Below are 72,089 nucleotides of genomic sequence, written 5' to 3'. Positions count from 1 at the left end.
GTAACTTTGTAACTGTGGCAGCTTTTGTTGCAAAACCGCAGGTACTTGAGTTTCTGCTAATTCAGGCAGTGGGGTTCTGCTCCAAACTTTGCCAAGGCAGGCAGGGAGGGGTTAATTGCTCTGTCGAGCAGGCGGGGCAGAATGGGCCTGTGTGGTCGAGTATGTCTGGGACTCGGCACTGGGGCCGGAGTCACGAACTAAAAAACAGCACCCAGGAGGGTGCTGTGTTAGTTAGCGGGCTACCCGCTTGAGGCAGGGGCCAAATAACCCATGTTGGATGCCAAAATGTAACGGCGTAAACAACTGCAGACAGATTGTAAAAAAATATATATCTATAGCTTTAATGTAGAAATAGACTTACAGAACCACCGTTCCCGTGGAGACCAGGAAAGCAGAAGCTAGGGCTGGGAGCATGCTCGCCAAATTTATAGGCAGACATTAGTCCCAGGCGAACACACCCCGCATGGGGCGGGACCTATCCCAACATCTCTGAACTGACTCCTTTATCTAACGTTCACACTGTACAAGTCAATGTGTGATGGAGGCTATGATGAGATTAGTTTGTGCAGGAGGCAGTGGCAATCATGTCCAATAATAGAACAGACAGTTCTGGTTCAGGAAGGAGTCCTTGGTGTTCCCCCTCTCACAGCTACTATGAGAGGGGTGAAGTACTAAAGTTTTCAGGAAGTTCAAAATCACATCCTAACCCAGACTAGAAACGGCCTCTCAAGGCAGCATGCAACTCAAACAAATTGGAAATTCAATCTCCGGCATGCATGTATATGAGCCCATGAAATGTGCTTTTGCAAAAATAAATGGAATGTCTAGAAGCACAGGGTTGAGGTACCACCAGCCTTGGAGCAAAACCGGCCTCCAGGGTCCCTTGTTGGAGGGTTCAAGTCCCAGCAGCTGCTATCCCATCTGTGGAAGTTTCTCCAACTCCCTCTGGCCAGCTCCAAGACCCAACCTGCATGTTCGTTTGACTTCCCCACCTTAAGGTCACCCCAAACATCTCCTGCTGCAGTTGTCTCCAAGTATGGGCCCTGAACCAAAGAAAAGCTAAACTACAGCCTGATTTCCGCCGATGGCTGATTTCAGGCCAATACATCCTGCTGCATCTAGACGGAAGTTCCAAGAGGAGCCGGCCCCATGAAGTGGCTGAGCCTGGAGGAAATCTGCAGGAGGCCAGGAACAGGACATCTGACTGCATGGCACAAACAGAAACAGGCCTAAGAGCTGAAGGCAGAGGCATTTGTCTCCCCCGGGAGGACCAGATGTACTACAACAAGGCCAAAGGAGCAAAGACAAATCTCCTGCTTGGAGCCCAGACAACCTCAGGAGGTTTCCTGTTTTAGTCATGTCCTTCCTCCCCAGTCATATGGCACATTACCTGAGCCACACAGCAAACAGTGACGTCCTCAGGTACAGCATCAGAGAACAGATGCCTCTCTGCAGTATTCCTTCTGCAGCCCCCATTAGAGCCTGTCTATCAAACTCCATAAGGTGCCTCTTCGATGTCCATCTTCTTCTTGAAGTAGATTGGTGCTGCCAGGAGCACAGTGTCTCATTGTCATGAAATACCCTAAGTTATTAAAATATTTAAAATGCCATATTCTATAATCTTTGAAAAATATGAAGAATGCCTATCTAAAATATATCTATGTACATCTAGAAAATCTTAACTAACATGACTACAAGCTTGACTATTATTGATTATCCATTAACAACCTATAAACATTACATTTTAAGTGAACTACACAATCACAATACCTTAATAAAGATCAGAAATACATATACATATAACAAAATTGACCTTAAATCTCTATCAATAAAGCAAAATCTATACTAATGCAAATTATTCATATCTATATCATATCCCCCTTTAAATGTAAAAGAAAGTTTATAAACCATATTTGGGAACATGGGCATAGTTTTTTCTCTCCAAACTGCTTCCTGCTGAATGGGGGCATCGTTAATTAGGTCTTTCATGGTATAACCTGTGTGCTAGTTTCATCTCAATTGGCAGTTGAGCAAAGCAATTTTCTGAATGTGTTCACAGCAACCCTTCAGGAGGGCATGGTCCATCATACCATATTGGGATAGAGGCAATCCACAGACTCTCACCCTCTATGAAAACAAGAAACTCATTTCCAAAGCATCATGTCCTTAGATCCAAATTTCAAAGTCAAGTCATTTTCAAAATATCTATGTTGGATTAGTTCAGCAGCATTTATAAACATATATCTTTAAGCAGCTATTGCTCCTTCAGCATTCAAACAATTCAAAGATAGCGTAATAGCATAGAGTATCAAAATTCTCTTTTTTTTCCATCTTAGTATGGCTTTATTTTAACTCAATTTTGTTTATTTTTACTTTTATTTTATATTCTCTGTATATCTTTGTCCTGGAATAACTCTGTAGACCAGGCTGACCTCGAACTCACAGAGATCCACCTGTCTCTGACTCCAAGGCATTGGGATTAAAGTTGTATGCTACTACACCTTGAACTCACAGAGATCTGTTTGTATCTGCCTTCTAGGCACTGGGATTAAAGGCGTGTGCTACCACACCTTGAAGTCACAGAGGTCAATGTCCCTTTGCCTCCCAAGTGGTGGGATTAAAGGTGTAAACTACCACACCCAACTACTCTCTTTCTTCCTTTTTTGTTTTTTAACTTTAAGAACTTTAACTTTTAGCCTGCATATATTTTTAACACACTGTAAATCATTTAAACATTTTCTTTGACTTTGAATCTTTCTTTTACTGTACACGTCTCTTTTTTGACCACATGAGTCATTAATTTACCAAGCAATATTGGTAGGACTAAAGCTGTGGCTTTGATGGCTGGATCCAGCCCATTCTTTAGCTTTCCAGCCTCATGGTGGAGGTACCTCTGTAGCCACGTTTATTGCCACAAGTCTATGGCGTTTCAAGGTCCCTGCCAGTAAGTAAGCTGCAGCATTATGTCCACAGACAACACACAAGTCCTCTCTCTGTAGTCGGCCCTCCTGCCTCAAACAGTCAGAGTTTGCCCTGGCAGTACGGCCCAGAAAGCCGGCATTTTAAAACAACACAGGTTTTTTCCTGCTACTGCTGAAAACAAACAGGCATTCAGTCGGGTGTTATCAACACCATTTAAGTGTTTCATGGCAGGACCTCTTAAAAGAGCTGCAAGCTTTGCAGCTAAAGTTGAGTCAGGAAGCCTCCCTTAGATGAGAGTGCTTGCTTGCTTCTAGCAAGCAGAGCAGACCCGAGATATTGCTGCTACTAAGAAAACATGCTTCACTCCATTCTTTCCCAAGCTTTCTCAAGCTTTCTGTGGATTCAGTTATCCCCACGTTGGGCACCATTCTGTAGTAGGAGCTGCGGGTTGCAATCTGCCACCTAGCTCCCGCCATCGGCTAGCATTACCCGAAATAACACCAAACAAACTGTATTCTTTTAAACACTGCTTGGCCCATTAAATCTAGCCCTTACAGGTTAATTCTCATATCCCAATCAACCCATGTCTAATAATCTATGTAGCATCAGTCTTACCGGGAAAAATTCAGCATATCTGACCTGGCGGCTTGCTTCATTACATCTGCCTGGGAGAGGGGAGCATGGCCTCTGAGATCACTTCCTCTTCCTTGCAGCATTTTGTTCTGTTTACTCCTCCCACCTATGTTTTAACCCATCAGGGCCAAGCAGTTTCTTTATTACTTAACCAATGAAATCAACAGATTGATATATGACACTCCCACTTCAAGGGAAGGCTCTGCATCAGCAGCATTCATGGGCAGTACTTCTCTAGCTTCAGGTTCTGCTACACCCCCCTAGGTTCCTTTACAGAACTCTCCTGAGACTTGTATGATAAGACAACTAGCCTACCAATTCTGGTATGGTGTCTGTGGAGAGGGTCTTGGGGGAAGGGGGTGTGAGCAGCATCAAGAGATCATGGACATAAGTACTAGGCACTGGCAGCTGCAGCTGTGTGTGCCTAAGGAGCTAACATACCTGACGAAACAGATATGTCCAGGAAAAATAAGGAACCAGAAACTCGGAGGAAGGGAAGGGCTGGTTGGTAGTTACTACCTTTGCTCACCACCATGGGGCAGGCAGGTAAGGAAAGAACACTGTATAATCTCTCTCATTTTTAATTGTTATTTTGACCATCTTCCAGCATATTCTAATTTTGTAATTTTTCAGAGAGAACTGTTTAGAAGTGACCTCATCTTGTGAAAACATCAAAGGTTGTTTTTAAGGACCCTCTAGTGTTGTTATGCCATTGCTGGCGATATACATGGGAGGCCTGCCCTTTCCTGAAGGGAAAGGACAGGGGGAGGGGCCTGGGTTGAAGGTAGGCACTTGGAGGAGAAGAGGGAAGGAGAGGAAAATGTGATCAGGCTGTGAAAAAAATAATAATTAATTGTTAAAAGAAAAAGAACCCCTAGTGGAGCCTGGGGAGATCACTTAGTGCTTAGAAGGACCTGATGGCACTCCTGAAGATGAGATCCCAACCCCTGGTTCTCACATGAGGGAAGGAGAGAATAGCTTCCCAGATTTCCCTCTTCATCCATATGTTCAGGTATGTCATGCTCACACAATAGTTAAAGTAAGTACGGTTCTAATAAGGAACTGGAGTTGAGAAACAGTAAGGGAATTGATTATATATGTGTTTGGTCAGGGCTTCTCAACCTGTGTGACCCTTTAATACACTTCCTCATGTTGTGACCACCAACCATGAAATTACTCCATTTCTTCTTTATAACTGACATTTTATACCATTTTGAATCATTATACCAATATCTGTATTTTTCAATGGTCTTCCACAGTCAACCTCTGTGAAAAGGCTTTTGGTCCCCGAAGGAGTCGTAGCCCACAGTTTGACACCTTCTTCTGATCTCCACAGACACAAGGCAGACAGATGGCACACACACTTACACACAAAACACTCAGACACAGGAAAAGAAACAAATCCTTAAAAGAAGGTGCTGGTGTTTATTCATTGATTTAGAAACAAGTGTAAGGAGATGGCCACTGTGAATGAGCATGGCTTACTCCATGTTGATAAAGGGAATCAACGGTGGAGGGAAGTTGGAATGCTGGCATCAGTCTGTCCTATAACAGAGGTCTGCATGCAGGGAAGACCCAGAGGATCGTTCTTCTGGAATACTACACATAGCAGACTTGTGAATCCCCATGACTGAATAGCACCAACGTGGCTCTTGCCCACATGTCACACTTCCTAGTAGAAGTCAGGGGTCTCAAGAGAATAAGTCAAAGGAAATGAATCTACTTGGACTTTAGAGTAACAAGGGCCAAGAGACAGCACTTGATCAGCAAAGACAGGTGAGTTTTCAACAGAGGCATGGTCATGGTTACGGTGGACAGATGTGTGTAGACCTATTTACTGCACCTGCATCAGGTGTTTCCAGAAGTGAAACACATAGAAAGCTCACAATTAGCTTCAGTCTGTACATGTAGCTCTGCTTGAGAGCTATAAGGGTATATCCAGTGAACGGGTAAAGGCCAGTCTTGTCAGAGTGCCAAGGCATATTAGGGGATGGAGCAGCAAGCCTGGCTGAAGCCCTGACTAGTATCATGTAGCCAGGCATGAGAATGATGCCTTCACACACTCATCTTATGCATGGGGAGAATAAAACAGAGAGGTCAAGTGACGATTCCAAAATCACACAACAAGCTGAGAAGGAAACACAGCAGGAGGCCTGTAAGAAATCCTGTCTGAAAAGAATGTGGACTCTCAGAGAAGATGGCCGACACCAGGAGAACATGGCTCATTGAATCAACTAAGCATAGCTCACATGGGCTCACGGAGACCAAAACAGCAAGCATAGGACCTGCAAGGGTCTGTACTAGGTCCTCTGTGTGAATGTTGTGGCTGTTAGGTTGGTGTTCTTGATGGGGCTCTTATGAGTGGAAAACTGTTTGACCTGCTTTTGTGAATGTTTTCATTTTGTTGGGCTGTCTTGTCCATCACCTGTATGACGGCTTTTGCCTAGTTTTACTATATCTTGTTTTATTCTGTCTGGCTCTTCCCTCTTAGAGGCCTGCTCTTCTCTGAAGAGGAAATGGAGGATAGCTGATCTGGGGGACATGGGACGTCAAAGAGTTAGGGAGTAGAGGAAGGAGAATCTGTGGTCAGGATGTAGTGTATGAGAGAAGAATCTATTTTCAATAAAACATTTTCAATGTGGACTGCACCTGAAGCATGATACTGAAAGCTGCCCTTCCTCTCCACATCCATGAAGCATACATATACATGAACTCACACCAACAATTTGTATCCGTCCACACGACCATGTGACTACACATAAAAATGATGTCTCACATCCAATAATGTATTCAGTTTTCAAGTTGAGTTTTCTTTCAGGTGCCTTCCAGCTTTCCACTATTTATAGTGGTGTCTGCTACTCTAATATACCCCCTGCCTGAATGGTCTTCTGGCTTCTTTGGCATGACTAAAATTTCATGGAGTTCAGAGATTAAATAGCAGAGACTTGCTCCGCTGAAAAGGCCTCCCAGGAATTTTCTGTGTATCCTTTCTTCTGCACTTGCCCAATCTCCGTGGTGGACACTGTCCTGGAAGGTGTTTTTCTGTTCAGTCCCTTTTCTTGCCCTGAAGTTTCAGTGGTGATTTAGAAGATTTATTTCTGTTAATCAAGAGAAAAAAGCAGGGACAGGCAGGTGACAAGGAAACTATGGGAACAATAGGATGCAGGAGGAAAAGAGAACAAGATTCCTAAAATCATGTCCCAGGCCACCTTCAGACCTGCGAAAGTCACAGTGAGGGACAGACAACACTGGCAATCCAGGGAAACTCGGGCAGGGTGATCTGCTGCCCAGGAAGCCCATGCCAGAGGGCAGAAGGAAAAATAGCTGGATGACAGTGAACAATAACTGAAGCTGTTGGGAAAAGGACCTCTATATCACTACTGGCAGTCACCTTACCATCTCTAAGCTCTTCTCCTTATAAAACAGGGTTCACTGCACTGGGATACACCACTAGTGCACAGAGCTCCCGTCCCACCTACGATGACACTGGAGACACAGCATATTTGCTGCCTCAGCTGTATCATTCTCTCTGCTTTGGCTTCTATTTCCTTCTGAACCCCTGGAACATGGGGGAGCGGGATTTTCTAAAAGTGAGATGAGGAAGGATGTAAACACTTAAGATCCTCTCCACCTTCTTCCTGACCCCTCAGCGCTGTTTTCTCCTCTCTCCAAGGAGATGGGGTAAGGACACTGAGAGAAGAGGTACCCATGGGAAAGTATGGGGCACACCCTCCCATGGATGATCACACCCCTGAACTGCAGCAGGACAAAGACAGGAAAACTAGGCTTTGGAGTTCAGCAACACTGGCAGCTTCTCTTCCTGTTCAGGCTTCCCATCCATGGAGTCAGAGGGGACGCCAAGGGCTCAGAATCACTAGAAGTGGGAAAAGGCGCTGGACATTCAGAACCCGGCCCAGCCCAGGTACAGGATCTTCATTTAGTTCCACTCACCTGTAAGTACAGTCTTTCGCTGGCAGGCTCTAATGGGGGCTGCAAAAGGAATAATGCAGAGAGGCATTTGTTCTCTGATGCTGTACCTGAGGATGTCACTGTTTGCTGTGTGGCTCAGGTAATGTGCCACATGACTGGGGAGGAAGGGCATGACTAAAACAGGAAACCTCCTGAGGCTGTCTGGTCTCCAAGCAGGAGATTTGTCTTTGCCCCTCTTGGACTTGTTGTAGCACATCTAGCCCTTCAGGGAGAGACAAATACCTCTGGCTTAGCTCTTAGGCCTGCTTCTGTGGGTGCCATGCAGTCAGCTGTCTTGCTCCAGGCCCACTGCAGGTTTCTCCATGGTTTGGCACTTCATGGGGCTGGCTTCTCTTGGAACTTCTGTATAGTCAAATTCATGCAGGCTTCTAGATTTCCAAGATCAAACCATTTCTGTGTTTCTATATACTAGGGTGTCACTGGGGTGTTCTTTGGGCAAACTGGTACAGGATAATGGTCCAGACGGGTCAGCTCTGTGTGGTTCTGAAGCCCAGATATCTCTATATACCCTCTCTAGTCTTCCCTACCCTGGAATGCACACACCTCAGGAGAATTCCATGTGTAACCTCGAGCTACAGAAGGAGCGGTTTTCCTATGGGTTCAGTTTGATGTTACAGAATGTTCTGGTCTCTGTGACAAGAGCAGGACATCTTTTCCAGGATGCTAAGCCCAATACAAGAGCAAGTCCTGAGGTAAAAAAAAATGGACATTTTTGTCCCGTCTGAGAATGTAAGTTTTCTCTTCACTCCAGAACTTACCGTGTTCCCAAAGCAGAAAACCTCTGTAAACAGAAACATGATTATCCAGCAGGTTTTCCACCAGGTCTTGGGGCCTGGGAGCAGATTCTAGGTATGGGTGTAATTTAGCTGTGGGAAACCTTTGTCCTAGATCTGTCCATTCCCCATGCATCTCCTGAGGTCCTTGCTGAGGAATAGATCCCATCACCCTCAGCACAGCAACTGATGTCCCTGAAGGTGAAAAGGACGCAGGGCACAAAAGGCTGTGAACAGCACAAGTGTTTCTACCTGTCTTGTGTGTGCTACCTGTGTGCATGCATATATGTATCAGTAGGGCTCGATGTGTTGTTTTTTTTCTTTTGAAGCCCTCTTAAATCACAGATAAGTATCCACAGACTAATTCCAAGCGGGACAATTGTTTAAGCTCATTGTAAATCAAATAATTACATCATTTTTACAATTGTAGCTCCACTAGAGAACCATTAAGGTATATGTAAATTAGAGGTAAACACGAAATGCATGGTGTTGAGTCTGAGCCTTGGGATTTAGCCCAGGGTGACCTTGTACTCTAGGCCAACTGCCTCGGGTTCTCCAATGTGGTGCCGCTGGCACGTGCCAGTGTATACACAAGATCCTGTCTGATATGTATTCTCCATACAGTATTGGAGACATATTTACACTAAAAGAATTATGTAGGAGAATGGAATGGTGACTTAGTTTTAAAGAGTATTGGCAGTTCTTCAAGAAGAGCTGGGGTCAGCACTCATGTGGTGGCTAGCATCAATCTGTAACTTCACTTCCTGAGGGACACACCACCCTTTCTGACTTTCATAGGTACTACACACACAGATGGCATACATACATGTGCGCAGGCAAGGCGTTCATACACATAAAATAAAATAAACATGAAAGCAATATTTAAAAGAATTTCTTTTAGCAGCAAAAATTTGCCTCACTATCTAGCATGTCCTTTCAATGGCTTATTGTTTTTCACACTTCAACATTTCAGGAACAGAAAAATGCATTTTTTTTCTATCAACTAGATTCTTCTCAATCTCTCTGCAGTTTTAGGCACACAAAGTAACAACTGTCAATGTTTAAGTAAAATAAAGGTGCTCACTAAAATCAAAAGCAGACAGAACAAATGCAACGCAATCATTCTGGGAAGAAATGGGCAGGGAAGAAGTCATATACATTCCCACCACCATCTTCTTCGTGAATTCTGCAGCCTGGAGGTAAAGGGGAATACACGCATACAGAGAGGGCACAGAATCATACAGAAAGGCCCCATGTCATTGAAACTCAAGGTTGAATTTTAACTGAAGAAAATCCAAAAATGGGAATACAAGAGGTGATGGAGGATGGTCATCTTTCTATCTGTTGTTTTCATTGGTTAACTAATAAAGAAAACTGCTTGTCCTGATAGAACAGAAAATTAGGTAGGCAGATTACACAGAACAGAATGCTGGAAGAAAGAAGCTGAGTCAGGCAGTCACCATGATTCTCCCACTCCAGACAGATGCAGGTTAAGATCTTCCCTGGTAAGCCACCTCGTGAGCCACACAGATTATTAGAAATGGGTTAGATCAACATGTAAGAGCTAGCCAATAAGAGGCCGGAACTAATGGGGCAGGCATTGTTTAAAAGAATACAGTTTCCGTGTAATTATTTCGGGACAAAAGCTAGCCATGCAGGCGGCCGGGTGCCGGGTGTGCAGCCCGCTGCTCCTCTTTACAACAAAGAGGGAGTACAGAATTTGTACAAACAAGTACTTAATCACAGGAAGCATCTCTACTCTGGGCAGCCCTGACCTCACCAGTCAGTTATCTGAGGAGATGTTTTCTTGAGGTGCCCTCAAGGTACCTGCATGTGCTGTGTGACAAGTCTTTTCCTGGGGTGGTGAAACACACTCATCTCATTACAGATAGAGAGCCCATGATAGAACAAAGTACGAATGCCACCAAAAACCAACTTGGTGGGCCAGTGGGTTTTACTGGGGTGCAGGGATATGAGAGAGGGTTTACTTACGGGAGCAGAAATGACTCAAAAATAATTGTATCACCAAAGCCCATACCAGCAGAGATGACAGACAGCTCACAGGAGCCTGGAAACCTGGAGCAATCTGCACAGCCCACGGGCAGTTCAACAGGTTGGACCTGTCCTCTCCAGGTGGCTCAGTTGATCAGACTGTCTAAACCCCTTCCAGGTAGCTAGCCTGGCCTTTGCTTCTTCTAGACACTTGGTCTGGTCTTAGTGTTGTTTGTCCCTTGTGTTCTCTGAGAGTTTTTTGTTGTTGTTGTCTTTCAAGATAGGGTTATTCTGTATCTTTGAAACCAGTCCTGGAGCTTGCTCTTGAACCAGGCTGGTCTCGAACTCTCAGAGATTCACCTGCCTCTCCCTGCCGAGTGCTGGAATTACAGAAAGGCATGTGCCATCGTGCCCAGCTCTCTGAGAGTCTTCTTAGCAATTGGGCTTTTGTTTCTCTGAGAGGGACTTTCTGCGTTCATTATTTGCTCTAGAAGGGATGGTGCTAGTGAATCTGGTCAGTTTGGGGGAGTTCTTGAAGTTATTTTGAGTTATCACCCTGCTTAAGGAGCTTCCAAACCTGTATGGTGGACTGTTTCAATCTCAGGAGTAACTGCTGCAAATTTAGGTTAGGTTGGGCCAGAAAGAAGGTTCAGGCCCGCATTGCCCTGAAACCACTGTGACTCTCACTGGACTGTCTCCTGTCTTGGACCCCTGTGTTAGCAGTGCTCAGTGCTCAGGAGATCACATTGAGCTGGGAGAACAGAGGAAAGATTTCATCTCAGTAAATCTGTGAGAGTCAAACTCTGAGCCCAACATCTAGGGAAAGAAGGATAGTGAGAAACTGTCTGAAGCGGATTTGAGCTGGCCTAGATCAAATTGGAAGGAAGGTAACTTGCTGGAATTGTGATCTCTTGAATCCAGGCAAGCCCTATGCTTTGCTGCTGTGGGGTCTTGACAAAGCTTGGGGCTAGAGGCAGGTACTGCCCCTGTGGACATCAGAAACATCGAAACTTCCCAGTGTGGAGAGAAGCGGACAATATTCATGGGCTGATTTCTCCTCCACCGTGTAAATCCTGGGGATGAATTTCAGGTCTGCTGTCTTGGTGACAGGCACTTTGACCTTCTGGGATAGTTTGCTTTAATTATCATCTTTAGACAAAGTACCTGGGAAGGGAGTCTCAGTGAGAGATTATCTACACTGGATGATCTGAGGAGGGTTGTCTTGAGTTAGTTGTTATAGGAGGATCTGGCCCACATTGGAGACACCATCCCTTAGCTAGGGCATCTTGAATTGTATGCAACTGAATAAATTTCCGTCAGCGAAGCCAAGTAGTAAGCACGAATGAACTCCCCTCTCCACACCTGAATATGAAAGTAATGTGTCCAGCTATTTTACAATCCTGTTGCCTCAATTTCCTTGCTAGAATGGTCTGTGATGTGGAATTTTGAGCTGAAATTAAACAAAAGAATTGAATTACTTTCTGAACTTCCACAGCAGCCGTGACCCTGTCCAGATACATACATCAAAACCATGGTGCACTGGGCAACTGCTGATGGTGGCAGGAGCTGGAGGGATCCTGGTACACAAAGACCCATGGATGAAAATCTGTTGCCTAGAACTGTCAGTCTGGACCTTCTTTTTGAAAACTTATGTTATTTTTCATAATGTGTATGAGTCTGCACATGTATGCATGCAGGGGCCTGTATAGGCCAGAGGAGGGTGTCCTCTTCCCTGGAGCTGGAGTTACAGGAAGATGTGAGACAACGTAGGTTCTGAAAAAGATACCATGAAAGAGCATGATTGGTCCATATGTGTTGAAATAAGGCTGCTTGTATGTCTTCTGACTGCTCAGCCCAGAAATAATCATACAGAAACCATATTATTTGCAATGCTGTGTGGCCAATAGCCAGAGCATATTTGTGGCTAACTCATATCCTCATCTAACCCATCTCTATTAATCTGTATATCACTCATGGCTTTGGATTAACAGCTAAAGTTCTGGAATCGCTCTCTGGGGAGCTACAAAGCTTCTCTCTGGCTTTGCTCTTCTTTCTCCCAGCATTCAGTTTAGTTTTCCCCACCTAGCTCTGTTCCCAATAACTTGCTATAGGCCCATACAGTTCCTTTTTAACGACATAGAGAGCAGATTCCCACATCATCACATATTCGCTGTGCCATCTTTCTATGCCCTTATTCTGGGATTTGTTTGGCCCCAAGAGATGTGTGTTGGTTTGGAATGTTTTGTTGTGGGAATGTCAGTCATGGGATAAGAACACAGATCCCAATGGGGTCATCTCTTCATGTGTATATTAGACACATCTGTGCCCTCCTCTCCTGGAATGTGAAGCTGCAGGTGCTCTCTCTGGCCCCACACCAGGACCTGGTTAGGAGCAATGGGCCCCTCCCTCACTGTTCTTAGGTCTCTACAGAGGAAACTTCCTCTGCATTTGTAGGGCTCTGATCCACAGGCCTACTTTGTGTGGCCAGGTACTGTCAGTTTCTCAGGACTATACTAAGAGTCTGAATGCATTCTGTAGTTGTACCACAAGGAGTCTTTCTCACCAGCTCCACCTCACACACTCCACCTATGGAATGAATCTACCTTCCTTCTAGGTCCTGTATATGTCCCTAATCCAGCATCCACCTTGTTGCTTATAATCCCAGGACCAGAGTTCCCAGTTCCTCTTTGAGTAGAAGGATGTTGTCTCAAGGTTTCTGTCACTTTGACAAAATACCATGAAAAATGGAAGTTGGGGAAGAAGGGTTTTATTTTATGTACACTTCAACATTGCTGTTCATCACTCAAGGAAGTCAGAACAGTAACTCAAACAGGGAAAGTTCACAGACACAGGATCTTATGAGGAGTCTATGGAGAAGAGCTGCTTACTGGCTTGCTTCCCATGGCTTACTCAGCCTGCTTTCTTATAGAACCCAGGACCACCAGCCCAGGAAGGGCACCTTATACTATAAGCTGGGCTCTTGCCTGCTGATGAATAATTGAGAAAATGACTTTGAGTTGAACCTCATGAAGGCATTTCCTCAACTGTGGCTTCTTCCTCTCTGATGACTCTAGCCTGTGTCAAGATGACACACAAAACCACCCAGTACACACGTTATCTGTCCTCTGGACACTCTTGCTATGGGAATTCACATACTCCATCTCTCTGCAGTGCCTCTACAATCCACAAACTTTCCTAATACAAGTCTGTACTACAACCAGTCTACCTGTGCCTCCTCAGTAACACCAAACTTCTGTATGTGTTTCCTCGATACACAGCCCTGTTTACCCATCTTCTCTATTTCTTTTTATATATTTTTATTGAGAAAAGGAGAAAAAAAGAAAAAAACAAGTTTCCACCTCCTCCCAGCCTCCCATTTCCCTCCCCCTCCTCCCACCCTTCTCCCCCTCCTCCCACCCTTCTCCCCCTCCCCCCACTCGTCTCCCCCTCCCTCTCCAGTCCAAAGAGCAGTCAGGGTTCCCTGCCCTGTGGAAAGTCCTAGGTCCTCCCCCCTCCGTCCATATCTAGGAAGGTGAACATCCAAACTGGCTAGGATCCCACAAAGCCAGCACATTAAGTAGGATCAAAACACCCTGCCATTGTCCTTGGTGTCTCATCAGCCCTCATTGATCGCCATGCTCAGAGAGTCCAGTTTTATCCCATGCTTTTTCAGTCACAGTCCAGCTGGCCTTGGTGAGCTCCCAGTAGATCAGCTCCACTGTCTCAGTGGGTGGGTGCACCCCTCGTGGTCCCTACTTCTTTGCTTATGTTCTCCCTCCCTCTGCTCCTCATTGGGACCTTGGGAGCTCAGTCCAGTGCTCCAGTGTGGGTCTCTGTCTCTATCTCTATCCATCACCAGATGAAGGTTCTATGATGATATGCAAGATATTCATCAGTATTGCTCTAGGATAGGGTCATTTCAGGTTCCCTATCCTCAGCTGCCCAAGGAACTAACTAGGGACCTCAGCTTGGTCACCTGGGAGCCCCTCTAGGGTCAAGTCTCTTGCCCACCCTAAAGTGGCTCCCTTAACTAAGAATTGTGCTTTTGTGCTCCCCTATCCAACCTTCCTTTATCCCAATCCTCCTGTTTCCCCAAGTCCCCCCTCCTTTTCTTCTACCTTTTCTCTCCCCATCTCCCCTTACCCCCATCCCACCCCACCCCCAAGATCCCAATTTTCTCCCCGGCAATTTTGTCTACTTCCCTTAGCCAAGAGGATAACTATATGTTTTTCCTTGTGTTCACCTTCTTACTTAGCTTCTTTAGGTTCACCTATTGTAGACTCCGCGACCCTTCTTTATGGCTAGAAACCAATTATGAGTGAGTACATCCCCTGTTCATCTTTTTGGGTCTGGGATACCTCACTCAGGATAGTGTTTTCTATTTCCATCCATTTGCATGCAAAATTCGAGAAGTCATTGTTTTTTACCGCAGCGTAGTACTCTAGTGTGTATATATTCCATACTTTCTTCATCCATTCTTCCATTGAAGGGCATCTAGGTTGTTTCCAGGTTCTGGCTATTACAAATAATACTGCTATGAACATAGATGCACAAATGCTTTTGTCATATGATAGAGCATCTCTTGGGTATATTCCCAAGAGTGGTATTGCTGGGTCCAGGGGTAGGTTGATCCCGAATTTCCTGAGAAACCGAAACACTGACTTCCACAGTGGTTGCACAAGATTGCATTTCCACCAGCAATGGATGAGGGTACCCCTTCCTCCACAGCCTCTCCAGCAAAGGCTATCATTGGAGTTTTTGATTTTAGCCATTCTGACAGGTGTAAGATGGTATCTCAAACTTGTTTTGATTTGCATTTCCCTGATCGCTAAGGAGGTTGAGCACAACCTTAAGTGTCTTTTGGCCATTTGAACTTCTTCTGTTGAGAATTCTCTGTTCAGTTCAGTGCCCCATTTTTTAATTGGGTTAATTAGCATTTTAAAGTCTAGTTTCTTGAGTTCTCTATATATTTTGGAGATCAGACCTTTGTCTGTTGCGGGGTTTGTGACGATCTTCTCCCAGTCAGTAGGTTGCCTTTTTGTCTTAGTGACAGTGTCCTTTGCTTTACAGAAGCTTCTCAGTTTAAGTAGGTCCCATTTATTCAATGTTGCCCTTAATGTCTGTGCTGCTGGGGTTATACCTAGAAAGCGATCGCCTGTGCCCATATGTTGTAGGGTACTTCCCACTTTCTCTTCTGTCAGATTCAGTGTGTTCTGGCTGATATTGAGGTCTTTAATCCATTTGGACTTGAGTTTTGTGCATGGTGATAGATATGGGTCTATTTTCATTCTTCTATAGGTTGACATCCAGTTATGCCAGCACCATTTGTTGAAGATGCTTTCTTTCTTCCATTGTATACTTTTAGCTCCTTTATCGAAAATGAGTTGTTCATTGGTTTGTGGGTTAAAATCCGGGTTTTCTATACAATTCTATTGGTCAACTTCTCTGTTTTTATGCCAGTACCACACTGTTTTCATTACTGTAGCTCTGTAATAGAGTTTGAAGTCAGGGATGGTAATGCCTCCAGAAGATCCTTTATTGTATAGGATTGTTTTGGCTATCCTGGGTTTTTTGTTTTTCCATATAAAGTTGATTATTGTCCTCTCAAGATCTGTGAAGGATTTTGATGGGATCTTGATGGGGATTGCATTGAATCTATAAATTGCCTTTGGTAGAATTGCCATTTTTTACTATGTTGATCCTCCCAATCCAAGAGCAAGGGAGGTCCATCCATTTTTTGGTATCCTCTTCAATTTCTTTCTTCAATGCCTTATAGTTCTTGTCAAATAGATCTTTCACTTCCTTGATTAGATTTACCCCTAGATATTGTATGCTGTTTGTGGCTATCGTGAAAGGTGAAGCTTCTCTGATTTCCCTCTCTGCTTCCATATCCTTTGTGTATAAGAGGGCGACTGATTTTTTGGAGTTGATCTTGTATCATGTGATATTTTTCCTTCATAGTCTGACTTATTTCACTTATTGTGATGATTTCTATTTCTACCCACTTTCCTTAAAATTCCATGGTTTAATTTTATGACACCTGAATGAAATTCCCATATATATATATATATATATATATATATATATATATATATTGATAGCTACCTAGCCTGGGTGCATCTCCTAATGATGGTAAATACGGAACAATAAATATAGCGTGCAGCTGTCTTTGCAGTAGAACTTAGAGTCTTTTGGGTGTATATTCAAAAGTGTTATGGCTGGTCCATATGATAGATCTAATTTTAGCTTTTTTCACACTTAATCTAAGGGGTTTCAATAAAGAATTTTCATACATATCGTGCCATCATATTTTATTCTGATTAGTTCCCCTCTTTGTCTTCCCTAAGCTCCACTGCCTACCCCATTGATTGGTTCACTCTTTCTCCAATAGGTCTCACTCCAGCTTTCATACCCTATAGTTTTTATTACTCTCTCAATTCCCCCTCCATTCGGATCTCTTCCTTTCTACTCATGATCCTCTTTCCAGTTTCATGACCTGCATACACACACATATTAAATCTGGATTTCATATATGAGAGAAAACATGCAATTGTCTTTGTGCATTCATTTATCTTTGTGCTTCTCACTTATTTTACTTAACATCAAGATTTATCTTCTACAACTCAAGAACTTTATATTTACTTGAAATTTTATTTGTCAATATCTTCTTTTATCAACCATACCTTTGATATTGCACTTAATAATTTACCTAATCCCAAAGTCAAAGCTTTTTATTCTTAAAGTTTTAAATTTTACCTCTGACATGTGGAGAGGATAAATTCTAATTTTAGAATTAATTTTGATGTTGCTGAGTATGTTCTCAGTAGTGTAAATTCATTATTTGCATATGCTATTAAAATACCACAGAACCGAAGCTGGGCAGTGGTGCTGTATGCCTTTTAATCCCAGCACTCAGGAGGCAAAGGCAAACAGATCTCTGTGAGTTTGTGACCAGCCTGGTCTACAAAAGCTAGTTCTAGGAGACACTCAGAAACTACAGAGAAACCCTGTCTTGAAAAACCAAAAGTAAAAAATTAAAATTAAAACCACAAAACCATTTGTTAAAAGGAATTATCACTCTACTATACTCATTGTACAACTGTGATAAATACCAGTTAGTTGATCATAAATATAAGGATGTATTTTGAGGATTTTAGCTTATTTCTACTAAGACATATGCCAATCTGCTTCCTAATATTATACTATCTTTATTTTTTTAATTTTTAGTGTATGTTGAAATTAGAAAATAATTTTTTGTGACTTCGTTCTCTTTCATTATTGTTTTTTACTATTTTGGATCCTTTTTCTTCCACATAGATATTGGGAAGAACATGTCAATTTGTGCAAAAGTAAATCCACTTTTCAATACAATATCTACTCATATTGCCATGTTTTATCCACAACTATAAAATCTCTCTGTTTATTTAGATTTTTGTCTTCTCAGCTATAATGTGTAATCTTCAAAATAACCCTATAATGGTGACTGTAACTTTTTCATTTAAAATATTAATTATATGATTATATATGAAAACTTTCATAAATGTGATTTCTAAGATGATTTGAAAAAAAATCACCCTTTCTAAGAATGCCAAAATTGTCAAAGTTTAAGAATTATTTGTATGCTGTTAAAAATAGCTAGGTACCCATAAATTTGATTTAAAGTGTGAACAGATACTGCTATGTCAATTTAGAGGAAAATACTTAAGATAAAACTGCAAACAAACAGCTTATAAAAGCAAATAATATATTAATTAATTAATAATATACTTAATTATGTTATTAATTATATTAATTGTATATGGTATATTATATAATATATAAAGATATATAATATATAAATATATAATACATATAAATATACAATATTTGAATTAAACCATCACTAATTATAATAATTATATATTTTATATTTATATAATTATATATTATACAACATTTAATTATATGATTGTTAATTATGATAATATATTAATTATTAATATATAACTATTTATATATATTTATTTATTTATCATCTAAGTTGTATTATTTCTCTGGAAATTGTAAAGGTCCATGAGCACATAGAAACAGAAAAGCCCCTTTGAGATCTAAAGCCAAAACTAGTTCACTTTTACTTCTGTATTTCTCTTTGATGTATGGCAAACCACCCAGTCCTATTCAAATGTGAACCTGGGACAACATGGAGGCAGCAATATGACTCAGAGAGAGAATGAGCAATCTGAAACAAAAGTATGTATCTAAGCCTCAGAATAGCTAAATTTTAAAATTCTGAAGACAGAGTGCATTCAGTTATGATTATTCAACCCCACATTTGAGAGTCTCTTCCTTTTTTTAAGGACTTTCAATAATGGCTATTTATCTTGGTATGGGAGCACTTTGTAAATAGGAAGATCATAACTGCAAGGCTACATAGTGAGACATTGTCTGGAAAACGAAGTCAATCCATTGTCAGAGTGAGGCAATAATGAAACTGTTTTATATGAGTCTTTCTTCCACACTCTGGGACTTAAGTACATGAATGCACATCTAAAAAAAGCTTATATTGGGTGTGTGAGCCTACACACTATACCAAAGCTAAAGACAGCTCAACACTGCTCTGAAATATCACAGCTAATGTATTTAATTTGATAAAAAAAACAGACTTTGTACTAAACACATTAAAAAGCCTCATACCATCCAGATGGTACTGTATCCTCAGAATTCCCTGAAACTTAAATGAATCATACATTTTGGTTATAGGTAAATATATGTCTGAAACAATTCATTGGTTCAGTACAAGCCCTCAGTTACTTGCTATTCCATTGTTCCATTAGGAAACTTGTAATAACTCCTTTGGAATCTATTCATTTTAACAGCTGATTCCTGCATCCTCATTATTTATAAACCCTGAGGCAAATGCTGTATATTTCTAGACATTGTTCAAGAAGATTTCAGTCTAAGAAAGGAGACTGATACTAATGGCCACAAGAAATGTTTCTGAGTGATTTTTCCATGCTAGTCATCATGTTAAGAGTTGGATGGTCAGCCGGGCGGTGGTGGCGCACGCCTTTAATCCCAGCACTTGGGAGGCAGAGGCAGGTGGATCTCTGTGAGTTCGAGACCAGCCTGGTCTACAAGAGCTAGTTCCAGGACAGGCTCCAAAACCACAGAGAAACCCTGTCTCGAAAAACCAAAAAAAGAAAAAAAGAAAAAAAAAGAGTTGGATGGTCATTATGCTATATAATCTCAGAATTCTAGTCTTAAGTATCATCAGTATGCTCATTTGACAAATGAGATAATGAAGTCCTAGAATGGCCAGATAATAGGTGCATGGCTCCATAGCTAGTGAAACTCACAGCCTGATGTAAAGACAGTTCTTTTGGACTTGGCATTTCATTGTTCAATTAGAGGTAAGTGATCTTAGTAGAAAAGGAGTGCAATAATCTCCATGAGAAGAGATTTATTAGCTCTTAAGGATGTGAATCTGAAATATGTATCTACAGTGAGAAACAGAGTTTTAGTAAATGGGATTGACAAGCAAAGTGCAAACCCGACAGAATATGTTCAGGTAAGGACAAAGAAGTTGGTGATAGCTGATGCATCTGGCTCACCTCCTGTCTGTCCTGAATTCGCTCCTAATAATCACATGACACTTCACTTGGGCCTCATCACCTTCTCCAAAGCTATCTTAGCATACATTCCTGTGTACATCTTAAGTCATTGTGTACTCGGTGTCCTATATCTGCTTCTTGCTTCTCATACTGTTGGTTGTTCTTATACTGTATTGCAGTATCCAGTTTGTTTAAATAATTTTATTGAAAGCCAATTCTTTTCCTACAATATATTCTAATCAGTCTCTTTTTTCCCAACTCTTCCTAGATCTTCCCCACCCACCAACTCTACCCCTTCTTTCAATCTATAGAAGCAAACAGGCAAAATATCTAAGAGGTCTATGAGTTCAAGGACAGGCTTATTCATATGTGAGCCCTCAGATTTTGTACCATTTATGTGCAAAGGCACATTTGCTGACTCAATGAACCCACATGTAATCGGGTAGCTAATATATTTGCAAAGTGATTTAATTTCTTAAGATTCATGATGTTAATCCTAAATGTTGTAAAATGAGATGAGATAGATTATCCTTACAATCAATGCTTACTTTTAACTTAATGGGTTATTTACTTTCAAAGAGTAACAAATGTTTGAACTAAATAGCTACACAAGACTGAACTAGTTCAACTATCCTTGCTCAAGAATAAATACCACGACCCACAAAAGTACACATGAAATAATTGACTTTAAGACCAATATGAAGTACTGTGTCCTCATCACATCATATTTCAGACACAGTTGACTCTGCTTGTCTTTTCCCTTTTTCTCTTCAGATGGTTCCAATTTTCTTTATTATTAAACTTTGTATATCCTCCGTGTTTATAGTAAGATATAGGATCCATTTCCTAATTTCAAATGATTGACAGAAGTCCTCGGTAAATGTTTGAATTGCTCTTTTCATATTAATATCAAAATGATGTCATGAAATCAGAAGAGATATCATAAAAGTGCAAATGGGTACTTGGCTCCTTTTCTAATTTGAACACTTAGGTCTACTGAATTTCAATACTAATAATCCAAATAAATCCCAGTTCTTTCTTTTTCACAATATGAAGGAAGATCCAATAACTTTTCCTGAATTCATATACAGATGTCTACTGATAAACTTATTTTTCTAGTACCCTTTGGACCTACCTAGTATGCAAAGAATATATCCAATACAGAGTTCTTTTTGTGGCACGTTATTTCTTACCTGCAGCATAAATTACTTATTATAAGTGTAATTTTCTCTCATGGAGGAATCTGAGACTCAAGATTCCCATCCAGCAAATGGTAATGCCTTCATTTACAGTGCTGAATTGTAGGACATTCTTGGAAGGTATAGACTTTAAGAGGTCTCCTTGCATACACAAAACTATGTATATATGTATGTGTATATATGTAGAGTGTGTGTGTGTGTGTGTGTGTGTATGTTGTATGTGTACACTGGCTGCAGGGGTAGATAACCTGGTAGTTATATATTCCAAGAAGCCCAGCACCATCATCATTATTGAATTGACAGTCTGGCTTAATATGTTTTATTTTCCAAATGTGTCTATCACACATTTGTACGATTACTTCTCAGGGAAATCAGAATTTAGATAGCCATTCAAACTTTATTACAATCATTATCACTGATTGAGTCAGCCATCACTTAAAACAGTTCAGAATTTTATCCATGTGTATGATTTGGGAGCCCCATTTAATATATTTTCTACTATGAACCTCTCTGCACATTTGACTGCATTCTGCAAGGGTTGAAATTCTCAATAGAACAGCTACAGGCATAGTTATTATTGTTAGACTTATGCCTCTATGTATGTGGGGAAAATTGCAAAAGGAGCTTCCTAATTTTTCAACATTTTGAACCCCTTTCTCATCTCAATTCAGTAGATTTGAACGGGCTATGAAGGTTTTTTATTTCTAGCTCAAGAACTTACACATTAGTAACAGATGAGCATGGCAAAAAAGTGAAAACAAGATCAAAGGCTCTTTTTACACATATTAAAACTTTAATGATGAGAAACTGAATTTTCATATATATATATATATATATATATATATATATATACATATATATATACAGATTTGAGTTACTTCAAGTCACATTGTAAAAATGTCTTGAATTTGAAATCTCTCCAGGAATACATTATCAACACAGCTTCTTTTCACATTTTATTAGTGTTATCTTAAAATTTAAGCATTTCTTTTAAAAATATCAGCAAGAAAGTACATGATTTAATTACACGGAAAGAAACCAAAAGAAATAGTTTTGGCACAGAAGTTTGCACGCTGTTAGAGTATAGTTTATTTTTGTGCACTTAAGAATATACAGAGAAGAAAGAATATATTTTCATCTCAGAGCTTATTGTTTACTATATTCTCTTTGAGATGACTGGGATAAAATTAAATAGCACAAAAAGCCCATGATTTTCACCCTTTTCAGCCAAAATCGGATGAGCATTCATCTAACTAAACTTTGTTTATTCCAAATCTCCTAATTGTTAGTTATATTACCCAGGAAGTCCTTCTATTGGTTATATTACCAAGAAATTCCTTCTGAGATGGATTCACGGTGGCATATATTTTCTAATAAGTACCCTTGAGATAGAAAGCAATGGAGAGGAAAAGGAAATAAGCATAAATATCCTGTGAGACAAGTTAATTTGTGAAGCAGTCCAATCGCAGGCACAGGGATCTCTAACTATTGTTGCAATTCAGAGGTGGCCCACTCCACAGAGTGTGGATATGGCCAGTCTTACGTATGCCTCAATCAATTATTTATTGTGTCTAGGCCATTTTGTCGTGAGTTATGATATTTAGTAAGGCATCTCTCTGCAGAGATCTCTGTTCTAATTACTACAGATGGTCCGCTGTCATTATTCCCCATAGCTAGGGCAATGACTGAAGAACATCTGAATACCATATCACGGTGTTCATGCATTGTGCTAAGCCCTAGAAGCACAGAGGTAGAAACAATTTCTGTTCTTGATAACAGTGGTAAAGGCCTGGAAGAACTCCAGGGAAATGCTGATATGTCTATATTGAAAGGCTGAAGGATCAGGAGTTTAATATCCACAGAAGACAGTAGCAATAAACACACTTGGTCAGGAAGAACACAGCCTGTGCATACTGACTAGCTTTGTTTTCTTTCATTTTCATTCTACAGATGCTCTCGGCTTACAGGAAGGTGATGTGGCCATTGTCAGAGTAGGTCTTTTTCTTTCAGCTCCTCTCCCATATGTCACTCTTCTCTGGAAATTCTCTCACAGACACATCCAAAACCATGTTCTATGAATCCCCAGCTATCTCTCAGTGTAAAAAAAGCCAACAGCCATTTAAGCATCACCATGCATCTTAATGCAAACGTGTAAGTAAACCATGCGGGCCTTTTAACTTTGTGTCATCCTTCACAACAAGAGTGGACGTGTGGCATAACTCCGGGAAGGGAGTCTGTCTCTTCGAGGTTCTTTATCCTTGCAGCCGTAACTAGATTAATGTCTCATCATTTCATAGCTACATTGTGTCAACAGCCTTCTGGGTGATTTCCTTCCTACTTTTAATCATTCTCTCTCCTCTTCCTGTATTGAGAATCTTCTATATATGGCAAGCAGAATGATGTGTCAGAAATTGAAATGGGATTATGCCAATATCATTGCTAACTCCTTACCGTAGTGCCCAAAGACACACAAGAGAAACATTATATTTTGCATTGCATATGTAACCTGATAGTTATTTGTCCCTTGGTGATATCCTTTGCCTTGTATCTCATTACTTCTCCACATGCAGAGTCAAAATTTACAAAAGTGATGTTCTCAGGATGCCGAGTAATTTGATACCTCTCAAGTCAATGTTCTTTAAATACTTCTTCAGCCAATTTTAATTGTGTGTATAAGAAATGGATTGCCTGATGATACAATATTGTTCCTCTTTATGTCCCAGGTGAAGGATTTCTGACATTAATTTATCCTATACAGTTTCTAATTTCTGACAATTTCTTAGGAAACACAGTAAAACATTTAAAATTTAGCCACTAGATTAAATTTCTAATATCAAACAGATAGCTGTTGACTTCACTGCTGAATTTACATGACTGCTCTTTGACTAGCTTTAGATTTGGTTGAGACAACTGTAGCTGGAACATGCAACAAGCCTGTTTGTTACAAGAATCATTCACGAATGAGACTATGACACCATTAGGAACATATTTTTAAAATCTCTTTATGATATTGAGTACTTCAGAGAAACAACATATACTTTCTATATTGCCTATTATGTGATGAGTCATAACTAGAAATATGGAAATTAGGATCATTTAATATAAAACAAAAGAATGTACATAAAATTATAGATTGACAAACTATGTAGTTATTGGTAATAGAATTTCCTGAACTGGGTTCTGGCCCAAACTATTTGATCTGGTTAGTATTATATTTGTAAGCTTTCAATATGCTATAGATTATTTTTCTTTTTTGAAGAAATGCTTTTATTAGGGATGGGTGGAGAAACACACACATAGAGCAAGCACACAGATAAAAAGCAAAGAAGAGTGGGAAAGACTCAGGAAGCTGAAGCCCCATGCCATAGATTCTTTTTCTCCATTAATTGAAAATAGATTATTTTCTCATACAATATATCCTTGTTATAGTTTTATCTCCATCTATGCTTCCTAGTTCCTGGCCACCTCCCCTTGCCTCCAGATCTGCTCCCTTTCTGTCATTTGAAAAGAGCAGGCTTCTAAGAAATGGCAAAATATAATAAAATAAAATATAAGATAAAACAAACAAAACACCACATTCAAGTTAAACAAGGCAAACAAATTGAAGAAAAACAGCTCCAAGAGAAGACATAAGAATCAGAGACCACTGCTTCACACACTCAGGAATTCTATAAAAACACTAAACTGAAATCCAAAATACATACATACACACAGACACACACACAGACACACACACACACAGACACACACACACACAGACACACACACACACACACAAACACACACATATATATGCAGAAAACCTGGTATAGACCCATTTAGGCCTTGTGCTTGCTATTTCAGTCTCTGTGAGTTCGTATGAGTTAGCTAGGCTGATGTAGGAAGCCTTGTTCTCCTGGTTTCCTCTATCCCTTCTGACCCTTACACTCTTTCTGTCTCCCCTTCAGTGAGGTTCCCTGAGCTCTCAAGGGAGGGAGTTGATGGAGACACAACATTTAGAGTTTTATATTCCACAGTCTTTCTAATTCTATGTAATGTCTGGCTGTGGATCTCTGTATTGGTTCCCATCTGCTGCAGGAGAAAATACCTCTGATGAGGGCTGAATATGAATAAGGCACTTACATGTGTGTAGCAGAATGTCATTAAGAATAATTTCATCACTGCCTTTAAAAATACCAATAGTACTTGATTTTACTCAAGGTATCTGGGTTATTGAATCTCTTGTTCTTCATCACCCAAGTCCTATCATATTTTGCACACAAGGCAGTATTACAGATCAAAGGTTTTGTGGCTGGGTTTGTATAAATATTCCCTTTTGGTACCCTGCAGATACTTTCTCTTATGAAAGACAGCATGGGGGTGAAAGTTCTACGTAGGCACCATCTAGTCCTCTCTATGTTCAGTGAGCTGTATGGGTGTTATTGTTAGCACGGGGGCTTTGCAGTCAGTTTGTGAAGAGCAAGCTATTATTTTGCCAACATCCTGAGTTCTTTGGGTATTTCCATGAGATCCTCTTAGACAACAACTCATTTGGATATAATATAGTCCTAAAGTTCATTTGGTGACAAGAGATGGGTACTTAGAACTCCTCTGTCTTCCCCATCATTTAGAGGCTTTCTTAGGATTGCCTTTATATTTTGGGGGAGTTCCCACTACACTAGGTCTCCAAGCCACCACTCAAATGCCCCCCCCCCCCCCAGTTTTAGCTCTTTCTCCCTATGTTCCCTCCCCTCGCCACATGATCTTCCCATCCCCCTCTCCCCTCAGTTCACCAATAAAATATATTCTATTTCTTTCTCACAGGGAGAACCCTGTGTCTCCCTCATGGAACCCTCCTAGTTACCTGATTTTTCTGGGTTTGTGGATTCTAGCTTGGTTATCATTTACATAACAGCTATTACTGACTTACTAGTAAGTACATACCATATTCATCTTTGTGGGTCTGAATCACCTCACTCAGGGTAATTTTTTCTAGTTCTATCTATTTGCTTACACATTTCATGAGGTCATTTTTAACAGTCAAGTATAATAATCCACCCTGCAAGTGTACCCCATTCTCTTTATTTGTTCTTCTGTTAAGGGGCATTTAAGTTGTTTCCAATTCCTGTGAATAGAGCAGCAATGTCCTACATTCTTAAACACATAATGTTTGCCTACCTTTTTTTATCTACCTTATGGATTCTTCCTTTTTGACAAATTACAATTATATGTAATTTGAGGTACTTAGCAATGATTTAAATAGTGTTAATGACTATATATCAAGAAAATTAATGGATTTATCACCTTAAATACTTACCATTTATTACTTCAGTACAACTGAAAGCATTCTACCTTTTGATTTAGCATCATCTCATATTGCCATTCCTAGTCGCTAATAACAACTGTTTTCACTTTCAACTGCTAGGACTTTGACTATTTGAGATTTCACAAACAAATAAGAGTATGTGGTATGTGCTTTTCTGTGCTGACTGATTTCACTTAGCACAATGTCTTTGAGGTCCATCCATATTGTTGGGAATGAAAAAAATTTAAGGTTTAAAGCATTCCACAATAGATAAAGACTACATTTCTATATCCACTCATCCATTGATGAGCACTTAGCTTGAATATATATATGTATATATATACATATCTTATCTATTATATATAGAAGGAGCATGTGTCTTAATAGCATGCTGGTCATAGAAGGATTTTTTTAGTATTACTTATTCTGTGGAATTTTTTTGTAAAGATTTCCTCATCACGCTTAAGCCACCGGAAGCAGAGTTAGCAAATTCATCATTTCTATTCGGGTATCTGTGTGACCCCTAGGTCTGACTTCAATAATTGGGCTAGATTTTGGAAACCTTTGTGGTGAAAAGATAGTTCAATTTTGAATATGTCTAGTTTGGAATTTTTTAGGACATCCAAGTACTGAGACCCAATATTTTGTTAAATATATATATATATATATATATATATATATATCTTTAAATTTTACATAATAAAATTTGGAAATAGTTTCACATCCTTTCTAGTATCTCTGTGTCTTGATAGAAGAATATTCTGTGTAAAAGTTCTAGATTTAGGAGAATTTTAACCAGGAAATAAGGCTTCCCAAAATTAAAGAAAACAGGCCAGAAAAGAAATCAGTAGATGATTTAATATAAAGCACCAAAGGCTGGGCTCCAACTTCTAATTTTTCACATTGTTATCTGTTTAGCTCTAAAAACATGACTCAGTGGTTAAGCGCACTTTTGTTCTTTTAGACTTCTACGAATTGTCAAATTTTCAAGTAGAATTAGATTCCCCTTTCCTTAGACATAGTTACACCATTCCTTATTTCTGTCTATCACTTATTATACAGTATTATTTGTGGTAATATTTTATTTTTGCTTTAACAAATAAAGCTTGCCTGAAGATCAGAGAAGCAAAGCAGCCAGCCAATAGTTCTTACCTCAATGAAATCCTCAGACTGAATGGGATATCCTTTTTCTACATTTTTTCAGACTGAATGTATCTACAGAACCTCAGACTGAATCCTGAGCTCCTGTCTCCTCCCGCCTTAGATTTCTCCCTCTGCCCAGCCATATCACTTCCCATCACTACCTCTCTAGTGCTGTGATTAAAGTTATGAGCCAGCATGGTCCTGTTTCTCTTTTAGACTGAGTCAATCTTGTGGAGCCCAAGGTGGCCTTGAACTCCCAGAGATCTGTCTGCCTGTCTCCCAAGTGCTGGAATTAAAGGTGTGTGCCACTACTGCCTGGCTTCTATGGCTAACTACTAGCTAGATTCACACTCTGATCTTCAGGGAAGCTTTGTGTGTTATAGCACAAACAAAATATCACCACAACTATTAGTCTACATGTTGTATTCTTTTTCTTCTAGAGCAAAAAATAAATAAATAAAATACACATAGCATGGTTCTTTGCTTTATATTTCTGTGACTTAGAATTTATTATAAGTGTATTTGATACAAAATGAGAAGTGTCTGAAATTGGTCTCATAATAGGGCAATTGTGAGCAGATTCATACCCAGAGCAGTCTCATGCAGAGGGAAATGTATGACAAAACTGTGGTATAATCTAGAGGAGCAAAGGAGCATTCTTGTATGCCTTGTGATACAATTTTGAAGCATTCGGAGAGGATACACAGAGGTTGATCGAGACAAGACGCTTTAGGTGAGTGAGCAAAAATGGCTACATATAGTGCTGTGCATCTATATGAGGCATTTGTTGTTTATTGTTTCATTTAATGTTAAAGAGTGACTGCAAAATAGATATTATTGTAAGAATAAGAATTAGAGACATGAGTTAATATGATTACATACACAATGATAATAAAAAGGGATAGTGGAATAGTATCTGAAGCCTGCATGTTTTCTAATGCTTTTTCTGATACACCAGAAAACAAGTCTATGCCTAATATATAATTAGTAAGGGTATGACAGACAAGGATGCATTAAATTAGTATGCCACAATAAAATGTTTTATAGTCAAATAAATTGAGAACACTGAATTAAGTTGATCATGTATATGTATTGCAGAATTGTTTAGATCTCTAAATATTCTGTTTTCTCATTAATCAATAGCAAGAAAAGCATAGTATAAGCATTTTGTATATTAATTTTATCATAGAATCATTTCATTCATAGGTTATCCACTGCTATAGCTCATGAGATTAGCATTAGGTCAAAGCTGAGAAATACTGCCTTCTACCCTGATAGCAAATATTACTTCTCGCAAAGTTTCATTTTGTTTACAAAGGGAGAGTAACCAAAACAAAACTGGAATGATTTCCACCCATTTATTCATTCAGAAGTTATAAGCAAATGAATCATATGGCTCAGATTTCTTCTAATCCAGTTTGATTGTATGTTGATTTTGGAAGTTCCAGCATGAGTCTTCTTGAAGTAAAAAAGGCTTTGTGTGACAAGTTCTGATTATAAACTTTTTAATGAGTCATTATGGTATAAGGCCAGGTAGTTTACTGGTGTTTGATCACTGCTTTACTTTAGGTATTCAGTTGGATTTTAATTGTTTATTTTGTTGAAGAACATGATCCACATTTTCTGTGTGTGATCATAAAAGATAAGAGAAATTACAAAGTAGCTACTGGAATGTCTCTTTATATTTCCATTTAGTTATGAATTCAGGTGGCTTTCACTCCCATTATAACTTCAAAATAACTAATATATACTGTCTGTCATATATGTGTCAGTATGATTTCATTTCATATCATTTATTTATACATATGAGAGTGTCTGTGTAGTATGCACATGCATGTATGTGAGTTGCACAGAGGCCAAAGGGGGTCATCAGTTGTCCTGCATCACTCTCCACCTTATTCTTTTAAGGAAGTATCTCTTGCTGGAACTGGAGCTTCTTTTATTTTCCCTAGGATAGCAGCCAGCAAGCTTCAAGAATCTTCTAGCCTCTGACATCCTCAGTGCTTGAGCTATAGCCATTCACAAGAATATACATAGCTTATTTTGTGGGTGCTGAGATCCACACCCCAATCCTCATACATATATGGGAAACAGTCTTAATGGCTTAATAACCTCTCTAGCCATGAGATGTTATTTTAAATATGCATATCATAATAAAATTATATTTAAATTTGACATAGTAGGTAGAAATATAGACTCTGGATACACTCCTTAAGAACTCTGCCCCATACTAATGATGTGAGTGACATGGAACAAGTAACACATTCTATCTGATATTTATTTACCTCTACTATAGTGTAAAATAAAGAGCCATGAGATAGCTCAGTGGATAAGAGCAATTACTATCAAGTCTGGAGACATGCTCTTTTCTGATATCTTCATGTGTACTATGATGCATGTGCTAATGGACACTCACAATAAATATAAATAAATAAATAAATGCAATAAAACATTTAGTGCTGAGACTATAGCTTGGTAGCTCAGTGGTATAGTGCTTACTTTGTAACTATGAGGCCCTAAATTTAATTCCCAGTGCCATAAAATATTAAATAATACTAATCTTTATCTAAAGAAATATTGAGTTTAATGAGTTTAATTAATACACACACACAGAGACACAGAGAGAGAGAGAGAGAGAGAGAGAGAGAGAGAGAATGAGAGAGAGCACGCGCGAGAGAGAACACCACCTCATGTACACCTCTGAAATAAAGTAGTATTATGTAGTTATTGGCAGATTAATTTCAGGATATATCAAGCCTATATTGTTATGTTTGTGAATCTCTTAGAATCTAGCTAAGAGATGGACTTTCCACCAATACTATTGAGTATTGTACCAGAATTCTTACCTAGTTGTAAAGCAAGAAAAAAGTTTGCTTTAGAAATGAACAGTACTGATATTAATTGCAGAAGTTTATCTCCATAGAAACCAAGGGAATATGCAGGCACATTTTTCAAGAGGATAGCAACATTATTGCAAACCATATCTTTAAACAACAATCAACTGTTCTTCTGAATGTCACCAACAAAAAAATTGAATAAAGACTCACATTGACATCAGTAACTGGATGCCAGATATATAAGAGGTTTTTTTGTTCTCAGGGAAGTGAGAGTCTGATTACAAAGAATAAGACTCAGTCTGTACAGAGGCACTCTGGCCCATGAACCAAGGTAAGAGAATCCCTTGAGAGGGTCTCACATAGAAACATCACCTTCTTTGTCTGTGAATGTTAGGGCAGGGGTTTCTGGAACAGGTATTTCCATCACCACACTCCATAGTCTTGTGGAAAGTGTTTCAGGGAAATAGAAGACCTTGTGGAAGCAAGGAATACAGACTATAGTAAGAAGAATACAAATGCTTTGAGTCTTCAATCTGAATGATAGAAAAATCCCACCCAAACCTATATAGCTATTTCTGAATCTCCTATAAATTTGTCAAACAAGGGCTGCCCCCTGTAGTATTAAGGGCGGCGGGGCCTCTTCCCCAGCACCCCAGCACCCCAGCCGTCCGCTCGGCTAGCTTATGCCCGAAATAACAACACACAAACTGTATTCATTTAAACACTGCCTGGCCCATTCTCTTCTAGGCTAATTCTCACATATTAATTTAGCCCATTTATAATCATCTGTGTGTAGCACCCCAAGGTGCGCTTACCAGGGAGATTCTAGCCTAGTCCATCCTGGGTCGGAGCTTCATCCCGGGAGCGGGGCATGGCGTCTCTCTCTGAGGCGTCTGCCCCCGAGAGAGCTGTGGAGTCTCTGACCTCACTTCCTGTTCCTCCCAGCATTTTGTTCTGTTTACTCCTCCCACCTATCCTCTAACCAATAAAATGGGCCAGGGCAGTGCCTTTATTAGCCAATGACCTTCCTCCATCATTTCCCCTTTTTCGGTTTAAACAAAAAAAAAAGGCTTTAACATAGCAAAATTACATATAACAAAACAGTTATCAAGTAAAAGTTACAATAATCTTTATCATAACTAAGGAAAACTATAACTATAACTAACTATTCTTAACTCCATCAAAGACTCCAGAAAGATATATTACCTAAGTAAACAAGAACTAAGAAACTTAGTTCTAGAAATGACAAAGACATCTCGCTGCCTGGACAGTCACCCAAAGTTCTTCTGTACCGTTGGGGCATCCATCTTCAGCCTTCAGGCCCATGGTATCCAGCAGACATTTCCATAAAGCAGGAAAATTCAAAGTCAGTTCAGTCACTATCTGTTGTGTCCTGCAGAATGTCTTGCAGACTCTTTCAAAATGAATCAGGAACCCCGAAAGATCATCTCACCTTAGGCAAGTTCAGTAGTCCTCTCTCTGCGGGTTCTCTGTGTCCAGTTGCCCAAATGGCTATCAAAACTCCATAACGAGCCTCTTCGATGCCCATCTTCCTCTTGAAGTAGATTGGTGCTGCCAGGAGCAGAGTGTCTCATTGTCATGAAAAGTCCTCAGTTATTAAAACATTAAATGTCCTATTCTGTAATCTTTGAAAGACATGAAGAATGTCTATCTAAAATATATCTCTATATATCTAGAAAATCTAACTAACATGACTACAAGCTTTACTATTATCGATGATTATCCATTAACAACCTATATTTCTTAATTATACAGTACATATTTAAATGAACTACACAATCACAATACCTTAATCAAAATCAGAAACACTTATACATATAACAAAATTGACCTTAAATCTCTATCAGTAAAGCAAAATCTATACTAATGTAAATTATTCATATCTATATCATATCCCCCTTTAAATGTAAAAGAACGTTTATAAACCATATTTGGGAACATGGGCGCAGTTTTTTCTCTCCAAACTGCTTCCTGCTGAATGGGGGCGTCGTTAATTAGGTCTTTCATGGTATAACCTGTGTGCTAGTTTCATCTCAGTTGGCAGTTGAGCGAAGCAATTTTTTGAAGGCGTTCACACCAACCCTTCAGGAGGGCGTGGTCCATCATACCAAATCGGAATAGAAGAAATGAACAGCGTCTCATCCTCTGTGAAAACAAAATAAAAAACTCCTTTCCAAAGTATCATATCCTTAGATCCAAATTCATAACATCTATGTTGGATTAGTTCAGCAGTATTTATAAATAAATATCTTTTAGCATCTGTTTCTCCTTCCTCAGCATTTAAACAATTCAAAGAGAGCATAATAGCATACAGTATCAAAATTCTCTGTGTATTTTCCATCTTTGTGCAGCTGTGTTTTAACCTCTATTTTGTTTATTTTTACTTTTAATTCTTTGCTTTTTGAGACAGGTTCTCTGTATCTTTGACCTGAAGTAACTCTGTAGACCAGGCTGTCTTTGAACTCTCAGAGTTCCGCCTGTCTCTGCCTCCCAGGCATTCGGGATTAAAGGTGTACACTACTACACCTTGAACTCACTGAGATCTGTTTATCTCTGCCTTCTAGGCACTGGGATTAAAGGCGTGTGCTACCACACACAACAAATCTCTTCCTTTTTTTTTTTTACTTTAAGAACTTCAACTTTTAGTCTGCATATATTTTTAACACAGTGTAAACCATTTAAAATTTTTCTTTGTCTTTGACGCTCTCTTTACTGTATCTCTCTCTGTTTTTCTGACCACATGAGTCTTTAATTTACCAAGCAATATCAGTAGGATTAAAGGTGTGGCTTTGCCAACTAGATCCAGTCCATTCCTTAGCTTTCCAGCCTCAAGGCGGATATACAGGCTGTAGCCATGTTTACTGCAACAACTGTATGGCATTTCAAGGTCCCTGCCAGCAAGTGAGCTACAACAGACAACACTCAAGTCCTCTCTCTCGGTAGCCGGCCCTCCTGCCTCAAACAGTCAGTTTGCCCTGGCAGGATGGCCCAGAAAGCCGGCATTTTTAAATGGCGCAGCTTTTTTCCTGCTATGGCTGAAAACCGAAAAGCATGTGATCAGCTTTTCGTCAACACCGTTTAAGTGTTTCGTGGCAGGACCTCTTAATGAGCTGCAGGCTTTGCAGCTAAAGCTGAGTCAGGAAGCCTCTCTTAGATGAGGCGCTTGCTTGCCTCTAGCAAGCAGAGTAGAACCGAGAAATTGCTGCTACCAAGAAACCAGGCACAATGCTTTCATTTTGTTCAAGAATTACTTCCCAAGCTGTCTCAGGCTTTATGTGGAAGCAGTTGTCCACGTGGGCGCCATATGTAGTATTAAGGGCGGCGGGGCCTCTTCCCCAGCACCCCAGCACCCCAGCCGTCCGCTCGGCTAGCTTATGCCCGAAATAACAACACACAAACTGTATTCATTTAAACACTGCCTGGCCCATTCTCTTCTAGGCTAATTCTCACATATTAATTTAGCCCATTTATAATCATCTGTGTGTAGCACCCCAAGGTGCGCTTACCAGGGAGATTCTAGCCTAGTCCATCCTGGGTCGGAGCTTCATCCCGGGAGCGGGGCATGGCGTCTCTCTCTGAGGCGTCTGCCCCCGAGAGAGCTGTGGAGTCTCTGACCTCACTTCCTGTTCCTCCCAGCATTTTGTTCTGTTTACTCCTCCCACCTATCCTCTAACCAATAAAATGGGCCAGGGCAGTGCCTTTATTAGCCAATGACCTTCCTCCATCAGCCCCCTCCACCCCTGCTATTGCTATTGCATACTGGTATAGTAAAGATATTGGTTTGAGGGGTTGTGGCCTCTGGAAGAGGAAGAGATAAAAAGGTGCCGGGAATTGTAGACACAGACTAAGAATAAAGCCTATTTTTAAAAAATAGTCACTATGTTTATTAAAAATGACATATTAATGAAGGATTAAAGGCTTGCTCTAAGGAGATAGTTAACAGTTTTGATTTATTTTTTTCCGTTTATTTATTTATTAAAGATTTCTGTCTGTTCCCCGCCACCGCCTCCCATTTCCCTCCCCCTCCCTCAATCAAGTCCCCCTCCCTCGTCAGCCCAAAGAGCTATCAGGGTTCCCTGCCTTGTGGGAAGTCCAAGGACCATCCACCTCCATCCAGGTCTAGTAAGGTGAGCATCCAAACTGCCTAGGCTCCCACAAAGCCAGTACGTGCATTAGGATCAAAAACACATTGCCATTGTTCTTGAGTTCTCAGTAGTCCTCATTGTCTGCTATGTTCAAAATCAGGAGCAGAAGGAGAGAGAGCACGAGCAAGGAACTCAGGACCCTGAGGGGTGCACCCACACACTGAGATAATGGGGATGTTCTATCGGGAACTCACCAAGGCCAGCGGGCCTGGGTCTGAAAAAGCCTGGGATAAAAACAGTTTTGGTGCCTGTCCTGGAACTAGCTCTTGTAGACCAGGCTGGCCTCGAACTCCCAGAGATCCGCCGGCCTCTGCCAGAGACAGGCACCAAAGCTACAGAGAAACCCTGTTTCGAAAAACCAAAAAAAAAAAAACAGTTTTGATTTATAAAAGTGCTATTTCATAAAAAAATTAAGATACAAAATAATGTGGTTCCTTTAATGCTTTCACATTTTATGTTGAAGGACTTCCTGCACTTTGCCTCTTTGCCGCTGGCAGGCTTCCATGCTTTGCTCCCAGTATTTTCCTTTGTATGAACGTATCGCTATCACAAGTTCTAGTTCTGTTTCCTAAAACTTTTCCTGCGCCTTTAGCTTGTTCTATAGCCCATCCTACCCCTAGTGAAAACGGATGTGAGGTAAGAGGTCTTTGTTTTACAGCTTCCGGTAACGATTGTAGGTGACATACACTGACTTCCGCTTCCGCTTCGGCTATCAGAAGAGGCGACGACAGGCAGGCAAAGGACGCGTAGCCGTTGCTCTTCAGCTGCCGGAGGGATTGCAGGCCCTGTGGTGGTTTTGGAGGTAAGGATATGCGAAAAGTTTTAGGTACATTGGTGTATAAACCTTTCCTCACAAATAGAATGGCCTCTGCTCCTTACCATGCCTCTACTGCCGGCGCTGGTGGGGAAGGCCTGTTACATGGATCTGGTTTATGGTGGCGTCCTCCATTTTGGAATCCTGAGGGGTGATTTCTCTGACAGAGTTTAACTCTAGTCCGTAGAGGGAAGCTTCCAGACAATTCCGGACGGACGCCAAAGTACGGGAATATATTGTAAAGTCTTGGGGACCTTTTTCAAACAGAACATAGCTTACGGAAACACGCCCAGCCATGAGCCCACAGAAACTGCTGTGTCATGGCCCTCAAACTGCTAGAGTTACATGGCCGTGTCTCATGGAAGGCGCATATCAATTCCAATGCCTGTACAATTCCAAACCAAATTGGGTCCCACTGTGAGATGGGGAAGTAGGCACGAGCTCCTGTCTCCAACAACAAGTACTTTTTCTAAATTAACAGCTTCTTGCAAATGAAAAATTAGTTTCTCCAAGGGAATTTTCCTGGATATCCAAACTACGCTTACGGGCGGGTCCCATGGCACCACCCTGCAGTAAATAGCCAACACAAAATAAACTCAGAGGTATTGTGGAGGTTTTTCCCTCCTAATGTATTATTTGGACCCCTTCCTGCCCCTCCCCCATCCTCTGTTCTGCCAACCCATATCCCCTGCCCCCATGCATGCCCTGTCTGACTGCCCAGGCCCCTCCTCCACCCCATCCCGCTCCTCCCCATTTCCCCTTTCTCCCCACCCCCACCCCCTGTTCCGCCCCTCCCCCCACTAGTCTTTTGTTTCTATATTATTTATGGTTTCCAACTTTGAGGGTTTTCTTTTCAAAGGCAAGGTTTCTCTGTGTAACTTTGGCTGCCCTCAAACTCACTCTGTAGACCAGGCTGGCCTCAAATAAATGTAGAGATCTGCCTGCCTCTGCCTCCTAAGTGCTGAGATTAAAGGCTTACACCACCACTGGCCCAGCCAGATTTTTAAGTTTTTATGGGTTTTGCTTATGTGTGTTTGCTTTTGTACATGCCTGTAAGTGTGCGTGCATACACATGCATGCTGTGTATGTGTACATGCTGGGTGTGTGTGCACACACTTATGTGTCCATGAATGTGTGTGCACATACACCTGTGTGTCAGTTTATTTCCCATTTTGTTTCTTTTTGCTCTTTGTTCATTTTGTTTTATCCTTGTTTGCCTTATTGCCTGTTTGTTTTCTTAAAAGAGAGAGAAAGAAAGCTTGGGATTAGAAGGTAGGATCTAGGAAGAAATAGGGAGGGGAAACGATGGTCATAATATATTCTATGAAAATTATTTCAATAAAAAATAAAAATAGGAAACTTCTCTTCTAATATTAGCCCAAGAAGGCCCCAGACAAACATGTCTGTATGAGACCCCTCTCATTTCCAGGCAGTCCACTATTTTACAAAGGTGGGGCTGTTTATATGTTGACTATTTTGTTTTAGATATTTTTAACGTGGGTGGAATCTGAGATGGGGAAATTCAGGTTGCCAGAGGGGAGGACTCTGAGGGAAGACTAATGGACCTCCTTTTAAGTACATACTAGATTCTTCTGCCACTGCCAAGGTCTAAAGGATAGTGAGCAGAGGTCACTATCCTTAGTCTTATTGGTCTTAGTTAGGGGAAGGCACTGTTCTAAGTGAGCAGAGTTGGCTCTATCTGCCCAACCAAAGAATGAGACAAGTTCTGTTAGCAAACAGTATGTGGACCCTGAACAAAGATGGAGGGAATGCTTGAGCCTTTAGAGATTTGCTGTTCTTACCCTGAGAGACCCTACTTTCTGGTATATTGATTTGTTGTGCCAGTATCCCCCCGCCCCCGTAGTGTCAAGAGACTAGAATCAGTTTATCAGAGAGAGGTGTCTCGGGCCTTGCCATAGTCAGTTGGAGGGTGGAAAGAAGACACTTTGACTAGGTGAACCTAGTCTCATATACTGCTATTAAGAGGACCCATTCACTCCATAACTGTGTGGACCTGGCAGAGTGTACTTCTATACAGCAGTTAGTCCCAGGCTGTGCTTGTTGTCTGGGACCTGAGCCCCTCTCCTAAATTGCTTATATGGAGGTTCCAGGAACAAAGGACATAGTTACTGTACTGAGTCATAGCCAGAGACCATAGAGTAGAATGGAGTTGGTAGGAGGCAGGCCCATGAGACCCAAGAGAACTACCTAAGATAAATACTGAGAAAACCTTCGTCACTGCTGACAGCTTAGCAAACCCTCACATTTTTTCTCTCACCCTCAGGCCACTCTTCATCAACTTTCTCCTGCCACTTACCTGCAAAACAAATTATAATGTCCCACAGACATGAGCAAGGCCGTGAGGCCCAAGAAGAGAATGAGGGTCAGGTCAGCGAGGAGGTTCCTGTAGCTAAGGAGGTGGGCACCTCAGAGGGAGAATCTGCTGCTCAGGTTCCCTGTTCCTCCTCTGCTCCTGCCCAAGCCACTCTACCAAATGAAGGTTCTGCTCGTCAAGCAGGGAGACGTCAGAGCGTCTCAAAGGCCTACCTCTTCTCCAGGTTCTTGCTCAACAGTCAGCTACAGTATAAGGTGACCGAATTGGTGAAGTTTCTGAGTTTCAAGTATACAACAAAGCAGCCCGTCACTGAGGCAGAAATTCTGAGTATTGTCAAAGAGTACAAGCACTACTATCAAGTGATCTTCAAGCATGCCTGTGAATGCATGGAAATGGTTTTTGGCATAGAAGTGAAGGAAGTGGATGCTATCAACCACTCCTATGAGCTCCTTAAAGTTCTTGACCTCACCTATGATGGGCGCTCGAGTGGTGATGACGAGGAGGGCATCCCCAAGTTAGGCCTCTTGGTGCTCATCCTTGGTGCCATCTTCATGGAGGGCAACCGTGCTCCTGAGAAGAAGATCTGGGACATGCTGAATACGGTTGGCATATTTCCTGACCAGCATGATTTCATCTGTGGGAATCCCAGAAAGTTCATCACTGAAGAATTGGTTGCTGAGAAGTACCTGGAATACCAGCTGGTACCCGGCAGTGATCCTCCATGCTATGAGTTCCTGTGGGGCCCAAGGGCCCATGCTGAAACCAGCAAGATGAAAGTCCTGCAGTTTTTCTCCAAGGTTGTCCGGAGCAGCCCCACGGCCTTCACAGCTCTGTATAGGGAAGCCTTGAAGGATGAAGAGGAGAGAGCCCAGGCTGCCCTTGCCTCCGTGGCCTTTCCTGTTGCCCCGGAAGACTCAGGTTCCGCGGACAAGCCCAGCAGCTTCTCCCGCCCTGAGTAAATTGAGGCTGCTTCTTCACACTGATTAAAGACAGCAGTCAGATATTCGAGTAGAAGAGAGTTTGGGTTCTTTTTCTTTTTGTTCTGTCTCAAAGGGTTTATTAGCTTTAGAGTCTCCATTCATTAACTGTGGCTCCCACGTTTGTTTCAGAAGAAGAAGTTTGCTGCTGTGAAAAGCGTGTTGAGAATATTCTCAGCTTTGAGGTCTAGAGGAAGATCAAATAGCAGTGCAACAGAGCTTTCCTTGGACACATGAAAGATCTAAAAAAAATGACAGATTCTATTGTTCTTGTAGTCTGTTTTGTGAAGCTAAACATATGCACCTCTTACTTGGTTGATTTAGTGAACAATGCATGTGCAGTTAAAGGTTAATAAAGTGCACTGCCCTGTTTTCCCAGCAAACAGTGTCTGTTCTTTGCAAGACATGTTTATATCAGGGGAAATTCATATGTCAATGAGGAAGATGATGAAATAGTGTGAAAAACAAAGACTTGAGTTAAAGGCCTGAGGAGGTGGGATACCAAATAACAGCTATAAAGTATCAGTGCTTTGAGCTAAGGCATTTGGGGGCTTTGGGAAATCACAAATCCTCTGTTAAGGTAGATGGTGGTAGGGACCAGATTCTCAGGCAATGTGTCTAATACATGAGAGAAAAACTTAGAAGGAAAAAAAGTGCTCAGAGAACTTCTCTTTGAAGTATGCTAAACAAGAAATAAATCTCCACTGGGGACGGGGACCATTATAGAAGGTGACGTGAACTCTTTCTGAGTGCTATCAAACATACTGTCTTACCTAAGCCTTGTGTACAAAACATTTCTGGGAACTCTGACAATACCGCCTTCACGTGGTGGATAGAATTCTCTAGGTCTTAACCCTGGTTTCAGAGAACCCACTCCTCTGTAAGGTCATTTTTTTTATTTTTTAACTTCCTTTTGATATTCTTTGAGTCTTACACATCATACATCTCGATCCCATTCATTTCCCATCCCTTTGTATCCAACCTCTGCCCTTACAAAGCCTCCCCAAAATAAAACGAAATTTAAGAGAAGGGAAAAGGAAGCAGTAGCATGACACAGTGAGTCACGCAGTAGACCCTTTTATCCACATTATCTTTACTTGCAAGTGTTCATTGCAGAGAGTCATTGATCTGGTCCAATGCCTCTGGTTTCTACTACACTATTGGTGCTGGGCCCTCACTGGGACTCCTCTTGGTTATCCTGCAGTTGCCCTGGGTCATGGAGATCCTGCAGCTTTGGGTCTGCAGGGCTGGCCTTCCTGTGCTCCAGCAGATCACAGATGGGGTGGATGTTGGGGTGGGCTAACACATAGCCCTGGTTCTGGGCCTGGGTAGTTGAAGGGCTGGTCAGCCCACCAGCTCTCCCCTGTCTTCACCTCTAGGGCAAGCTCTCCAGCATTGCCCAGCTAGTTTTCCCCTTGCAAGAGGTGGGGCCGATTCTGCTTTCACATTCTCAGAGATGGCTCTCCTGCTCCTACACCTTCAAGGCCAGCTCTACTGTGTTGCCCAGGCGTGTGCAGGGGACACTCTCCTGAATGCTTCAGCTGGTGAGGGGCAGGGACAGCTCTCCCACCTACCACAGGCAGTGAGGGGCAAGGACCTCTCCCCCCCCCCCTCACCACCATATGGCAGATGAGGGGTGAGGCCAGATCTCCCATGCTCATGTTTTCAGATGGGCCTGCACCTAGTCAATAGGGTCAGCTCTACTGTGCTGTCCAGGCAAGGTGCAGGGCCCACTTTCCCGAGTGCTGCAGCTGGTTAGGAGGCGAGTCAGCACTCTTGTCTGTTGCAGTAGATGAGGGCTGTGGGGGGACATCTCTCCCCCACCCACACCACTGCATGACAGATAGTAGTGGGGACAGCTGTCCCACATTTTCAGCTTTAGGGCTAGCTGCCCTCCCCCCAGGGTCAGCTCTACTATGCTGCCCAGGAAGGTGCATGGCCTCTCTCCTGAGTGCCGCAGCTGGTGCCAGGCAGGAACAGCTCTCCCGCAGTTAGACTGTGAGATCGTTAATAATTAGGTGAGCCTGACATTTGTTTTGTCAACTTTTAGCGACGGTTAGAAAATTAGTGGCAGTTAAATGAATGAAAAAAAATGATTTAGATAAAAGAGAAACTATAAATGACAAACATCCTGTGAACTGTATACAGCATGGGGAAATTCCAACCTAAGTAGGTTTAAATAATATGTATATTATTAATAAGGAAATTTTAGTGAGTTTTGTTTGAAAACTTGACATATATTAGAAATACAGTATACATCACACAAATGTGTCTAGTACTTTGTATATATCCCATAAACACCCCAAATCCTACTTAAATCTTTTACAGCAAAGAACTCTGAGACTAATAGCACCTGGCACTTTGCCTGAAATATATGACTAGAAAATGGCATGTCTGAGAATTAATTCCTCATCTGAGTTCACCAAGGCCTATACTATTCCTGTTCTCATAGTTCATTTCTCAATAAATAATGTTTTTGGCAAAATAAAACAACTTTTAAGCAAAGCATGGAAAACAGAATTGAATAAGGAAGATGAAATAAAAAAAACGAACACAATCTGAGATTCATTGCTGACATTTACTGGGGTCCTCTAACCTGGGCTCCAGAATTCAAAAGATCTACCCCATCCAAGTGCTACCATTTTGTTTCACCCCAGTACTTTGTCAAATTACAGCACCCTTCTCCTTGCAAGCCCCTGTCCCTCAGGTCTAACTCTGGAAACTGGTCTGCTGAAACTAGCAGAACCTCTTTTGAAGGCTATATCCTGCTCCCAATGGGACAATCCCATATCAGTTCCCTGACAGAGCAGTTCTATTCTCTGCAGAGAAGTTCCGGATGTCCCAGCCCTCGTTGGGAATCCCTCGGATCCAATCATCATTGCTTCAATATGCGATAGACTGTGAAAAATGCTTTGATTCCTGGTCATACCCACTGAACCCCTTTAATATACTCTCAAATTGCTTTGTAAATGAGATGTGACCAAAGTTTAATGTGGAGGAAAGAAGGGGAAAATGAGAGATATTGAAATTAACAAGCAGCATTAGGGTTTTATTAATATATATTATTTGCCCTCCCCTCAGAGCTCAGGTGAGCCCTGTAGAGGAAGGGGCAACAGTAGTGTAAGATCCAGAGGGGATGGAGAATAGGGCCATCTGAATAAATTAAACAAGGCACAGATGAACTCACAGAGACTAAAGCTGCAAATACAGAGTCTATGTGAGTTTGCAGCAGGTCCTTTGCATGTAATAGAGCTGTTATTTTAGAATTTTTATGGCACTCCTGAGTGTGAGAACAAGCAGATCTCTGACCATTGTGCCTGCTCTTGCGACTCCTCTTCCTATTGAGTTGCTGTGTCCAACTTCAAAATGATAATTTTTGTTTCATTTTAATTTTTTATTTTGTCATGTATGATTGTTATCTACTAGAAACCTATTCTTTTCTAATAAGAGACAGGGAGTAAATCTGGAAGGGAAGGGAAGTGGGGAAGGACTGGGAGAAGTTGAGGGAGGGGAAACTATAATCAAGATATATTTTTGAGAAAAGAATCTAAGTTTTATAAAAGGGGGAAGATATATGATTTGAAGCAGGCCATTGAACAAATATATAGATGAATGAGCTTACTTGGATGGGTAAAACTAAAGTCTCCTGCACAAGAGACAGATGAGAAACGCATATAGGAAGCTAAATTCCTAAAACCCTGGAAGATAAATAGTTGTTCCTTAGCGGACATTCTATCTCTAATGGGAAAAGAAAACGAAGTTTAGTAATCTATCCACAGTATCTTGTCTGTTTCTGGAGGTGCAGCTTAGTGATATGCAAGCCCAAGGCTTAAGGGTCAATGTCCCATAAGTACTACAAAAGAAGACGATAGGAAAAATCTTGGCTCCCAGTTTACCCAAAGGTACCGACCTATACAGGTAGGAGTGTAGCATATGTGGATTTCCTGAGTATAAAGACAGACTGCTTAGTGTTTGTTTTATTGGGATAGATTCTGGCATTTGGGACTTATTACTGTTAATATAGATGAACAACGGAGTGGAAAACCCCAAGAACATAAAGAATTAAAAGCTTCCCTTTGGCTCTGTGGGTATTTTTTACATATACCCTATAAATCCCAAAAGAATGCCCTAAGGATAGAAAAACTTCCTTCCATTCCAAAGGAAAAAGATCCATGTTCTTGCAGCATTTATCTATGTTTTGAAAATGTTGACAAGAGTCTGATGTTTGTTTATAAACTATGTCTATGGTTTATATTACTTGATTTATTGTTCCTTCATTTCATTTATCTCGGGGACATGTCTGTCTCCTTGTTAAGAAAGTGTTTATTTTTAGTCAAACCAGGATAGGCCAAAAGATCAGCAAAGGGCTCTTGGTCTCTGATGTAGGAGGTCAAGAGAGGGAGGTGAAGGACAGAGAGAACAGGAGAGTGAGAGGGATCAAGAGCAAGAGAGAATGAGACAGAGCTTAGGGTGAATGAGAACATCACAGTAAGCAAGCAGCTGCTATCTGAAGTTTGGTTACAACTGTTCTGGGTTCAGACCCCTCCTTTGATTTGGTTAAATGAGCCATTAATTTCTCCTTTTTTATACGAGGTTAGACTTGCTTTTAAAAAAAAATACCTATTCTTAAAAGGTCTAAGGAAAACTCTTGTTAATTCATCTACTCATCCATTCCTACAACAGTTACCTTCTTTGATATTTCTTCCTTGTGTTCTCTATTAGTTTTGTAACATGCTACTCACTTGCTGAGAAGTTGAACTTATTGTAGGACTAGATCAATATAAATTTAACCTGAACAGATATATGTGACTTACTGTTTTCTTTTCTTTGTTTTTTAACTAAATGTTTCTATTTTACATCCCCACCACAGTTTCCCCTCCCTCCTATCCCCCTATTCCCTCCCCCACTACCCTCCCGTCCTGATGTACACCTCCTCTGTTTCTGTTTAGAAAGGAGCCGGCTGCCCAAGAGTAGGAACGAACTTCTAGTTGTGGTAAGACTAAGCCCCTCCCCGTGCATTGAGACTGGGCAAGGCAATTCAGTATGAAGAATAGGTTCCCAAAAGCCAGGCAAAGTGTTACAGTAAGCCCCTGCTCCCATTGTTAGGAGTCACATGAGTACACCAAGCTATTTAACTGTCACAAACAGGTAGGGGGCCTAAGTAAGTTCCTCGCAGCCTCCCTAGTTGTCAGTTAAGACTCCATGAGCTCCTATGAGCTCGGGTTAGTTGTTTCTGTGGGTTTTCTTATGATGCCCTTGAACTCTCTCACTCCTACAATCATTTCTCCTTCTCTTCAGCAGGATTCCCCAAACTTGGACTAATGTTGGCTGTGTTTCTTCACATATTTTTTATTACTAGACAAAGACTTGCTGATGACAATTAGTGTAGTCACCAGTCTATGAATAAAGCAGAATATTGTCAGTAATGATAACATTGACATTTTTTCTCCAAACATTTTCAGTTCGACCCTAAGTCTCTGGACCATCTAGTCTCTAGGTCCTGGCACCACAGAAAGTGTAAAGAGTGGGATCACTCCTGTGGCATGGGTCTGAGACTGGACTAGTCATTGGTTGACCACTCCCACAATTTCTGTGCCACCATTACCACCTTTCACAGGCAGGACAGACTGTACGTCACAAAGTGTGACTGAGCTGGAGTCCCATATTCCTCTGCTAGAAGATCTTTATCAACTCCACATATGACAGAGGACTGAGCTCCAAAATACATAAAAAACACAAGAAACTAGACATCAAAAACCAAATAATCCAACTTAAAAAATGAGGTACAGATCTTAATAGAGAATTCTCAACAGAAGAATTTTAGATGGTAGAGAAACGAAATGCTCAACATCCTTAGCCATCAAGGAAATGCAAATTAAAACAATTCTGAAATTTAATTTTACACCTGAAAGCTAAGCTCAAAAACACAAAAAAGAGATTATGCCAGAGAGGATGCATGGCAAGGGGAACACTTCTGGTGGGTGTGCAAAATTGTACAGCCACTTTGGAAATTAATACGGCAGTTTCTCAGAAAATTGGGAATCAATCTACCCCAAGACCCCAGCAATACCACTCTTGGGCGTATACCCAAAGGATGTTCAGTCGTATCACAAGTACACTGATTGAACTATGGTCATAGCAGCTTTATTCACACTAACCAGAATCTGAAAACAAACCAGGTGTCCTTCTACCAAAGAATGGATAAAGAAAATGAAAATGTGGTACATCTGCACAATAGAGTATTGCTTAGTGCTAAAAGCAGTGAAATCAGGAAATTTGCAGACCAATGAATGGATCTAGAAAAAAATCAATCTGCGTGAGCTAACCCAGACCTAGAAAGACAAACATGGTATGTACTAATTTATGAGTGAATATGTGCTGTAAAGTAAAAGGTAACCATGCTATAACCCATAGCACCAGAGAGGCTAGATAACAAGGAGGGCCCAAGGGGGCATATATGGATCTCTCTGGGAAGGGGAAATAGAAGAGGTCTCCTGAGTGGACCAGGGACAGGTGAGGATGGGCACATGAGGATGAGATTTGCATGTGGGTGGAGACGAAGAGTACTGAAAGAGATGTCTTGATATGGGTGGGGGGGGCATTTAGGGGTCAGATAGAAACATGGCGCAAGGGAAACTCCCAGAATCTACAAGGATACCATCAGCTAAGACTCCTAACAATAGTGATTAGGTAGCCTGAATTGGCCATCTCCTGTGACCAGGCCAGATTTCCAGTGGGGGGTGTGGCTCTGTTTTTTTAAAAATTTTTTTATTACTTTATAAATAATAACAATCAAAATTTCCACTTCCTCCCCTCCTCCCACTTCCCTCCCGCTCCCCCACAATCCTCATCCCCTCTCCCTCCAGTCCTAGAAGAGGGCAAGGTACCCTGCCCTGTGGGAAGTCCAAGGTCCTCCAGCTACATCCAGGCTTAGGAAGGTATGCATCCAAATAGAATAGGATCCCAAAAAGCCATCTGACCACACTGAACCTGATAAAAGAGAAAATGGGAAGTAGCCTGCAATACATGGGCATGGGAGACCACTTCCTACATATAACCCCAGTAGCACAGACAATAAGAGCAACAATGAATAAATGGGACCTCCTGAAACTGAGATGCTTCTATAAAGCAAAGGACACAGTCATTAAGACAAAAAGGCAGCCTGCTGAATGGGAGAAGATCTTTACCAACCCCACATCAGACAAAATATATAAAGAACTCAAGAAACTAGACATTAAAATTCTAAATAACCCGGGGCTGGAGAGATGGCTCAGAGGTTAAGAGTACTGACTGTTCTTCCAGAGGTCCTGAGTTCAATTCCCAGCAACCACATGGTGGCTCACAACCATCTATAATAAGATCTGGTGCCCTCTTCTGGCATGTGTATACATAATAAATAAATTAAAAAAAATTCTAAATAACCCAATTAAAAAATGGGGTAGTGAACTGAACAGAGAATTCTCAACAGGAGAATTTCAAATGGTGGCTCTGCTTTTAAAAGGGCCGAGTGATTGTTTAATGCTTTGTTCTTGCCAAACTGAATTTCCTTCTCTGACTCTGTCTTCTACGGGTTGCGTCTGATGGAACCCTGAAGCATAAAGAGGGGAGATGTGCTAGGCATTGAATGAGGGCTGCAAGTGCTGTGCATGCTGAGTAGATTGTGTGACCATCCAGGGCACATATACTGATGTAGAACATTCTGGGTTGACATGAGTCCCCAGAGGTCTAGAGCACTGCGGGACAGCAAGAGACCCCAGTGTAGTATCAAGGCTAGTACCTGGATCCATATCAGGGGATGTGGTGATGTAGCTGTGGTTTGTAGATGCAGGCTACTGGACTAGAAAACAAAGAAGTTTACATGTCTGTTTGTTCCCAGAGTCTGATGCTGCAGCCTTTTCAAAAATATTAAACTGTGTGTTTAATGTCAGGATAGAATCTGCCTGTATTCAAGGAAAAAAAAACATTTTAGTAAATTACTGTCTAATAAAAGAAGGGGGAGACAAGAAGGGAAAGATTAGGAGAGAATGAATATCATAGTAATATGTGATATGTATCTCAAAGTTTTTAGAATATTTCAGACTGTAGAATCTGTGGTTTTGGACTCTGCGACAACACTGCAAAACAAGCATCTCAGGCCTATAATCAGGAATCGAATTTCTAGATGATTGTATTGCACAGGACACCTGGCTTCTTATATGAAGCCTTGGGAGCGAGTGCTTTAACTTCTCTGCTTGAAATAGACATTATCATCTCTAATAAAATTTCAAAGGAAAACATTGTTTATACAGGGAAAGACCAGAGTGAAGAAAGGTCTAGACCAGCATTGGCCAATAGCACATTTTTGCAATAATTAAGTGTTCACTACCAGAGGCTATTGGCACATCAAGTTATGCTAGTTTAACCAAAGAGGAGAATATTTGCTTTTAATATAAATAATTGCATGAGGCAAGTGACTAATATAATGGAGAGCAAAGATTTAGAGACTGATTTTTTAAGAAAACCTTAAAAGATTCTGATATTTATTTTGGTTGAGAAAAATTTGAGAATAATGTGGCAGCTTATTTGTGAAAGTCACAAATCAAGGGTTGGGGCTTGAGAGATGGTTCAGTGGATAGAGGCACTTGTTATCAAGACTGTTGATCTGAATTTGATCCCTGGGATTCACGTCGTAGAGACAGAGGACCCACTTTAACAGGTTGTGTTCCGGTTTCTGCATGTATGCTTTGTGTGTGTGTGTGTGTGTGTGTGTGTGTGTGTGTGTGTGTGTGTTTGTGTGTGTGTGTGTGTGCATGTGTGTGTATATTACCTCACAAGTAAACCAATAAAGAAGATGTGGGGGCTGGAGAGATATCTTAGCAGTTAAGAGCACCCACTCCCCTACCAGAGGATCTGGAATTGCTCCCTAGTCTGTAAAACAGACCTTTCACAACTGTCCTTATCTCCAGCTTCAGGGGTCTCAAGAGCCTCTTTTGGCCTCTCTGAGTGCCTTTACATCAGTGACACATATATATATATATATATATATACTATTTTTAATATTAAAAATAAAGGATTTACAGACAGTTGTTTGATAAACTCATTGTGGTCCCATGACAGAAATAAAACAGAGTAAATAGCTTCATGGGGAAACCTTGTACGTTCTATGAAGAATTTTATAAGATATAGCACGTCAACGGTGGGACAGGTGACAAGACAAGATGAATTTTCAAGCCCTTTCATGTACTGTAAATCTGTGGTTGTATAATCTGGTGTTGGAAATGCTAGACTATCAAGAGAATTTGTTTCCAGCTACTCAGCTGTGCAATACTGAAGTCATGTGGGCATCTAGGCTATGTGGTCATGTCTATGTTTCTATTAAGTCCTGAATAGAAATATACCCTATCAGTCTTTGAGATTTAGAGTTCTATTTTCTACTCACATTCTTAAAAATTTTACTACTAAAGTAATTTATGGGAAACAAGAAAACTAAATGTAAGGGTTTTTATTTCCTTCAGGCTATCAACAGTTTTCTCTCATATGCTCTTCATCCCACAGCTTTACTGGGTTTGTAAAGTTATTTCCCTACGTACTTCTAGATAATTATAGTGAAAAATGGGATTCCTGGGTCAGATAATAGTTGATGCTAATTATTCCTAGTAAAAATATTATATGACTTGATGGAAGAGGTTGCCATAATTACTTTCTGTGTTTATAACACTGAAATCATTATGTTTTATGTGACCTTTGAATTCAGAAAAATATGGTTAAAATAATTATGTCATTTATTTAACAATTCAAAGGCAACAAGATGTCAAGTGATTTAGCGGCCAAATATTGACAGTGCACACTATGCTGTGAGTACCTTGCAGAAACTGTGGCTATCATGGGAGACACAGCATGGCCTTTGCATCCACAAACCCCATAGTTAAATGGAATAGATGAACAGGTAAATTCTCAGTGACAGCTCAGAGATGAAAAGCATGCTGAGAAGAGAACTCATGAGGTTCATGGAAGCACAGAGAATGGTGCATAAAGCACCTGGGCTGAGAGGGGAAGAAAGTGGATTATTAAACACAGTTATGTATCAACTTAGATAAGAACTTTATACTAAATATATAAACATCTGTATACATTCCTTGGAAATTCTTCTTTGTCCTTAGAGCCATCCCCTTTATACTGCTTCATCTGATAACGCATGCAGCTTGAATGTATCAATTTCTAGCCTTGCCAGTATTTTATGGCCATGTTGGTTCAGGAAACAGGAAGATAAACAGAAGACTAAAAACCAGAAGGGTGAAATTAGCAGATTCTATTTTTAGTGTACCAGAATGCATCTATTTAAAGGACTGCATGTTTTCCATGCTCTTAGCCCCCCAATTACTCCTTTCCCTGTCTGTGAAAGGATAGAATTTTGCAGACCCCTGTCCTTCTAGCAAGATGTGACCCTTAACCTCTGTCTTGAAATCAGAGCCATTAGAATGAAGGGGATGAGGTTCTCAAAAGATTGGATCCAGTAACATTCCATGACAAAGTGGAAGGGGCTCACAAATACATCATGACATAATTTGTAAGTGATTCAAGAGAGTGTGTAGGGCCGTCTCCTCTTCAAAGATATAGAATTGGGTAGTTGTTGTCTAAGGGCAGATTTTTCTTTAATGTTATAGTGTTCCCTAAGTTGTCCACATTCTTGTAGGTAAACCCTTACATATGCTCTTATAAATAATATAAGTTGGATACACTGATCATCCAAGAATCCATTGTTTTCAGGTCTAGGAAGAGAAAGTTCAGGAAGTGCCAGGAACAAAGCCAGGGTTATAAACTGAGATTGTTTCTATGCCACACAGAAAGGGAAAATTCCTAGCTATGCTTTTTCCTAACAGGCATTCTTTTAAGGATTCAAGAAGAGACTTGAATATTGTATATCCTGCCTTTCATGTTGGGGGTCTTAATGAGGTGACATTTCATATGAGAAGGCTGAGCTTTTGCTGGCAGAAGGGTGACTCTTAGGCATCGTGTAAGTAAATAGAAGGAAGAGTAAAGCATCGTCTCACATGAGAAGAAATACCATACCTGAAATACAAGTTCTGGTTGCCAGGCCCTAGAAGTTTCACTGTGCCAGATTTGATTTACTCAGACTTCTATCTGAATATTGTGAGGGATGCGGTTTCAGATCAACAGATAAAAGTCCCCTTAGCCTAGATAAACATCAATAGAAGGAACTCATGATTGAGAGACCATACCATTGCAGATAAACCATTCTTTCTGGGCAATTTTTTTTCTTTGAAGCTCCAAACCTGGTACCCCATCTCTGTAATTTGCTAAGCTTTATCTTAGGGAACTAAGACTTTCAGTTCCTGTCATCAAAGAAGCAGTCTCAGTCTTGGAAAACATAAGCAGGAGTTCAACGGAGGATGATTGGAATCTCTCCCTCTGCACACGACCATATGGCTGGTAGTATAGCCACTCCAGTGTGTTCTCCCCAGTAGGTTCCAGGCAGAATCATAGCTCTCACTATTTCATAAGTTCGTTGTGCAGAGTTTGAGAGAGAGGAGGCTTTTGTGAACCAACTAGAATAAGATAGGTAGGAGATGAGGAGTCTTATCCTTGGAAAATAGCAGGAGAAATTCCATGTGGAGCAATGGTAACTTTCCTATACAGAAATAGGTACCACAATTCCTCCTGACTCTGCAATAGCAGATGGGAAGTTATAGAGTTTCCCGCTTGTGCCTTGTCTTCTATGTTAAGGGGTGATGTTTGTTTTGAGGTGGATAGCCTTGGATATAGAATGGATCAGTGGCAGACTTGTATCTGGGGAAATAACTCTGAAGGAAGAGCAAAAAGTGTCCTTTCACCCAGAGAAATACAGTGTACTAGCATATTTCCAAGACAGAATTCTTTACACCCCAGGATATATCGCCTATCGTTTGTTTTCCAATTGCCATGTGGAGAGTCCTATGGAACAGAGGCATTTTGTGAAGTGACTGGGATCACTGAAGAGGGAATCACAGCCTGTGTTAGTGTTAGGAGTAAGGAAAAGTCCCGAGAAAGGATTGGGAAAATATTGAGGGAAAGATGAGGGGTTTCTCTATGAAGAGAGTGGTTCTGGTCTGGACACCGGTAGCTGCTGGCACTGGGAGGCACTTGTTGCAAGAAATGTACTGTTTATTTCTCTAGTTTCAATCTCATGAGGCTTTTCCAAAGAAGAGACTTGTCTCAGCATTGAGAAATATGAAACTGAGTTCTATGTATCCATAGACACAGGAAGCTCTCATTCCATCTGCCCTAGTAGTAGTGAACCAAAGATCCAAGACTCTGGGACTTCTGTCATTGCTTGAGTATCATGTCAAGGCTTTTAGTGAGGAGCTGGACTTGCACAAGCAGTGGAGGAGTCTTAGTCTTTACTAAGAAGACTTAGAAGGAGGAATGGGAGGGTCCCGCTCACACATAGAAATAGGGGTAGTCCAGGTTGCCCCAGAAGAGACACAGGTAGACTTTAGACCAAATCATTACTCCCAATTTTTGTTTCCTTCCATTTTGTATTGTGTCAGAAGAATAAGGGAGGCTTTCTGTTCAAGAGTTACTTTGGTATTCGGGTGGTGTTGGTATATCCATTCTTGAGGGCAACAACTTGGAAAAGAAGTTGGAAGTTTCCTTACCACACAGTAATATGGGGCCCTATTCCAGCATGTCCATGGAGATGCTGTGCGAGGCCCCAAGTTAGGCCCAACTTTGTACCATTTCCCCTTCTATATGGTGTCTAAAACCCATAGTAATGGAAGCTTTTTGTGAGGGAGGTGGACTGGGTCAGCATGGAGTATTTCTAGTCTAGAGATATATGGAAGCAAGGCCAGTATGCCAGAAAGGAATTGAAGAAAGAGGGAAGATTGAGATGTTTCCATTCCCACACAGTCATCCATAGGAAGCTCCGGATAGCATGAGTGGTATGCTGTTTCAAGGCTTCCTTTGGAGAGGTTGATTGTTGATGGGGTGAGGACACAGGTCAAAGAGTCCCAGGCTAACTCCAAAATATTTTAATTATATTTTTGTTATTATTATTCTTGCTCATGAAACAGGAGTAAGAAGTCCAACCTCAGCTTTGTAGTGTGGGAATGAGAGAGAGAGAGAGAGAGAGAGAGAGAGAGAGAGAGAGAGAGAGCGCCCAGGACAGGTTGGCGGTTTTCTCTGGGTAATGAAAAGGTTATGTCATAACCTGATCCAGCCTCTTAAAGATTATTGGCTGACAGAGGTTCCCCATCAGTTGAGTGTAGTGAAGCTTTTGGGGTGGAGGCTGGACTCGAGTCAGTAGTGGAGGACACATAGTTTGGTAACTGTCAAAGATAGCAGTTCAGGGGAGTACTCCCACCGTTCCCCGGATTGCACTGAAGTGCTCTCTGCTTTGGCAGTTACCCCTGATAGACTTACACTGACTTTTCAGTGTTGTGAGAGCACTGTGTCAGTTACAGTGGTGGAGAAATTTGTGCATCCTCAACATGTCTGAATTTACTGAACCACAGTTAATACACAAGATAGGTCAGATTTGTTGGCTGCAAATCAGTAAATATTCCTGTTTTGATGTAACAAAAGTGGCCACAATTACAGGTTCTTTTATTCCAATCTCAATTACCATATGAACTTCAAAGTCACAGTTTTCACATTACATATCATGCTGTAACGATTCTGTGTGCATGTGTGTAGTAGAATGGCTAAGAAAAGAATTCCTAAGAAAAGGTTAAAGGGGCTGCAGAGTTCAGAGAGGCTGTCATAAAAACAGAGGCAGAAAGTCTCTGTAGGGAACCTGCTCCGTTCTGCTAACTTCTGCTCCAGAGTTAGTCAAAGTTCAGAGTTTAAATGCAGGACTTCTTAGCAGGAATTTTTGAGTGTCAGTTTCAAGAGGATTGTGTCCCACAGGTAGGTCCTGCTGTGGACCTGAAGCTTAGCGACAGAGGCAAAGGATGTTGCCTGTGGCAATTTTTCTGAATGGCACTTGGGATGAGGTGATAGTTCCATGAGCCTATAGCATCTCAGTCTTAAGGTTACCCTTCATGTATAGTCCCAGGTGAGAGGGTTCAATCTGGTGTACCAGATGAGCTCATGTGCTTATGAGATTTGTATATTTACAGGTGTTATATTCATTTTTTATCAATGTGTGCCTCCCAGTGTGCTGACAGATAGTAGCTGTTTACTCATGTAAGTACAAAGTAGGGTCATTGTGTCTGCAGTTATCTTCTAAAAGGAGCAACTCAGGTCTAACTGTTGCTTTTAAATTAAAGTAATTCAAAGATAGGCACAGCCTGATACCTGGAGTTTTGTACTACATGGAATAACTCAGAGCAGGCCCAGTCTTTCTCACTCCACCCACTTCAGGATTCCTGAGAGCAGGAAACAACTCTGTAGCTGTTTTTTTAAGGCTCATTATTTGTGTTTGGGCATGTTTGTGTACCTGTATGCCCATGCGACATGTGGGTGTAGCTGTGTGTGTGTACATGTGTACGTGTGCATATGTAGGATTTTCGGGTTCTGTTGAGCCATCTCACTGTTCCTATAGTTCAATATCTTTGCTCAATGCAAATGAGCTTGCATTTAGTATCACAGCTATATTCTTTATGTTTTCAACTGAATGATTTATTTTTAGCATTTGCCTATGTAAATGCATCAAATGCAGCTTTGAGTTCCTCCAAGTTGGTTTCAATAACAGTGTCCATAAGTCACATTTAACCTCAGGATTTCTTAGATTCTAATATACTCATGTCTCCACATCATAGTTTTTTACTTTTGATTTTAATGTTCGGCCCCTTGGAAATTTCGTCCATTTTAGTATTATAGGTGGAAGTAGATCTCTGCAGTAATCAGACACTTCAGATTTCTTTTAACTTGTGTGTTTTGTTTTCTAAGTTAATGCTTCTTGTTGCTGTGTCTAACTGGTCATCATACATAGTTGCCTGAGAATCATCCTTTTTACATGCTGAATATCTGTGTGACCCAGATTCTAGCTTTTTTGGTGAGGCTTCTTATGCTTATTTGCACAATTGGCATATTCACAGGTGTTTGGCACATATTTTATGCTCATTCTGTGGCCATTTGTATGAATATAGGGCTATGTCATTTGTGATTGTCTATGACTGGAAATACAGAACTTGCCTTTTAACTGTAGTGCAGATGGTAAGGCACTTTGATAAATACCATGTTTTTCCAGAATCTGAGGGCTGCTACCTTCCATTTCACCTTCCCTAGAGATATGAGGCCTGTTCATCTATAATGCAACCATAAAATGCAGGTTATTTGATCACATCGGACCCCATTTCTAAATGTTGGAATGGTATGTTCTCATCTCTGAAAAAGTTATGGCTAGTCTGTCTCCACCTTGCATGTCTCCTCTGTAAAGACACCTCGTTGGCCCTTGAAGAGCATTTTATATGCCATTTCCGGGTAACATTGTTTATCAGTCTTCACATATCTGTTATTAGAAAGCCATGCAACCACCTTCATTTATTGTATTTGAAATCTCTATACAGTTACTTTTGTGAAAACACTGTCTGCATTTTCTAGTATAAAAAATTTAAACAAACCAGATAATTGTTTGTTTGTTTTCTTGTTTCTTGAGACAGCGTTTCCCTGCTGTGGGAAATGATCTTGTACACTGTAAACATTTGTCATTCCTATTGGTTTAATAAATGCTGACTGGTCAGTAGCCAGGCAAAAAGTATAGACAGGACAACCAGACTAAGAGAATTCTGGGAAGAGAAAAGGCAAAGTCAGTTGTCAACCAGATGCAGGGGAAGTAAGATAAGAATGCTTCACTGAGAAAAAGTACAAAGCCACGTGGCTAATAGAGACAAGAATTATGGGTTATTTTAAGTTGTAAGAACTAGTGAATAATAAACCTGAGATAATAGGCCAAACAGTTTATAAATGTGGTAAGGCTCTGTGAGTTTCTTTGGGACTAAATGGCTGAGGAGCCAAGTGGGACAGAAACTTCCATGTACAAATGACACCAAAACGTTTGGCAATGATTTTTATGTAAAGCCTGAGAGCTTAAAAAAGGGATTCTGGATATATAAGAACAGAATTGAGTGAAGCTTCGTGGTAACCTTCTTTACTCCAGTAGGCTCTGTTTGTTGGTGGCAAGCAGAGGCATGGATTCTTCAAGAGCAGCTTCTTGACTCAGTGTTAGCACCAAAAAAAACCCTGCATGGCAACACTTTTAAGAGGCCTGCCCCCAAACATATAAATGGTGTTAATAAGCAGCCAGCAGCATGCTTCTTGGTGATGGCATGGACCTTGAAACTACAGAGTTGAGACAATAAATGCTACTCCCACCAATACCTTCACCAATAGAAGCTAGACTCCCAGGAAACAAAGGAGTGGGGAAATTCCAGTCTCCAAAGCAGCAGCTTTAATCCTAGCCATATCAATTAGCAAACTAAAGGCTGGTGTGGTCAAAAAAAGATAAAGAGACACAATAAAGATAGATTCAGACAAACAAAAACCTCTAGATGGTTTACTGTTTGTTTAAAAATATACGTAGGATTGGGAGAGAAAAGAAAAATGATAAAGTCCTTAAAAAGAAATATAGTCAGGTGTGGTGGTACATGCCTTTAATTCCACATCTTGGGAGGCAGAGACAGGCAGATTTCTATGAGTTCAAGGCCAGTCTGGTCTATAGAGTGAGTTCCTGAATAGCCAAAGAAACACAGAGAAACCCTGTATTAAAAAAACCAAAAAATAAAAATAAAAGAACTATAGTTTTAAAAATGCCATGTAAAGATGGAAAATACACAGAGAATCTGGATACTGTATGTTATTGTGTTGTCTCTGCATGGTTGTCCATTGAGGAAAGAGCAATAGCTGCTAAAAGAATTTGATTATAAATGCTGCTAGACTAATCCAATATATTTATTTTGAAAATGCCTTGACTTCAAAATTTAAGTAAAATTCATGTTACTTTGGAGAAAAGGTTTTGCTTTTGATTTCATAGGACATGAGAGGATATGCATTCATTCTGGCTTAAGAAAAATAAGGTTTAATATCCAGGTCTTCAATTTGATTCCATTGATCAACATCTCTGTTTTTATGCCAATACCAAGCTGTTTTGATTACTGTATCTCTGTAATAGAGCTTGATGTCAGGGATGGTAATGCCTCCTGAAGTTCCTTTATTATATAGGATTATTTTGGCTATTCTGGGTTTTTTCTCAGATAATTGGGAATCAACCTACCTCAGGATCCAGCAATATCACTCTTGGGAATATACCTAAAAGATGCTCAATCATACTACAAAAGCATTTGTTCAGCTATGTTCATATCAGCATTATTTGTAATAGCTAGAACCTGGAAACAACCTAGATGCCCCGAAAAATGGATAAAGAAAGTGTGGCTCATTAACACATTAGAGTACTATGCAGCAGTTTAAAAACAAACAAACAAAACAAAACAACAACAACAAAAAACCCAATGACATCTTGAATTTTGCATGCAAATGGATGGAATTAGAAAACACTATCCTGAGTGAGATAACCTAGACCCCCCCCCCCAGAATGAATATAGTACGTACTCATTCATATGTGGACACTAGCCATAAACAGAGGGCATTGAGCCTATAGTTCATGATCCTAGTGAAGCTAAATAATAAGATGAAGGTTGGATAGGGGAGCACGGAAGCACAATTCTTAGTTAAGGGAGCCACCTTAAGGTTGGCAAGAGACTTGAACCTAGAGTGGCTCCCAGAGCCCAAGGCGATGTCCCCAGTTAGTTCCTTGGGCAGATGAGGATAGGGAACCTGAAATGACCATATCCTATAGCAATACTGACGAATAACTTGCATATCACCATAGAACCTTAATCTGGTGATGGATGGAGATAGAAACAGAGACCCACACTGGAGCACTGGACTGAGCTCCCAAGGTCCCAGTGAGGAGCAGAAGGAGGGAGAACATGAACAAAGAAGTCGGGACCACGAGGGGTGCACCCATCCACTGAGAGAGTGGAGCTGATCTATTAGGAGCTCACCAAGGCCAGCTGGACTGTGACTGAAAAAGCATGGGATAAAACCGGAATCTCTGAACATGGTGAACAATGAGGGCTGATGAGAAGCCAAGGACGATGGCACGGGGTTTTGATCCTACTTAATGTGCTGGCTTTGTGGGAGCCTAGCCAGTTTGGATGTTCACCTTCCTAGATATGGACGGAGGAGGGAGGACCTTGGACTTACCACAGGGCAGGGAACCCTTACTGCTTTTTGGACTGGAGAGGGAGGGGGAGAGGAGTAGGGGGAGGGGAGAAGGGTGGGAGGAGGGAGAGAAGGGTGGGAGGAGTGGGAGGGAAATGGGAGGCTGGGAGGAAGCGGAAACTTGTTTTTTTTCCTTTTCTCAATAAAAATAAAAGAAAGAAAATTCTGTAAAAAGATTAAAAAGGTGACACATTTCTACTACTTTAATATATAAAAATTTAATTTGGACCTAAAAAAAAGATGAACCCAAAGAAAAACATATATAGACCCACCTGGATATTGGAAACAGACAAGATCACCTGACGAAATTGGGAGCATGGGGGCAGGGGATAGAAGGAAGGGGAGAAGGAAGGGTTGAGGAGAACTTGTGAAAATGGGGTAATCGAGAGGGAGGAAGAACAGATATGAGAACAAGGAAAGAGATATCTTGATTGAGGGAGCCATATGAGGTTAGCAAAAAATCAGGCTCTAGAAAAATTCCCAGGATTCCACAAGGATGACCCCAGCTAAGACCCTAACCAACATAGGTGAAGGTGCCTGAACTGGCCTTGCCCTGTAGTCAGACTGATGATTATCGTAAATATCACCATAGAACCTTTGTCCAACAAAAGATGGAAACAGAGGCAGAAACCCACATGAGAACACTGGAATGAGCTCCCAAGGTTCAGTTAAAGAGTGGAAGGAATGAGAGTATGAGCATAGTGATCAAAACCATGATGGGTTCACTCACTAAGACAGTTTGCCTGAGCTAATGGGAGCTCATTAACTCCAACTGGACTGGGTGTGAACAAGCATGGGATCAAACTAGTTCCTCTGAATGTGGTTGACAGTTGGGGCAGACTGAGGGGCAATTGACAGTGGCACTGGGATTTGTCTCTACTGCAGGTACTGGCTTTTTGTGATTCTATTCTCTTTGGATGTATACCTTGCTCAACCTAGATGTTGTAGGGAGGGCATTGGACTTTCCACAGGGCAGGGTGCCTTGCCCTCTCTTAGGATTGGAGGGGGTAGAGGGTGGGCCCTCTGTTCGCGAGCTAACAAAGCAGTGCGGAGTTTCGATCTGGGCACCGAGTGAAATATCATTGTGGTGAGTGAGTGCTGTGGCAGCTAGGAACATACCTCAGCCTGCCCACACTTCCTGGCCATCCTACAGGGGCTATACTGTCCATACCTCCTCTCTCTTCCTATCCCATACAGCTTACATCCAGATCCCCCCACCCCCTGTCTCCCTCCCTCCCTCCCTTTTTTGGTTGCAAAGCGCCTCCCTGCTCAGCCTGCTGGGGCGCTGGGACCGAACCCGAACCGGGAGGACAAAGGGGTGGCAGGTAGGTCCTTTGTTCCCATAGCCTGCCCGCAGCGAGCAGGGTGGGCCCTTGGTTCGCGAGCTAACCAAGCAGCACAGAGTTTCGATCTAGGCACCAAGTGAAACATCATTGTGGTGAGTGAGTGCTGCGGCAGCTGGGAACATACCTCAGCCCACACACACTTCCTGGCCATCATACAGGGGCTATACTGCCCATACATCCTCTCTCTTCCTATCCCATACAGCTTACATCCAGATCCCTCAACCCCCTGTCTCCCTCCCTCCCTCCCTCCCTTCTTTGGCCACATAGCAGCCTGATAGGGTGCTGGGACCGAACCCAAACCGGGAGGACAAAGGGGTGGCCTGCAGCTCCTTTGTTCCCATAGCATGCCCGCAGCGAGCAGGGTGGGCCCTTTGTTCGCGAGCTAACCAAGCAGCAGAGTTTCGATCTGGGCACCAAGTGAAACATCATTGTGGAGAAACATCTCTGGGGAGTGACATCACTGGGAAGGTACATCAGTAGGCAAGAAGACCTGATCCTGTAAAAGAAGATCCTAAGGGGAGTATTGGGAGGAAGAGATGGGCAGATGCCAATGCAGGAATTCTCCCAACAATCTGAAAAACAACACGAAACCACCAGAAGCCAGTGACCTCACAACAGGAGGACATGAACAGCTTAATCAAGAAGAAGTAGAAAAAACTGACTTCATGAAAGTGATTGACACCTTTAAACAACATATAAAAAACGCCCTTATAGAAATGGATGAGAAGTATAACAGAAAGTTCGAGGAATTGAGTAAATCAGTGAATGATACCCTAGGAAACCAAGGAAAAACAATCAAGCAGATAATGGAAACAGTTCATGACTTGAAAACTGAAATGGAGGCAAAGAAGAAAACACAAACAGAAGGCAGGCTGGACATGGAAAATCTAGGTAAACGAATAGAGACTACAGAATCAAGTATAACCAGCAGAATACAAGAGATAGAAGAAAGAATCTCAGATTCTGAGGATAACATAGAGAAAATAAATGCTCTGATCAAAGAAAACAGCAAGTCCAACAAACTCTCATCACAAAACATTCAGGAAATATGGGACACAATAAAAAGACCAAACCTAAGAATAATTGGAGTAGAAGAAGGAGAAGAAGTACAGCTCAACGGTCCAGAAAATATACTTAATAAAATTATAGAAGAAAACTTTCCCAACCTGAAGTCAGATGAACCTATGAAGGTTCAAGAAGCATACAGAACACCAAAGAGGCTGGATCAAAAGAAAACATCCCCTCGCCATATAATAATCAAAACACAAAATATACAGAAGAAAGAAAGAATATTAAGAGCCGCAAAGGAAAAAGGCCAAGTTACTTATAAAGGTAAACGTATCAGACTTACACCTGACTTGTATATCGAAACCATGAAAGCCAGAAGGTCCTGGATAGATGTACTCCAAAAACTAAGAGACCACGGATGCAAGCCCAGACTACTATATCCAGCCAAACTTTCGTTCACTATAATTGGAGAAAACAAAATTTTCCAGGATAAAAACAAATTTAAACAATACGTAGCCACAAATCCAGCCTTACAGAAAATAATAGAAGGAAAATCACTAACCAAGGAGTCCAACAATGACCACAATAAATCAGACATCTAGAGACCCTTCACCAGCACAACTCAAAGAAGGGAAACACACAAACCCTACTACTAAAAAAGTGACCGGAGTTAACAACCACTGGTCATTAATATCACTTAATATCAATGGGCTCAACTCACCTATAAAAAGGCACAGGCTAAGAGATTGGATAAGAAAACAGGATCCAACATTCTGCTGTCTACAAGAAACACACCTCAACCACAAAGACAGGCACCTACTCAGAGTAAAGGGCTGGGAAAAGGCTTATCAAGCAAATGGACCTAAGAAACAAGCAGGTGTGGCCATACTAATTTCTAACAAAGTTGACTTCAAACTTAAATCAATCAGAAGAGATGGAGAGGGACATTTTATACTCATAACAGAAACAATTCATCAGGAAGAAGTCTCAATCATGAATATCTATGCCCCTAATATAAAAGCACCCACGTACGTAAAAGAAACATTACTAAAACTCAAGGCAGCCATCAAACCGCACACACTAATAGTAGGAGACTTCAACACTCCTCTCTCACCAATGGACAGGTCAATCAGACAGAAACCTAACAGAGAAATTAGAGAATTAATGGGGGTAATGAAGCAAATGTACTTAACAGACATCTATAGATTATTCCACCCAAAGAGGAAAGAATATACCTTCTTCTCTGCAGCTCATGGAACCTTCTCGAAAATTGACCACATACTTGGTAACAAAGCTAACTTACACAGTTACAAAAAAAATATTAGTAACCACCTGTGTCTTATCAGATCACCATGGATTAAAGTTAGAATTCAACAACAATGCTACCCCCAGAAAGCCTACAAACTCATGGAAACTGAACAGTCAACTACTGAACCATACCTGGATTAAGGAAGAAATTAAGAAAGAAATTAAAGTCTTCCTTGAATTCAATGAAAATAAAGAAACAACATACTCGAACTTATGGGACACTATGAAAGCAGTCCTAAGAGGAAAGTTCATAGCACTAAGTGCCCACCTAAAGAAAACAGAGAAAGCACATATTGGAGACTTAACAGCCCACTTGAAAGCTCTAGAAAAAAAAGAAGCAGACTCACCTAGGAGGAGTAGAAGACTAGAAATAATCAAACTGAGGGCTGAAATCAACAAAATAGAAACACAGAAAACAATCCAAAGAATCAATGAAACAAAAAGCTGGTTCCTGGGGAAAATCAACAAGATTGATAAACCCCTATCCAAATTAATCAAACGGCAGAGAGAGAACACACAAATTAATAAGATCAGAAATGAAAAGGAGGACATAACCACAGACACAGAGGAAATTCAGAGAGTCATTAGATCTTACTACAAAAGCCTGTATGCCACAAAACTGGAAAATGTAAAAGAAATGGAAACGTTTTTAGGTAAATACCATTTACCAATACTAAACCAGGACCAGGTGAACAATCTAAACAGACCTGTCAGTCACGAAGAATTAGAAGCTGTTATCAAAAACCTCCCTACCAAAGAAAGCCCAGGACCAGATTGTTTCAATGCAGAATTCTACCAGAACTTCCAAGAAGACATAATACCTATACTCCTTAATGCATTCCACAATATAGAAACAGAAGGGTCATTACCAAATTCCTTTTATGAAGCCACAATTACTCTGATACCAAAACCACTCAAAGACTCAACCAGGAAAGAGAACTACAGGCCAATCTCACTCATGAACATCGACGCAAAAATCCTCAACAAAATACTGGCAAATCGAATCCAAGAACACATCCGAAAAATTATCCATTATGATCAAGTAGGCTTCATTCCTGAGATGCAGGGCTGGTTCAACATACGAAAATCTATCAATGTAATCCAGCATATAAATAAACTGAAAAAAAACCATATGATCATTTCATTAGATGCTGAAAAAGCATTTGACAAAATTCAACATCCATTTATGTTAAAAGTCTTGGAGAGATTAGGGATACAAGGGTCATACCTAAATATAATAAAAGCTATATACAGCAAGCCGACAGCTAACATCAAATTAAACTGAGAGAAACTCAAAGCCATCCCACTTAACTCAGGAACACGACAAGGCTGTCCACTCTCGCCATACCTCTTCATTATAGTGCTTGAAGTTCTAGCAATGGCAATAAGACAACATAATGGGATCAAGGGGATTCGAATTGGAAAGGAAGAAGTTAAACTTTCGTTATTTGCAGATGATATGATAGTGTACTTAAGCGACCCCCAAAACTCCACCAAAGAACTTTTACAGCTGATAAACACCTTTAGTAATGTGGCAGGATACAAGATCAACTCCAAAAAATCAGTCGCCTTCTTATACACAAAGGATATGGAAGCAGAGAGGGAAATCAGAGAAGCTTCACCATTCACGATAGCCACAAACAGCATAAAATATCTTGGGGTAAATCTAACCAAGGAAGTGAAAGATCTATTTGACAAGAACTATAAGGCACTGAAGAAAGAAATTGAAGAGGATACCAAAAAATGGATGGACCTCCCTTGCTCTTGGATTGGGAGGATCAACATAGTAAAAATGGCAATTCTACCAAAGGCAATTTATAGATTCAATGCAATCCCCATCAAGATCCCATCAAAATTCTTCACAGATCTTGAGAGGACAATAATCAACTTTATATGGAACAAAAACCCAGGATAGCCAAAACAATCCTATACAATAAAGGATCTTCTGGAGGCATTACCATCCCTGACTTCAAACTCTATTACAGAGCTACAGTAATGAAAACAGTGTGGTACTGGCATAAAAACAGAGAAGTCGACCAATGGAATCGTATAGAAGACCCATATTTTATCCCACAAACCTATGAACACCTCATTTTTGATAAAGGTGCTAAAAGTATACAATGGAAGAAAGAAAGCATCTTCAACAAATGGTGCTGGCACAACTGGATGTCATCCTGTAGAAGAATGAAAATAGACCCATATCTATCACCGTGCACAAAACTCAAGTCCAAATGGATTAAAGACCTCAATATCAGCCCAAACACACTGAATCTGATAGAAGAGAAAGTGGGAAATACCCTACAACAGATGGGCACAGTTGATCGCTTCCTATGTATAACCCCAGAAGCACAGACATTAAGGGCAACATTGAATAAATGGGACCTACTTAAACTGAGAAGCTTCTGTAAAGCAAAGGACATTGTCACTAAGACACAAAGGCAACCTACTGACTGGGAGAAGATCTTCACCAACCCCGCAACAGACAAAGGTCTGATCTCCAAAATATTTAGAGAACTCAAGAAACTAGACTTTAAAATGCTAATTAACCCAATTAAAAAATGGGGCACTGATCTGAACAGAGAATTCTCAACAGAAGAAGTTCAAATGGCCAAAAGACACTTAAGGTCGTGCTCAACTTCCTTAGCAATCAGGGAAATGCAAATCAAAACAACTTTGAGATATCATCTTACACCTGTCAGAATGGCTAAAGTCAAAAACACCAAGGATAACCTTTGCTGGAGAGGCTGTGGAGGAAGGGGTACCCTCATCCATTGCTGGTGGGAATGCAATCTTGTGCAACCACTGTGGAAGTCAGTGTTTCGGTTTCTCGGGAAATTCGGGATCAGCTTACCCTTGGACCCAGGAATACTACTCCTGGGAATATACCCAAGAGATGCTCTATCATATGACAAAAGCATTTGTTCAACTATGTTCATAGCAGTACTATTTGTAATAGCCAGAACCTGGAAACAACCTAGATGCCCTTCAATGGAAGAATGGATGAAGAAAGTATGGAATATATACACGCTAGAGTACTACGCGGCGGAAAAAACAATGACTTCTCGAATTTTGCATGCAAATGGATGGACATAGAAACCACTATCCTGAGTGAGGTATCCTAGACCCAAAAAGATGAACATAGGATGTACTCGCTCATAATTGTTTTCTAGCCATAAATAAGGGCCACGGAGTCTACAATAGGTGAACCTAAAGAAGCTAAGTAAGAAGGTGAACCCAAGGAAAAACATATAGTTATCCTCTTGGCTAAGGGAAGTAGACCAAATTGCTGGGGAGAAAATTGGGATCTTGGGGGTGGGGTGGGATGGGGGTAAGGGGAGATGGGGAGAGGAAAGTTAGAAGGGAAGAAGGGGGCCTTGGGGAAACAGGAGAATTGGGATAAAGGAAAGGTGGATAGGAGAGCACGGAACCACAATTCTTAGGTAAGGGAGTCACTTTAGGGTGGGCAAGAGACTTGACCCTAGAGGGGCTCCCAAGTGCCCAAGATGAGGTTCCCAGTTAGTCCCTTGGGCAGCTGAGGATTGGGAACCTGAAATGACCCTATCCTAGAGCAATACTGATGAATATCTTGCATATCATCATATAACCTTTATCTGGTGATGGATAGAGATAGAGACAGAGACCCACACAGGAGCACTGGCCTGAACTCCCAAGGTCCCAATGAGGAGCAGAAGGAGGGAGAACATGAGCAAAGAAGTCGGGACCACGAGGCGTGCACCCACCCACTGAGACAGTGGAGCTGATCTATTGGGAGCTCACCAAGGCCAGCTGGTCTGTGACCGAAAAAGCATGGGATAAAACCGGACTCTCTGAACATGGCGAACAATGAGGGCTGATGAGATGCCAAGGACAATGGCACGGGGTTTTGATCCTACTTAATGTGCTGGCTTTGTGGGAGCCTAGCCAGTTTGGATGTTCACCTTCCTAGATATGGACGGAGGGGGGAGGACCTAGGACTTACCACAGGGCAGGGAACCCGGACTGCTCTGTGGACTGGAGAGGGAGGGGGAGAGGAGTGGGGGGAGGGGGAGAAGGGTGGGAGGAGGGGGAGAAGGTTGGGTGGAGGTGGAGGGAAATGGGAGGCTGGGAGGAGGTGGAAACTTGATTTTTGTTTTTGTTTTATTTTCTTCTTTTTTCAATAAAAAAAGACAAAAAAAGGATTGGAGGGGGTAGAGTGGGAGGGTGTGTGGAGGTAGTGGGAGGAGAGGAGGGAGTGGGAATTTAGATTGGTATTTTAAAAAGTAATAATAATAATGATGATGGAAAAATAATGTTTGACACTCTGATAAATCCTTAACGGGAACAGATAGCCCAAATGATCCAACATTTCAGAGCACCTCTGTTGCAGTTTCCTCTGAGTTCTATATCTAGAACAGCTTCAAGACTGCTGACTGAGACGATCCTTTTATATATAGATATTATATTACAAAGAACATATCTGAGGTTTATCTTGTTATATTTCCTCTTACTACCTGTTAGTCATATATAATATATGGTATTAGAGTTGGCTAGTGCAATCATTAATCTTATAAATGCCCTCCACACGTCTGATAATGCACTTATCAAGTATATCTGTTTCAAGTTCCTGTAATCTATTAACCTATAACTCATTAGATTATAAAGCTGGCCATGGTCAGGTATTAAAGTCATTAAGCAAGGCAGGTGTTTATTATTTTTTTGAGTAATTAATAATCTTTCCTATAATTTACTTATGACTGATGGTTAACAGTTAATATTTGGTATGTGCAATGTAGTTAGAATGAACAGTTATTTTTCTGTATCTTTACTAATCTACATCTCATAGTTTGAAAGCTTTTTATCATTCAGCAGTTTTTATGAATGACAGGTGTCACATCCATGACTTGCTTTCTGACTCATGTGAGTAGTGATTTGCCACCCAGTCCTTCCATTATATGGAGTTGGTGTATTTATTGATTAGTCAGGTGAGTAGTTTGTGTCAGGCATATTGCTCTGTTCCTTATTCCATGTGAATTGGTTTCTGTTATGTGTGGCATCCTAACTGAGAAGTGCTTTACTTGATCCTGAATGCTATCTAGTATGATCCAAATAAAACATATGACAGTTGAATGCTGAGAGAAAGAAGATGGAGTCATGAGACACCATGTAGCTGCCAGAGGGGAAAGATGTGAAGTGCCAGCTGAAACCTTACTGATAGGCCATGAGCCTCGTGGTAAAATATAAAATAATAGAATGGGTTAATTTAGTATGTAAGAGCTTGCTAGGAATTTTATATAGTGATTGGCCAAGCAGTGATTTAATTAATACAGTTTCTGTGTGATTATTTCAGGAGTCTTGGTGGCCAGGAAAAGAACAAGCAGCCTCCTACATCATGACAGTTTATTTTTTTTAATTTTAAATTTATTTATTAAAGATTTCTGTCTCTTCCCAGCCACCCTCCCCCTCCCCTAATTAAGTCCCCCCCCCTCAGCCCGAAAAGCAATCAGGGTTCCCTGTCCTGTGGGAAGTCCAGGGAACCCCCCACCTCCATCCAGGTCTAGTAAGTTGAGCATCCAAACTGCCTAGGCTCCCACAAAGCCAGTACGTGCAGTAGGATCAGAAACCCATTGCCATTGTTCTTGAGTTCTCAGTAGTCCTCATTGTCCCTTATGTTCAGAGAGTCCGGTTTTGTCCCAGGCTTTTCCCGACCCAGGCCAGCTGGTCTTGGTGAGTTCCCAGTAGAACATCCCCATTGTCTCAGTGTGTGGGTGCACCCCTCATGGTCCTGAGTTCGTTGCTCGTGCTCTCTCTCCTTCTGCTCCTGCTTTGGACCTTGAGAATTCAGTCCTGTGCTCCAATGTGGGTCTCTGTCTCTGTCTCCATTCATCGCTTGCTGAAGGTTAATATTCAGGAGGATGCCTATATGTTTTTCTTTGGGTTCTCCTTATTTAGCTTCTCTAGGATCACTAATTATAGGCTCAATGTCCTTGGTTTATGGCTAGAAACCAAATATGAGTGAGTACATCCCATGATCATGACAGTTTAAAATATATATACCATATATATAATATATGGTATTGGAGTTGGCTAGTGCAATCATCAATAAAACTTTTAAGTATTCTAGTGTATTTCTTAGTAACATTTTCTTTCCTTTTTGGTTTTCCTCTTCCCTAACCTTTTAATTCATTCCTCTCCTCACAGAGTCCAATTTCTAATTTTCTCTTTCTCTGTATGTCTCTGCCTCCTGAAACATGTGTGTGTATGTGTGTGTGTGTGTGTGTGTGTGTGTGTGTAAAACAATTAAAGTTGCCATTCCATGTTTGTCTTGTTTTTCTTGATATATCTTTCTCTAATTACATCCATTTTCCATTTTCTTTCAAATAACATAATTTCACTCATCTTTAAGTAGGGTTGAATAAAAGATTATTGTGTATATTCTGAACTTTTCTTTCCCTATCCATTTGTTGCTGAGCATCTAGAGTGGTTTCAGTATTGGCTCTTGTAGATAGTACTGTGATAAAAATTGCTCTGCAAGTATCTTTGTAACATATTGACTTAAATTTCTTGAAATATATACCAAGGAGTTTTTATAGCTGGGTCATATTACAATACCATTATTTTGAGGAAGGTCCATAGTTCCTTCCATTGTAGTTGGGCTAATTTACATTCCCATCAAAAAGTGTATATGGTCTCCTTGTTGCTTTGTATGTTCACCAGAATTTATTATTATTTGTTTTTTGATAATTGCCATTCAGAAAAGGGTGGGATGGGACATCACTACAATCTTGCTTGTATTTCTAGAAGTCTAAAAGAATAAACATGCTTTTTTTAATTTGGCTATTTGTATTTGTTCAATGGAGATTATATGTTCAAGTAATTTGCCTATTTAGTGATTACATCATTTACTATTTTGGTGTTTAATTTTCTTATTTCTTTATGTAGTATAGATATTAATTCTTCATCAAATATAAAAAATATGAAAATTCTTTCATATTCTGAAAGCTATTTTTTTATTCTATTAATTCTTTCCGTCACTGTATATATCTTTTAATACCATGCAATCCCAATTCTTGACTCTTGGTCTTACTACTAACAGTTATCGTAGTCCTTGACAGGATGTTCATGTCTATGCCTATATCTTGGAGTGTTTCGGCTATTTTTCTCCAGTAGTTTCAACCTATTGGGTCTTATATTAAAGTTTTTGATCCATTTGAATGAATCTTTTACAGAGTGAAATCTATGGTTGTATATCATTCTTCTATATATGGGTCTCACAGTTGTCAAAAGTTACAAGTCTGTAGCCTCATGCATTTATTTCTGAGGCCTCTATTACATCCTATTTAAGTATCTATGTGCTTGTGCCATGTTGATTTTGTTATTGTGGCTTTATAATCTCCAATCAGGTACTAAAGTGCTTCCAGCATTACTCATTCTGCTTAGATTTCTTTGGAAATTTTATGTCTTTTAAATCTTTCTGTATGAATTATTGTTTATTCAAAAGTATGATTTAGATGTATGTGTAGTTTCTGTATTGTTTTCTTGCTATCAATATCCAGTTTCATTACATCATAACCTGGTAAGACACACATACACACGGAGTTTCACTGAATGACTAAGAAAGAGCTACAAATTCAGAGAGGCAGTCCTGAAGACAAAACTGAAACAGATACAAGAAAAAAAGTTCTCAAAAGGGGACCAGGCAAGGAAGTTTTCCATCGGTGCAAAATTCTCAAAGGCAAACCCAGTTGGCAGACAGTTTCAAAGATCAGTTTGAAGTGATATGAATGTCACAGGCAAGAAACAGTGCCTTTAAGTTGGAGCCTGGTGACAGAGTAAGAGGCCCTTCACTGTGGCAGTTTGCCTGGACAAAACTCAGAATGGGTAACTGGATAACAGTTTGGTACGCGTTCTGCATTTTAGTCTCAGGGTGGTCCTTTAATAGTCTCAGAGTCCCAGGTAAAAAGATTCCATCTGTTTACTGAGAAACTCATGTATCATGTTTTTTATATGATTTTGTATATTCACAGGTATCATTAATTATAAACGCAAGTCAATTATTTATCAATTTATGCTTTCTGGTGTGCTGACCGATGGTGATTGTAAACAAATTCCTGTGTAAACATTGTGTAAAGTCGTCCTTGTCTGGTACTTAAGACTCCAAATTAAATAACTTAGTTGCTTCAAACTGTTGCTTTATAAAATGCAGTCATTCAAAGTTAGGCACACCTAAAATCTGTACACATCATAGACCAGTCTGAGGCCCAGGGCAGACCCAGTATTTCCCTCATTATGTCCCTTCTCAGGACTAGAAAGTAAATGACATATTTTCAAATAGACTAGACTTCAGTCACCAGAGAAGAGTCCTATTCTTGGAATCCATCAAGGCAGAACTGTGTAGGAAGACTTGGTGCCTTCTCCTCCCTGTCTACCCTGTAGGTAGAGGGAGTGCCAACCTACCTGCCTTTGAAGTCCCTCTCAGGAAGACTTCAGCCTAGGGCATGGCTTATGCAGTTTCCAAAGTTCCATCTTGGGAATTTGAAGAATATGAGGCCATTTGTGAGAGGGCTACACTCAGACCCAGAGAAGGAAGAGTCATAATAATGAAGGGAGAATGCTGAGGGAGGACTGAAACCCCCACTTGTCAGTTCTAAGAGGCCAGGTCTGTGTTTGTAGGCTTCAGCTTGTGATGTCCCTCAGTTTCTTTTACACAGAGGTAGTAGAAACAGAGTAAGCACTTTGGTCTCAGTTACATACCCTCAGATCACATAATAGAAGAGGCCCATGAATCAGGAATTATCATCGTATGCATGTCCCGACTGCCAAGTAAACCCCCTTATATAACAGATAATTCCAAGACATCAGTGTTCAGACAGTATGGGCCCTGGATTCTCCTGCTTTGCCAGTTGGCGTTATCATGAAACTCTTTCTCATGTCCTTCTACATGCTTCCCAGAGGACAGGCATTATACTAGACCTGTGAGGCTCTAGGGCTCACCAACATAGACAAAAACAGTTTTGTCCTAGGCATCAGGATTGAATTCTTCAGCTGCAGTCACATACACTGTCTATTCAATCACTGACAGATAGTCCTGCTCACACTCTTTGCTTCTTGCCACCACCAATAAAAGTCAACATGCCTTGCTAGCAAAGGTTTCTGCTCCTCAACCTCGAGCAAGACTTATGGAAACTAACTAGACCACAACACTTGGTGACTGTACAGGTCCCCACAGTTAACAAGGAAGAGGAAGAACATGATGGGAAGAGAGAGGAGGAAGAGAGCTATAATGATAAGATCTTGTTATCATCTGTCTCTTAAAATTTTGTTATAGTGGTCATCTGAATAAGAACGGCCCCCATAGGCTCATATATATGGATGCTTAGTCATCAGGGAGTGGCACTACTTGGAAAGGATTAGGCAGTGTCACCTTGTTGGAGTAGGCGTGGTCTTGTTGGAGGAAGTGTGCTTCTAGGGATGGGCCTTGGGGTTTCAAAAGCCCAAAGTAGGCCTGTATCTTTCTTTTCCTGCTGCCTATGGATCCAGGTATAGAACTCTGAACTTCTTCTCCAGTTCCACGTCTACTTCCACACTGCTATGCTTCTTGCTGTGGTGGTAATACACTAAACTTCTGAAACTATAAGCCAGCCCCTTTTAAATGCTTTCTTTCATAAGATTTTTCATGGTGTTTCTTCACAATAGATACTGCCTAAACCTGTTACCTTCTTTCTACCTTCCTCTTCCTCCTCTTTTGTGATTCTGGGTGCTCAGAACTCTTGCTAACTCTCCTGTTCATGGTGTAACTTAGACAAATAATATCCATGAATCAAAAAGGAGTAAGCACAAGCATCATGGAATCTTCAGTAGATGATGAATCTTTGCTCCTATCCCAAGAATACTAGATGAAAGGATTCCTGAGTTGGTGTTTCTCTTGATTATCACATAGCCTGTGAGGAAGCCCATCATGAGAGCAGAAGTACTCAAAGCTGTCACAGAAGAGTATGAGAATCAATTCCCTGTTATCTTCTTGGGTGCCTCTAAGTGTTTAGAGATGACTTTTAGTATTGATGAAAAGAAAAAGGTATCAGCAAACAACTCACTGGCCCTTAGTTATGAAGACATACTGATTGGTGACCAAAGATTGCCTAAAAATGCTTTCCTGAAGTGTATGCTGGATTTGATGGCATGCAAGGGACCATGCCTCTGAAAAAGAATCTAAAAATTCCTGTGGATAGTAAAAGCATATGAAGGGGAGAGCACTTCATCTATAGGGAGCCTAGCAAGCTCCTAATCAGATATTTTTAAGCATAATTCTTTATTGGTTCTTTGGGAATTACACATCATGCACCTCAATCCCATTCATTGCTGAGTCCTTCCATATTCACCCTCCACCCTTATAACTCCCCCAAAGAAAATTAAAAAAAAAACATGTTGTCAAGCTTTCTGGGCAAACACCCTGCTACTCTATCAATCACAGCCTTCTCTCACATCTGTCACAGCTGTCTCCAGTTCTACTGTTTTTGCACCACTTCACTCCTCTGTCTTTCCCACCTCTGAATCACATATTCAGTTGCTGTAGTGGCACTGGGAGCTCCTGTGCATCATGCTGGAGACCCTTTTGTCCAAACAACTTTACTTACAAAATGTTCATTTCAATGAGTTGTTGGTCAGGTTCAAGGCATCTGACGTCTGGCACACCAATGATACTGGACCCTCACCAAGTCTCTTGGATATCCTGCTGTTACCAAAGTCATGGAGATCCTGTGTCTTTGGTTCTGTAGGACCAGCTCCTACAGGTGCTCTTGCAGGTCATAGATGGTGTAAATGTTGGGGTGGGCCAACTCAAGGATCTGGAATTGGGCCTGAGTGGTAGCTGAGTTGGTCAACCTGGGCCAGCTTTCCCTCCCTCACGCCACTGGGGCTAACTCTCCCACCATCATGTGTATCAAGGGATAGGGTCAGCCATCAGAGGTGGGATCATCTTTCCTGTACCCACATAAATGTTGGTGCTGCAGGTCAGCAAGGCATGGGACGAGCTCTCCTCAACAAGGTGGCCAGTGAGGGGAGAGGCCAGCTCTCTCATGGTCATATAGGGGTGGGCTGGGTCAGCATGGTACTTGAACATCAACATGGCTTCAGGTAGCAGCCCAGATTGCTGCTATCCACGTGGACTTTGATGGTAAATTACCTTTGGTGGTAACATGGGCTTCCAAAATCAACACAGACCCAGGACATCAACACAGATCCCAGTTGCTCCCAGTTGCAGTAAGACCATGGACCCAGACATGGGCCCTGAATATAGCACAAATGTCACCATGGCCTCAGGTGGCACCACAGAACACTCAAATCACCCTTAGACATCATCATTGCTTTGGGTGGCATCCTATACCACAAAGATCCACATGACATTTAGTGGTAGCACAGGCCACAGATCCCTGCTGTGGTAGGGTCACGGACCTGGACATGGCTCTTGGTGGCAGTCTGGGCCCAGATAACTCCCTCAGTGGCAAGGCAATCCAGGCCTGGACATCACCATGGCTTCAGGTGGCTGCACAAGCACCTCATACCAGCCTGTTCCTCATCGCTATTGTTACTTCA

General features: G+C 41.0%; 1 protein-coding gene across 1 annotated transcript; it reads left to right on the top strand.

Moving 5' to 3' along the window:
* The first annotated feature begins 37,677 nt into the window (after nucleotides 1–37,677).
* On the top strand, nucleotides 37,678–38,637 carry LOC121444717 (putative MAGE domain-containing protein MAGEA13P). The gene has a single exon (XM_041646619.1). The coding sequence runs from the start codon at nucleotides 37,678–37,680 to the stop codon at nucleotides 38,635–38,637; it is 960 nt and encodes a 319-aa protein (XP_041502553.1).
* The last annotated feature ends 33,452 nt before the right edge of the window (nucleotides 38,638–72,089 follow it).

Source organism: Microtus oregoni, unplaced genomic scaffold (genome assembly GCF_018167655.1).
Source record: "Microtus oregoni isolate MIOR12 unplaced genomic scaffold, Mior012 000138F_ref0000102, whole genome shotgun sequence".
Taxonomy (NCBI): Eukaryota; Metazoa; Chordata; class Mammalia; order Rodentia; family Cricetidae; genus Microtus; species Microtus oregoni.
The sequence above is the reverse complement of the archived record's forward strand: the minus strand, read 5'-3'. Positions and strand labels throughout refer to the sequence as shown.

Bases quoted from the DNA above. Each gene is read 5' to 3' on its own strand.
- LOC121444717 (XM_041646619.1), top strand. From the start codon at position 37,678: ATGTCCCACAGACATGAGCAAGGCCGTGAGGCCCAAGAAGAGAATGAG.